Source organism: Herpailurus yagouaroundi, unplaced genomic scaffold (genome assembly GCF_014898765.1).
Source record: "Herpailurus yagouaroundi ecotype Mexico unplaced genomic scaffold, PumYag 199, whole genome shotgun sequence".
Classification (NCBI taxonomy): Eukaryota; Metazoa; Chordata; class Mammalia; order Carnivora; family Felidae; genus Herpailurus; species Herpailurus yagouaroundi.
In genome coordinates, this window is record NW_024412430.1 from 18,114,934 (window position 1) to 18,187,022 (window position 72,089).

General features: G+C 44.5%; 1 long non-coding RNA gene across 1 annotated transcript; it reads right to left on the reverse strand.

Annotated features, from left to right (window-relative positions):
• Nucleotides 1-8,645: 8,645 nt before the first annotated feature.
• LOC121013720 (uncharacterized) lies at nucleotides 8,646-43,414 on the reverse strand. The gene is made up of 4 exons (XR_005782880.1): nucleotides 42,860-43,414; nucleotides 42,377-42,480; nucleotides 9,626-9,772; nucleotides 8,646-9,399 (listed from the first exon to the last, which is right to left on the reverse strand). It is a non-coding gene; the product is annotated as an uncharacterized LOC121013720 (long non-coding RNA).
• Between the last annotated feature and the right edge of the window lie 28,675 nt (nucleotides 43,415-72,089).

The following is a 72,089-nucleotide window of genomic DNA, read 5'->3' on the forward strand; positions in this document are numbered from 1 at the left end:
TAACCGACTGAGCCACCCAGGCGCCCATGGGACATATATTTTTTTAATGATAGAATATTAAAGGAAAAGCATCTAAAAGTCGGGGGGGGGGGGGGGTTCAAAGCATAAAGACCGAAGCCAGATGGCCCACAGAGAGAGAAGGATTTCAAGACTCGTGACTTCAAAATCCGTTGCCAGATTAGCGGTTACTCCCTGCAACAGCCATCAGAAGGTATAAATCCAGGAGTGGCGAGCCCGGCATCACCGGGATCAATATTTCTCTCCTACAACTGTGATCAGACTCCCCGCAAATGTGCTGAGATTGGAAAACAGGCTCCAGGCATTCTTGTACCTTCTGGAGTGATCAGAATAGAAAGGGAACTTTAACCTTTAGCAGAGCCCCACCTGCCTGACCACAAAGCAAGCAGAATAGGTGATTTCATTATTCTTATTTTGCGGCCTGGGAAACAAAAACAAGACACAGAAAATGCGAATAGCTTTGGCAAAGTCGAAGAATTAACAGCCAGAAGTGCTGAGAATCAGACCCAACTATAGAGCTTCGGATCCCAACTTTACAGGCTTGTGCAGCCCACGTGGGCCCCTCCCTGAGAATCCAGAACACCTCCGGCCCACCCCAGCTGAAAGGCAGTGGCCAGTGGCGGGGAAACGCTGACCGCAAAGCCTGTTCAGCAGGTGTATTCGGAAACTTGCAAAAGCCACAGGCAGTGGAGTGACCTTCATTCATTCATCAGACACTTCTCCAGGGCCCCCTGGGGTCCTGGGACGAGAACATTGTATTTCTAGTTTTGTAAAGCAAATATAAATTAACTATTTACATTAAGGATGTAAGGTATTTTTTTAAACAACCCAGAGACCAAGCCGTGTGTGTGTGTGTGTGTGTGTGTCTAAGTAAATGGTCACAACATTCCTTTGAAGTCAATACTATGCCATTTAACAAATAGGCTGGACCTCAGAGAGTGTAAGAGGAGTGTCCAGGGTCACTCAGCAGGTCAGGAATGGAGGCCAGGAGCTCTGGAAACACCTTCTCACAGAGAATCGGTGTCTCTGTAACAGAAAAGTTGTCACCCTATGAACACTGTACTCGGGGATTCACAGGAAACCCACGTAGAATGCATTAGTAATCACCTCAATAATTGATGCCGATAAAGCCCAAAAGGGCAGTGATGGTAAATCACCTGAGCAGGGCTTAGGATGGGTTTTTACAAGTCAGAGGAGACCCAGCAAACGCAGGGAGCGAGGCCCCTGGGTGGTCTTCACCCTGAAGGTGCACAGCACTGGACTGTTAACAAAAATTCGACTGAGCAAACTTTAAAGCCTCTTTGACTTTTTTGATCGATCCCAGAAGTGGGCCGCATCTATCCCATCTAGCAAGTGGAGGGGAATTCCAAAGGGCTATAGGAGGGAAAAGGTTTTTAGAGAAAGGCTGAGGAAGTCATAAGCAGAAAAAGAAAAAGAAAAAAAAAAAAAGAAGGATTTTTGGGTGACGCCATCTTCCTTTAGGCGGATTACTTGATCTTCCTTTGGGGATTGGAGAGGGCCCAGAGCACAGATTACCTTATTACCTTATTAATGCTGACCAGAAAAGTCCTGGTTGAAAGGGAGGTGGAAAATTTAATTAGGTTAGATATTAAGCCCCAGTTTGATGGGTTGGCCTAGCCTAAGTGACTCCACCTGGGGCTTGTGGTTTTCTTTTTAACAGAATGCCGGACTGGACATCAGCACGGGGCCATCGTATGGCCTCCCAAGACAAGGGGGACATCAGGTGAGGAGGGTTCATACCACACACAGTCGTACCCAAAGCAGAGACCTGCTAGCCTGGGGCCCAAGTGGTTTCTCGGTTCGTCTCTTTAGTAGGCGAATTAGTGGCCCCTGGGAGCCTCAGCATCCTCGTCTGTCTGGTAAGGTTTTCATGGTCCCTCCACAGAGGACTGGTCCACGCATTCAAGGAGAAAGTGAATGGCGAGTGCTTAACATCATGCCAGTCGAGAGGGCACTGGATCAGGCAGGCGTGATGCTCCAGGCGTGGAGCTCTGGGCTCCAGGGAGATAGGGCACCTGCCGGAACACCACCAAACACCGGAAGCCAACTCGGTGCATCCCTGACCCATGTCCCTAGCTCTTTGCTATTCTAAGTAGGAAAGACAAGGGGAAAAATGTGGAGACGTAATCTGGCACGTTTCTAGAGCTGATGATTCAAACCCACAAAGTGCGCCCGCGGATACGTGGCTGCAGTCAGAGGTTATACGAAACACAAGAGAGAAATTAATATCCGCAGGAGTCACAAACAAATGACAAGGAAGGAATCCACTTCTGATGTCCAGGAGTACGTGGACACTCAGGTAGGAAACTGCAGACGGGGTGCCTGTTCTAAGTGAAACTGAGCCCATAGCATTTCCTGACCAACGTCCTCTGTCTTCCCTGCACACCCGGGTCCACTGCATCCTGGAGCAGAGGAAGGACCAACTTTCCCGACCGGAGTGAAGACCCATCTCAAGGCTCGCCCCAGATTAGAACGAGATTTCATTCATTCGCCTCTTCATTCAGCAATTTTTTCCCTCTACATTCTGATTTCTGCATGTTTTATTTAAATCTAGAAATACATTTAACTTTACTCTCATAATGGGAACAGATTTGTCATTAAATCCTCTGAAAGTTAGAATACTGTGAATAAAATATAATAGTATTTCTATTAGGAGTAATTTTTCCCATAAGCCCCTGAGCAACAAATCCTGAAGAACAATTATCGAGAGACAGACTCCAGCGAGAATAAATGTCACACGTGTGATATAGGACACACTGCACAGCGTCTTTTCAGGTTCTCTCTGATGAGCTGTGTTCCCTATAATTAGTCCTTGGAAAGCAGAGGTTTTAACAGCCAAAGGATTATGCATCTGATGACATAAATCTCGGCTACAAGAATAGTCAACCTCATATTTCTTACACATTCAGCCTGTTTCAACCCAGTAGGACTTTTTGTGACCAGCACCGGTATCTAAGACAACCCAAAATAAGGCACCGTTAAAGAACTTGACATACAAAAACAATACTACACGGCATTTCCCGAAGGGCATTAGGGAACATTCCCCATGATGGCTTCTAGGTAATCACACACCCTTTCCCTGACATTCTTGCTTGGATAGAATCAGAGAAGCTTAACGTTAAACTGGAAGGGGGCCTGGGTGGCTCAGCTGGTTGAGTGTCTGACTCCTAGTTTCGGCTCAGGTCATGATCTCACGCTTCTGGGCTGACAGTGCGGAGCCTGCTTGGGATTCTCTCTCTCCCTCTCTCTCTCTCTCTCTCTGCCCCTCCCCTGCTCGCACTGTCTCTCTCTCTCTCTCTCTCTCTCTCTCGCTCTCGCTCTCGCTCTCGCTCTCAAAATAAATAAATTAACTTTACAAGAAATAATTAAATTAAATTAGATTAAATTGGAACTCGGAGTCAGCTGGCCAGCAGTTCACCCAATTCAAACACTCCACACTCCAGTGCCAATCCTTGCACATACCCACTGATGGCAACAGTCAGGGCACACCCTTGAGGAGAGGCAGGAGACACTGGAATCTCCTTCAATCACGACACGCGGGCGGATACACTCATGGGATCGATTACACGAGTTTCCACAGACATTTCTCTTTTCCTTTAAAAATAGGGGCGCCTGGGTGGCGCAGTCGGTTGAGCGTCCGACTTCAGCCAGGTCACGATCTCGCGGTCCGTGAGTTCGAGCCCCGCGTCGGGCTCTGGGCTGATGGCTCGGAGCCTGGAGCCTGTTTCCGATTCTGTGTCTCCCTCTCTCTCTGCCCCTCCCCCGTTCATGCTCTGTGTCTCTCTGTCCCAAATAAATAAATAAACATTGGAAAAAAATAAAATGAGATACCTTTGTACCTTTTGAACCAGACGTCTAATTGTATGGGAGGCATGAAAGGTAATGGGTTTTTTCCTCACTTCTTTAGGGATAGGAGGAAAGAGGCGGGGTGGAGTGTATCTGAAAAAGTTGTTTTTTTGGTTTTTTCACTTAACGTTGAAATCAACACGTGATCCGGACATAAGAATCTTAAGAGCTCTACTTGAAGAGGCACGATTTCTAAATATAATTTTATACATCCAGAATCTAAATGATACCTCTTCCAACATAGGAAGCAAAAATAAATAAATAGGTAAATACATAGGTAAATACATAAACAAACAAATAAATGCATTTGGATTGAGAGATCTGGAGCTTTTTGCCCAAAAGCAAAATGCCGTTTGAGTAGAAACTGAAAGGGAGTTAAAAATTTGTACGAGTTTAGCTGTTGAAATTGGTAGGCTTCGTGGTGAAAAGCTAAAGAAATCCTTTTTTAGAAGTATATACTTCATCTCTAAATCGTGGCCACCTCAAACAAGATAGGAAGAATGTAAAAAAGAGGAGAGAGAGAAAGAGAGGAAAGCAAAGAAAATGGGGTCTGTGTGAAGTTTTATTACAGGGTAGGACAAGTAATAATATCACCTTGAGCATCCAATTCCAGGTACAAAACTTACTTTCTAAATTTGGTTGAGAATAAAATTGGCTTTAGTCTCCATGTGAAATCTACCAGAAGGCACTGAGCTGTTCGCAGAGACGATATGCACCATGTTTTATTTGCCGTAGTCAATAAACAGAAGGTTCATGCTTCAGAGAGAAAGAAGCATGAAAATTGGTGTATTCTTTTCTCCTTTTAGGTTAATACTTGGATAAGACATTGTATTAATTTCACCATCTTTTTTTTGGAGGGCGGTGGGGGGGACGGGGGGATAAAGGGCTTAAAGTCCCGAAATGATGTTCGTAAATGCCATTTATGTTGATTTGATCACTGGTGAAGAAAGGGGACCATTTGTGGTCAGTCTGTATCTGACCCTTACTTTGACAATAAAGCACGTCCCGAACTGTGCAGAATTGGAGAATATTGAAACTCACCACGCAGAGATCACACCCACAAGATGGCTATAATTAAAAAAAAAAAGAGAGAGAGAGAGAGAAATGATCATAAATGTTGGTAAAGATGTCGAGAAGCGGGAGCCCTTATACAGTGCTGGAAGGAATGTAAACTAGAGAAGCTTCTTTGGAACGAAATCCGGGGGGTTTTCAGGTGGTTAAACGTGGAATTACCATGATACAGAGCAGCGTGGCTCCCAGCGACATATGCAAGAGAAAACATGCCCACGCAAAAACTTGTACACGAATGTCTATACCAGCATTATGCACAGTAGCCAAAAGGTGGAAACCCGAAAGTCCATCAACACGTGAGCGGATAAATGAAATATGGCTGCGACATACAATTAAATACTATTCAGCCTTTAATAAAAGGGAGGATATTCTCATACACGCTCCGACCCGGGTGAACCTTGAAAGCATCACTCTCAGTGAAAGAAGCCGGTCCGAAAAGGCAAAACATGATATGATCCCGCTTCCATAGGGCACCTGGAAGAGACAAATGCAGGGACAGAACACAGAGTAGTGGTCACCACAGGCTGTGGGGAGGGAGGATGGGGAGATGATGTTTAATGGACACAGAGCTTCAGCTGGGGAAACTGACAAAGTTCTGGAAGGTATAGTGGTGAGGGTTGCATTGTGCATTGTGAATGTAAAGCCATTGAATTTTACGATTAAAATGGTGAATTTTGTGTTATGCATAGTGTATCCCAATTCTAAAAAAAAGGAAGAAAATATAGCTTCGTTAGATACAAAAGTTGTAACCTTAGTAAGATTTACAGATCTTAATTTGGATTGATTGTGGCTACAAAAATGCTGACTGGAGAGAAAATGCTAATACAGGATTGGTGCGTACTCCGACATAGAGGGGCTTTGAACACATAAGTGAAAGTCAGCCTCGAGGACTGTGTATTATACGGGTCCATAGATAGGAACTTCCCCAGAAAAGGCAAATCCATAGAGACAGAGAGCAGACAAGCTATTGCCGAGGGCTGGGAAGGGACAGAAGGATAACATCTAAGGGGAGTAGCTATTTTCAGAGCACTCTTTTTGGAGTAACGGAAGTGCCCGGAAGTGGATTGTGGGAGTTGAATGTCCAACTCTGTGAATATATTAAAAACCATTGAATTGAACACTTGAAAGAAGGGAACTGGGTGGTAGGTGATCTCAAAGCTATTTTTATTTTATTTTTTTTTTTTTAATTTTTTTTTTTTCAACGTTTATTTATTTTTGGGACAGAGAGAGACAGAGCATGAACAGGGGAGGGGCAGAGAGAGAGGGAGACACAGAATCGGAAACAGGCTCCAGGCTCTGAGCCATCAGCCCAGAGCCCGATGCGGGGCTCAAACCCACGGACCGCGAGATCGTGACCTGGCTGAAGTCGGACGCTTAACCGACTGCGCCACCCAGGCGCCCCTCAAAGCTATTTTTAAAAAAGAATACAGGAACTCTAGAAATACACTGAGGCCATTAACATCTACTTTACCACGGCTATCCCAAATAGAAATGTAACGAGAATTCAAAACCATAAGCCGCTCCGTCAGGTAATTCTTGCCGTCATAATGCTGTCAAACAACCCCCCCCCCCACCTTTAGTGGCAGGCAATTTGCAAGTGTCCCCAAGACAGGTGTGCTGAGCGGACCGTGGCCCTGAGAGTAGGGACACTTGGCCCATCTGGGCTGATCTAGAATGGCCCCCTCTGAAATGACTCAGTTCTGACTCACCATGTGGCCAACGAACCCAGGCACCCCTTACAACGGTGGCAGCGAAGCAAGAGAAGAAATGGGGAAAAAGGCAAGGCTGTTCCAAACCTCTTCATGTATCAGCGTTCCACTACCCAAAGCCAATCTCGGGGCCCAACTCAGAATCCAGGGTCAGGAGAGCAAACTCTGCCTCGTCTGTATTTCCTCCCCACTACAATTATATCAGAAACTTTGAGACATCTTGCCTTTTTTCCCCCAGTTTAATCTTGATTTGAATAATAGAAACATTTAACGTTTTTGTGATTCAGCTTGATCATGACCGCATCATTCAAGTAGATTTAAAAGCAACTAGAGGGGCGCCTGGGTGGCGCAGTCGGTTGAGCGTCCGACTTCAGCCAGGTCACGATCTCGCAGTCCGCGAGTTCGAGCCCCGCGTCGGGCTCTGGGCTGATGGCTCAGAGCCTGGAGCCTGTTTCCGATGCTGTGTCTCCCTCTCTCTCTGCCCCTCCCCCGTTCATGCTCTGTCTCTCTCTGTCCCAAAAATAAATAAAAACGTTGAAAAAAAAAAAAGCAACTAGAATCTGATATGTAACAGCACATTCTGATATCAATGCCCCTGGACGATACTGTGCATGATGGGAGCCTTGACTGTGTCTGGTATCTTCTCTCTAAAGCATCTTTGTAGCAAGATGTCTTTGCTGCAAGTATTTTTCACCACTGAGCATTTTTGCTGTGCCACTTAGCGGTGAGGCAATTTTGCCATAAAAAAATTTAAAGAGATAAAAAAAATAAATAACTGTTGACAGTTTGGTTTCATTTCTCCATTGACATGATACTCTCATTTTTACAGCCTATAAATCTGAGCCCTCATAACGGTCCATACAGGGGCACGGATTTGAACCCACATTTCCATTAGAACTTTGGAACGTCTATCAAAGGACATGTCGACAATATGCCAAGAAAACAACAGTGTTTCACAAGGGCGCTTTCACAACACGCTGCCAAAATCAGTTACAAATAGGTATCCCAGTATTTGGAAACTGACACCTCTCTTAAAGAAGGAAGGAATTTTAGCAAAAGAAAAAAAGAAAAAAAAGAAAAAGCGTGATGCCAAACGAGGAGACAACTTGAGATGACCAAATATGTACATATGGATACTCTGAATGAAGTCTTTAAAGACAAGTGTTTAAGTACAATCCACAAAATAAAATCCGTTATTTGCACAGTGTTACCATGACCCTACACACACTTTAAATGCATTCAAATATTTTGTCCTTCTCAACAAAGCCTTTTCAATTTTGTTATCGATTTTTCAATGCTTCATCGTGTCCTTTTTAAGGAATGTCTCTCCTTAAAAATCTTTTCGTGATTTTTAGCTTTTATGGCAAAATCGCTTTATGGCCAATTAGGAATGTGGCAAAAGCGTTTGCAGCAAAAAAAAAAAAAAAAAAAAGCTTGTGGCAAAGATGCTTACGGCCAGACTACGGAGAATCCAGCTTGATGATTTGCCTTTTAATTATAGGAAATTTTAGCTTTTACAAAGATAACTACTTTTTTTTTTAATTTTTTTTTCAACGTTTTTTATTTATTTTTGGGACAGAGAGAGACAGAGCATGAACGGGGGAGGGGCAGAGACAGAGGGAGACACAGAATCGGAAGCAGGCTCCAGGCTCTGAGCCATCAGCCCAGAGCCCGACACGGGGCTCGAACTCACGGACTGCAAGATCGTGACCTGGCTGAAGTCGGACGCTTAACCGACTGCGCCACCCAGGCGCCCCAAAGATAACTACTTTTTAAAGTGCCTTTCTAAATATTCTTGTCTTATCACTGAAATGCATGCCTGTACGCACAAGTCTAACTGGCCTAGGAAAACGCCCGCTCCCGCCCACACCCCCACAGCTCTAGACTGTGGATAAAAAGTGCTATGTCATTGATAGAACACATGATAACTCTTTATGTTCGTTGACCAGATTGGTTCATTTTATTTGCGTTGTAATTAGACTGTGATGTCTTTCTGCATCTCGTTCTGACTTAAAGTTTTGGATTTGCGTTTTTTATTTCCAGAGAGTGGCTTCGTATGTGGGAAATTAAAACCTATTTTTGCCTGGCAGTCTAAAATGACTTTGAATCCTAAACGGGTCTCACGTGGTCAGCCTTTAAGACCTCCTTTTTTTGTTGTTACATTTTCTGCGTGATGGACTGGATCAGTTACATGAATTATGCAACAAACGCCCACCTTATCTTGTTGGGTACACTTCTCATCCCCAGGCAAGGATCAGAAGAAAGAAATGATTATATCATTAGATTTTTTTTTTTTTTTTTTTTTAAGTGGTGGCTGTGGTTGATTTTGTAGGGAGTGATTTGAAAGTGGTGGCTCCGGGTAGGAATCTAAAGCCGATCCTTTACTGGGAGGCTTAAGTAATTGTACCTGCCAGGAAAGAGACCAGAGCTCTGCTCTCACTCACCTCCCCCTTTCGTGTGTTCCAATTACCGGGAAGGTTAATGGTGCTGAACAACAGAGGTATGAAGGCGCCTTTCATTGCCTGCAGCATCAGGAAACCACCCCCTCCCCAACTCATTTACCTTCCCTTGGGGTTTATGGAGAAAGACAGAGCATTCTCTCACACGCCAGAGAACATGAGAACCGACTTCTCACAGCCGAGCACAACTTGGCCAACATTTTCTGGACAACAGTTCTATCCCGTTCAGAGCCAGCCTGGAATGTCATGTGAACTCGAATACCGAGCCCAATGTCCTGTAAGAGGAGTTAACGAAGTTCCTTAATCTTGGGAAATCAGCAAACTGCCTTGGGCGACCACACTCTTCTAAATGTTATCCCCAGTGAAACTACTGACTAATCGGGCAAATGCAGAGGAGGCGAGGAGAGTTTTTCCTTGCATTTTTTTTATGCTGAATTAACAACAAGAATTGGGGTATAAAGGCTAACAGGCAGTACCGGGCCCGTGTGTAAAGGCACCCACCTGTGCTACGTAGATTCTTTCATCCTTCTTTCATGATGTAGCACATCGTGATGTCGCCACCCCTAACGTTGAAAGCATCCTGTAGATGTCCTTTGTGACCTCTCTTCTTGAAACATCGTCCTCCCTGCAGACTCCGTCAGGATGAACCTTACATGGAAGTGATAGGTGCCTGTGAGCAGGGCAGATTTTCAGCGAGTGGAAATGAACTTCTGACCCCAGCAAATCTCTCTCGTTTGCTACAGACTTGCTAATATTTAGCCTAAGACAAAACCCTTGTCTCCTTTCCTCGTTATCGTTTCAAACATGTAGCCAAGGCGACTGTAAGGCAGGCAATGTTGCTGTAAAGGCTCCCTCATCCAATCCCTCCGCTTTGATCCGGGGCAGGACATCAAGCCCCAAGAAAGGGTAACGTATGTAAAGAAAAAGATCACTGGAATAGGGTTTGCCGAGATAAAATATAGCAGGCCCGGATGAATTCGAATGTCAGAGAACATGTAGTTTGGGGGACATCTCTATCCTGAACAAATATAAATCTGGCAACTCTCCATTAGGGTGCAATACAGAGATGGGGGTGATAAAAAGTGGGCGGGGGGCACGGAAGGAATCAAAAATAAACATGATGCGTCACTGTTTTGTCTAGGGCAAGGGTCAGCAAACTCTGGCCTCAGGGCCAAATCTGGTTTCAATGAAGTTTTACTGAGACACAGCCACATCCACTCTCTGGATACAGTCTAAGGCCGCTCCCACTCACCAGAGTCCAGAAGCTGCAAGAAATGCAGTATGGCCCATAGAGCCTAAGATATTTACCATCTGACCGTTTACAGAAAAGGCTGACCACGCTTTTGTCCCAGGTAAAGTCCTGAAATGACAGTTGTCATCGTAAATACTTGTGATTCTCATCTCTGCTGAAAGGCTTCTTTCCATAAGCGTGCCCTCAGTGACAAAGCAGAAAATATGTAGGATATTAAACAAGTGATACTATTTTACTCGTCGGGATTAAACATAAGACCGTCATGTTACTTTAAGAAAGATAAACAGAGCTTTGAGAAAGTGTCCTCTACGTCACCGTTTGTGTTTCAGAGCTCCAGACAGCCTCGAGGCGACCTTTAATCTCTCGGCACAATGAAGCAGAGGATATTATAGAAGATTCGGGGGAAATCCAATCCACCCGCCCACCAGCTCTCCCAATCTTCAGCAGGACATTTCCTACCCAATGTGGTTCAAAGTGGCTTAAGGAAGCAACTGTTCCATTCTCGTGCAAATCACTGTGGTTCTGGAAGAAGGAGGGAACGGTAGAATTAATCTCCAGGTAGTAAGAAGAAAAGGCGGGCTTACAGAGTCTGTTGATGCGCCAGTGAGTAGCTGGAGGAAAAAGCCTTCACGTGGAAAGTGGGGTTTTATTCCTCAGGGAACCGACACGAGCCTGGTGCCCTGGGCTGAAGCCGGCTTGGTGGGTGGGTAACGCGAGAGCGGCCTGGGGACCAAAGTCGCCCCCGTCCGCTGACGCGGATGGCAGGCAGAAACAGGATGAAGTTCGCCCGGCAGCTCAAGGTTTGAAAATCTAGTTTGCAAACCAAAATCAAAGACGAAAATTCTATTTGCAGTCTACCTGTACAATGTGTGCGTTTGATTTTCAGATTACGAAGGGTCAAAGGAGGAGCGATCCCTCAAAGCGTATCAGCTGCCGGGATTCCCCGACTCGGCAGCCGAGCGGGGATGGTGGAGGAATGAATCTAGACCCCACTGCCAGCCGCCCGGCCAGAGACTGAAGAAGGCAGGTGAAGGGATTTCCTGCCGTGCGCGGTAAACAACGCTGCGCACAAATAGGCCGTGACCTACATGGTGTACGAGACCAAAGAAGAAATAAGGAAACCAGCTGGTTGGCGTTGAGGACAGAGGACCAGAGCAGAGTCAGTGGGGACTTGAGGCTCCCGAGTGTCTGGGCACGGAGACGGTACAGAGGCCAAAAGTCAGGACACGACAGCTTGGCACGGGGCCCCTCACCGGAGGCCCGTACACCTGTCTCCGCACTTCTGATGGGAAAGTGAAATCGCCTGTATTTTATAAAAGCGCTTCGCAGAAAATGGCCAGGCCCAGTGACAGAATGATAATTCAATAAATGCACATTATTAGTAATAGAAATAACTGTAAGAATCTCATAAAAACATGCCTAATAACCTAATGCCTTTTGGGTTACCCATTTCTACTAATTTTTTTTGACGTTTATTTATCTTTGAGAGGGAGAGAGAGAGAGAGCATGAGCAGAGGAGGGGCAGAGAGAGAGAGGGAGACAGGACAGAAGCAGGCTCCAGGCTCTGAGCCGTCAGCACAGAGCCCGACGCGGGGCTCGAACCCAGGAACCGCGAGATCCAAGGATTTAATCTCTCCTACCGTGGCCTCTAAACCGTAGTCTATCCTACATTTGCCAAGACGTGCCAGGATGAAATGTTACTGTTTTTGGCCCCATATTCCTGTAGTTCCCCGTTGCAGTGTTACAGAAGGATGCTCCCCAGGAGTACTTTTTATTTAAATTTTTTTTTTCAACGTTTATTTATTTTTGGGACAGAGAGAGACAGAGCATGAACGGGGGAGGGGCAGAGAGAGAGGGAGACACAGAATCGGAAGCAGGCTCCAGGCTCCGAGCCACCAGCCCAGAGCCTGACGCGGGGCTCGAACTCACGGACCGCGAGATCGTGACCTGGCTGAAGTCGGTCGCTTAACCGACTGCGCCACCCAGGCGCCCCAGGAGTACTTTTTATATGAATAAACAATTAAAAGTAAGAAACCTTCCTGTAGAATGCATATTAAATATTAAAGTGGGAGCAATTCTAATTTGAAAATAAAAGAATTACAATTATAAGTGAAAATCTGACTACGGTGCCTTTCAGAGGCTGCCCTCTTCACCGCAGAAAATTTTAAGCTGTGATAGAAACATTCCTTGTGGAAATCGCACCTGACAAAAAGAACTCCAACTCAACCTCACATCCCCCAGCTAAACACATTCCTAAATAAGTACTGGGATGTGGGATGGGGGAAATTATCAGATGGGATCGGACTTTGTCAGCTGGTAATCTCTCGGCGAAGCAGACCTAAATTAATTAAACCTCCAGCAGTGAAGACCCTCTTGACAGAATCGTAGCAGGAGTCAGAGGCCGCAAGTCGCGGGAGCACACTTATAGGCCTCGGAATGGGAACTCAAAGGGTTTGAGGTGGATGTTCCAACACGAGAATCTGGCTGGGTTTGGGAAACTCTTCTGACATGAGAGTTATGATTTTGAGGCTCGTTATGAGGGACAAGGGCAATCCAGTGGACAAAGGATAGCATTCTCAACACATACCATGGGAGCGATTGGTGTCATTGTTTTTAATGAGCTTTCATTTGTACTTCATAGATTGGACAAAAGTTAGATCGAAATGGACCACGGACCTAAATAGAAAACCTAAAACGATACGACTTCTAGAAGAAATGTAGGAGACAATTTCCGTGACCTTGGATTAGGCCAATATTTCTTAGGACGCCAAAATCACAATGTATAAAAGAAACATCAATGAACTGGGTTTTATCAAGGTGAAAACACCTACTCTTCGAAAGAAGCATTCACAGTTCGTATTTCTATGAATTATTTGTATCTCATAGAAATAGAAGCCATGAACTGGTTTAAAAAACTACTTGCAAGTAACAGATTTTATTTAAAAAAAATTGTATGTATAAATAGCTCTTAAAACTCAATAATTAAAATCTGAACAGGGGCGCCTGGGTGGCTCAGTCGGTTGAGCGTCCGACTTCGGCTCAGGTCATGACCTCACGCTCCATGAGTTCGAGCCCCGCGTCGGGCTCTGTGCCGACAGCTCGGAGCCTGGAGCCTGCTTCGGATTCTGTGTCTCCCCCTCTCTCTGCCCCTCCCCTGCTCATGCTCTGTCTCTCTCTGTCTCAAAAATAAATAATAAACACATTAAAAAAAATAAAAATAAATAAATAAAATAAAATCTGAACAGACCAATTTCTGGTAAGGAGACTAAATTGGTAATCAAAAACCTCCCAACAACAACAACCACCACCACAAGAAGTCCAGGACCAAATAGCTTCACTGGATGCCAAAATAAGGATGCCAATAAGGCTGTCAAAAAAAAATTCGAGGTCAATATCCCTGATGAATACAGACAAAAATATTCCTGACCTAATAGTAACGAACCAAACCGAACTATACATTAAAAGGATCCTATGCCCTGACAAGTGGAATTTATTCCAGGGATACAAGAATGGTTTGGCATCTGCAAATCAATCCATGTGACACACACAGTGACAAAATGATGGGTAAAAACCATATAATCATCCAACAGATGCAGAAAACACATTTGAAGAAGTCAACATCCATTCATAATAAAGACTCTCAGCAAAGTGGGTACTGAAGGAACATACCTCGACATAGTGAAGTGGTGTTTCTAATCTGTGGTGTTTCTATACACTACGAAAAAAAAAAAAAACTAGTAGAAAGAGAAATTAGGAAAACATTTCCAGTTAAATTTGCATCCAAAATAATAAAGTTCCTAAGAATGAATTTAACCAAGGAGGTGAAAGACCTATACGCTAAAAACTGCAAAACATTAACAAAGAAATTGAAGAGGAAACAAATAATAAAAGTTTTTCTACGCTCATTGATTGGAAGAATTAATGTTGTTAAAATGCCCGTACTACTGAAAATGATCTATAGATCCAAGGCAACCTCTGTCAAAATCCCAGTAGCATCTTTCACAGAAATAGAACAAAGAAGTCCTAAGATGGGTATGGAACGACAAAAGACCCTGAAGAGACAAAGCAATCTTGAGAAAGAACAAAGCTGGAGGCATCATGCTCCTTGCTTTCAAAGTATATTGCAAAGCTATAGTGATCAAAATGGTAGGGTACTGGCATAAAAACAGACACATAGATCAATGGAACAGAACAGAGACCCCAGAAATAAATCCATACACATATAGCCGATGAATTCATGATGAAAGAATCAAGAATGTATTATAGGAAAAGGACAGTCTCTTCAGGAAATGGTGTTGAAAAGGGTCACACACCAAAGAGTGACACTGGACCACCATCCTATACCATACACAAAAACTAACTCAGAATGGATTGGAGACAGGAAAGAAAGACTTAAACCATAAAAATCCTAGAAGGAAACATGGATGGTGAACTTCTTTAAATATATATTTTTTAATGTTTATTTATTTTTGAGAGAGACAGAGACAGAATGCGAGTGGGTTAGGGGCAGAGAGAGAGGGAGGCACAGAATCCAAAGCAGGCTCCAAGCTCTGAGCTATCAGCACAGATCCCGACACGGGGCTCGAACTCACGGACCGTGAGATCATGACCTGAGCCAAAGTCGGACACTCAACCGACTGAGCCACCCAGGCACCCTGATGGTGAACTTCTTGACATCAGTCATGGCAGTGATTTTTGAGGTCTGATACCAAAAACAACGGCAATAGAAGCAAAAATAAATAGGTGGGCTACATCAAACTAAAAAGCGTCTTGCGCAGCAAATGGAACCACCAAAAAATAAAAAGGCAACCTACGGAATGGAAGCAAATATTTGTAAATCTTATATCTGATACGGGGTTAAGAGCCAAAATATATAAAGAACTCTATAATTCGATGGCAAAAAAACAAACAATTCAATTTAAAGAGAGTTAGAACTTGGGTGCCTGGGTGGCGCACTCAGTTAAGCATCCGACTCTTGACTTCGGCTCAGGTCATGAGCCCAGGGTCGTGGAATCAAGCCCCGCATCGGGCTCTGTGTTGAGCCTGGAGCCTGCTTAAGATTCTCTCTCTCTCTCTCTCTCTCTCTCTCTCTCCCCTTCTGCTGCCCTCCCCCACCTGTGCTCTCTCTCTCTCAAATGAAAAAAAAAGAATGGGTAGATATAAACAGACATTATCCCAAAGGAGACATCCAGATGGCCAACAGACACACGAAGGATGCTCAGCATCACTCATCATCAGGGAAACACAAATCAAAACCACAAGAAGATATCACCTCACCCTTGTTAAAATGGCTATTGTCAAAAAGACAAGAAGTAACGAGTGTCGAGTGTCGATGAGCAAGTGGAGCAAAGGTAACCCTCATGCATTATTCATGGGAATGTAAATTAATGCAAAATACTGTGGAAAACAACGTGGAGGTTCCTCAAAAAATTAAAAATCAAACTACCGTATGTTCCTACAATTCTACTTCTGGATATGTATCCAAATGAAAACCACTAACTCAGAAAGGTATATGCACCCCCATGTTGGCTACAGCCTTATTTATTCTGGCCAAGAAGTAGGAACGACCCAAATGTCAATCCACAAATCAATGGTTAAAGAGTGTGTCTGTGTGAGTAAGGTGGGGGGGAGGGGTACGCTCATACACACTGGAATATTCCTCAGCTGTAAAAAGTGTGAGATCTTGCCACGTGTGACAACAGGGATGAACCTTGAGGACACCCTCTACCATGAAATACATCAGGCAGGGAAAGGCAAACACCAGATGATCTCGTTTGTGTGTGGAGTCGAAAAAGAAAACAAAAAACTGAGCTCCTAGCTCCGAGGAACAGATCGGTGGTGGCCAGAGTGGGGGATGGGAGGGCGGGCAGGAGGGGGGCGGAAAAGGTGAAAGGGGGTCAAATGAAGCAAACTTCCAGCTATAAAATAAGTGTGTCCTGGGCATTAACGTACCACATGGTGACTACAGTTGATAATGCTGGACTGTAGCTTTGAAAGTTACTAAGAGAGTCAATGTTAAAAGTTCCCATTCCAAGGAAATAAATGTGTTATCTATGTATGGTGTAGGTGCTAAATAGACCGAGGGGAATGATCACCCTGCAGTATATACAAATACTGAATCATTAGGTTATACATCTGAAGCTAATATGATGTTATAGGATATCAACAGCACCTGAATAAAAAAAATAATAATCAAACAACCCAACTTTTTAAAAAGTGGCCAAAAAATTTGAATAGACACGTCGCCAGGGACGGATAGGATGCAAATTAGCACAGGAAAAGATGCTCTGATTCACAGCCATTACAGAAATGTGAATAAAATTCACAATGGAATCACGCTACATGCTTATTAGTATGGCTAAAGCTAAAAAGACAGAGACGATACGCAAATGTGTGATCTGTAATAGCCTGGAACCAGAAACTACACAAATATCTGTCAGTAGGTGAAGTATCTATCAATAAGTAAATGGAGGCATAGCCATACAGAATATATGACAATAACAATAAATGCATTACAGGTAAGTACAGGAAGGTAAATGAATCAGAGAATAATTACAAAAAGTCAAAGAAACCGGGCAAAAAGTAGCATATATTTTGGGAACTCTGTATGAAATTCTATACGAACACAAACTTGTGGCAGAAAATAGATCACTTACGGTCAGTTGATGAGGTTGACAAGAAAAGTTTATAAAGGAGTAAGAAAAGTCTTTGGGTGGAGATGGTTATATGTTCCTTATCTAGATTGTGAAGGTGGGGTCATGGGTGTATACATATATATCTCAGTACTTATCAAATTATACACTTCAAAATAGCTTATTTCATATAGATTACACGTTCATAAAGTTGTTTATAAAGAAGAATATTCTTTTTTTTTAATGTTTATTTATTTTTGAGAGAGAGACAGAGCATGAGTGGGGGAGGAGCAGAGAGAGAAGGAGACACAGAATCCAAAGCAGGCTCCAGGCTCTGAGCTGTCAGCACAGAGCCAGACATGGGGCTTGAACCCACGAACTGTGAGATCATGACCTGAGCCGAGGTCTGACATTTAACCGACTGAGTCATCCAGGCGCCCCTAAAGAAAAATATTCTTACAAAAAAGAGAACGTAAAAATATTAGCGAATGAGCATTATTACCTTTACGGACTTAGAATTCTCAAAGCCACTTTGTTAAATGGTACTTTTTCAGCGAAATGTTGTAAAGTGTCCTCTTTGGTGTGGAAAAAAAAAAATCAACTCCTAAGACACATTTCAAGGGATCAGATAACACACTCCACTTATTCCTTCTGTCACATCCTGCTTCACCATTAAACACACATCTACCCAATAAAAGTATAGAAAAGACCGACTACAGTCCAAAAATGCCCTGAAGAATGCCCAGCCTCTTCCCCATCAGCCCACCCCAGTGCACCGATGGAAAAGCTGTTCTGGAAAGTGTATCCCCCACTCAGAAAAACAAACCAGCGTACTGAGGACAAAGCTTGTAGAATTCTAGCAATCAAATGAAAACAAGAAGCTCGTTGGAATTAAGCCTATTGAGAAAGACCGATACAGCATCCAGGAACCTCTCCTCTTTGCAGGCAAGTGGTGGGATTAAAGCACGTAATTTAACTTCACTAATAAACCCTCAAAAAGGATTTCTGAAAACAGAACAGAATTGATCCTTCCTGTCAGGGCAGAAAGGCCTCTTCCACGTGCTTGAAGGCGCTGAAACATTAGTGAAGGCGATCGGGGTATGCCACCCCCAAAATATGCCACTTTAGCATCAAGGTTTGTCTTTTGTTTTGTTTTGTTTTGTTTTGTTTTTTTGAGCTAAAGGCAACTGGAAATCAACAGGTGCAGCAAGAACTCTCCCCTCCCCCCCTTTTTCGGCTAAAATCAGAGCTTCAATATCCCTTATGAAGGTGCACCTGCTCCCAGACAAGCCATCACCAGAGACAGTCAGCACTGAGATGAGTTCACATAAGCCAACCTTACCAAAATAGCTCTTGTCTCCCACCATTTCTCTCGTAGATTTCCTAGTCACCTTCCTACGACTTGTCTCTTCAAGCCCGAACCCCCTTTCCTTTGTTAAAAATGGAATGTAAGTTCCCCAGCCGCCACTGTCTCACTGATTCTTTGATTTTTCACTTCCTTTCTGTGGACTCTCATCCATAATAAAATATCAATAAAAATTTTATGTCTTTTCTCCCGTTAACCTGTATTCTCTTAGTGTAATTTGCACACCCCCGGGGACCAAGTCAAAGAGGGTAGAGGAAACGATTTTCTTCTCTACTAGAGAGAAAGGAGGAAACGTGCTTTAGTGGTGAGATAAGACTAAACTTGGGAGGTGATCCAATCATTACCTGAGTCACATCAGTCTTATGTCCTTAGCACCCCTCCCTTGGTGTCCTTGTCAAGACACCCGGGAGAGGTGCAGCATCCAGGAACATAATGTGCTGTCTGCAATGCGAGTCCCATATACAGACGTTCTTTTAGAAATGACTTCCATACTTCCCCTAAAACACGTTCGAGGTAAAGCCACTAAATTCACGTTCTAAGCATGACAGCGGCTCAGCCCACATGGCAGAACCTTGAGAAAGTGCAACACGCCCAGGGACTCCAGGTGTGATACCAATATCCGCCCCAGGATTGTGTCAAAAAGCAGAAAACGCTGCTCTCCCTCGTACTGGCCAAGCAGGAGCAAAATACGTCTTTTGGTGCTTCATTCTTCCCAGTGGTGTGCTTCCCTGGGAGCCTGCAAGATTTCACCAATACCGTGCTTTCTAAGAGCAATTTCTGCTTTCACTCAAATGTATACCCAACAAAATCTATCTATCTTAAAAAAAAATTTTTTTCATATTTATTTATTTTTGAGAGACACAGAGAGACAGAGCGTGAGCAGGGGAGGGGCAGAGAGAGAGGGCAACACAGAATCCGAAGCAGGCTCCAGGCTCTGAGCTGTCAGCACAGAGCCCGACACGGGGCTCAAACTCACGGACCACAAGATCGTGACCTGAGACGAAGTAGGACACTGAACTGACTGAGCCATCCAGGCGCCCCAAAACGATTCTTGCCGGACAGCAATACAGACAAACTTCGTCCAGCACAACTGATTCCTGTCTGAAAGGGAAGAGAATCCCCCAAGTAGAGAATTTGAGCTGGTGTTTCCTATGGAACGTTGGCTGGTTTTTTACCGAAAGTTAGTAATCTTGTGTAAGAATTCTCTTTTCCAGCCACTGTAGAGGCTCCTGCTCCCTCCAGTTCTCACCAGTGTTACCGTCATGCTGGGTCTTTGATTAATGAGCTAATAAAGCCTATGACATGTACTCATGTTACACTGGCTTGAGAGTCCTGGGTTTAACTTTCAAAAATTGCACTTTAACAAAGAGCAACTGTGAGTCGCGATGCCTGCACCAGTCGGTAAGCTAAGGGCGCGTGGGGAACGGTCACCTGTTCAGATACATACACACAGGAAGACTGGCCCCTTTCAAAAAGTATCTCAGCAATCTTTCCCTGCTTTTATTCTGGTTCATAAGAGCTAAGATTTCACAATATCTGGTAAATATGTTAATTTCTGGGGCTCCTGGGTGGCTCAGTCAGTTGGGGATCCCACTCTTGATTTCGGCTCAGGTTATGATCCCAGGGTCGTAGGATGAAGCCCCGTGTCGGGCTCTGTGCTAAGCATGGGCCTGCTTAGGATTCTCTCCCTCTCTTCCTTTGCCCCTCTCCCTCACTCACACTCTCTCTCTCTCTCTCATAAAAAATTAAAAATAAATAAATATGTTGTTTCCCTGTTAAAAACCCACCAGCTCCTATTTGTTCTATGCCATCGTAGTTTTGGACCACATCCTTTCTCCTACTTAATGCCCAGCACTCTGTGTGTGGGTCTGATAAGAGGCTCTCAAGCTGAGATGGGTTCTAGAAAGTTAGAACCTACAGTTCCATACTTCCTGAACACTGGGACAGCCTCATGACACCCCATCCCTGCCCTGGCTGTTCCCACTGTCTGCCGGAGAGAGAACCACTCTCCCTTCCCTCTGGTCCTCCCACTTTCCCGGGGAGGCTGGAAGGGAAAGGTTTCTCTTCTTCCCTCCCCGTAGCTGCCCCCCCCCCCACCAAGTCTAACCATCCCTGTTTAAAGGGGCTATTTGGGGGCGCCTGGGTGGCTCAGCCAGTTGAGTGTCTGACTGTTGATTTCAGCTCAGGTCATAATCCCAGGGTTGTGGTTTTGAGCTCCGTGTCAGGCTCTGTGCTGAGAGTATGGAGCCTGCTTGGGATTCCCTCTCTCCCTCTCTCTCTCTGCCCTTCCAGTGCTCTCTCTCTCCCTCTCTCTCTCTAAAATAAAAAAATAAAAAAAAATTTTAATGAAAAAAAATAAAGAGGCTATTTCCCATATATTCAGTTTCATTGCAATTACTCCGGTGGATACTGACACCATCCCACTTTCAAAAAGAACTAATCAAATATCTTACCTGCTGGATGGGGATCCATCCTGCTACTAGGAAAGCTGAGACAAGAGCGATTTTGTAAACGTCCCAGTGAAGTTTATACCTGTAAACAATTTTCTGTCCCTGCACTGCTCGGTCCTTGTCGATCTGTGAAACTGAGTTTTAAATCAACAAAGATTCCTGGTTATTCGAGTCAAAGGATGTATCCTACTTAGTGCTGTGTACCAGAACATGTGCTGAACTTGGTCTGGAGATGAACAAGGCATCCCAGCAGCACTCAAGAAGGCACCCGTCCAACGGGGCTCACAGACATACACGCAGAACACAGAGGGTCTGGCTCATAAGTATTAGAGAGGTACAGACCAGGTGAAAATAGGGCATGATCAGGGAGAAGCACTTCCAAAGCTTTCAAGGGGCGTGAAATTTTAACTGGGCTTCCCACAATTGATTAAAATAGGGCAAGTCAGGGGCGCTTGGGTGGCTTAGTCGGTTAAGCGGCTGGCTTCATCTCAGGTCATAAACTCAGGTCATGGGTTTGAGCCCTGGTGCTGACAGCTCAGAGCCTGGAACCTGCTTCGGATTCTGTGTCTCCCTCTCTCTGCCCCTCCCCTGCTCATGCTCTGTTCTCTCTCTCTCTCAAAAATAAACATTAACAATTTTTTTTTCTTAATTAGGGCAAGTCAAAATCAGCATGGGAAGAAAGGATACCCAGGTGAGGAAGCAACCTGTTCAAGAAGGAACAGCCTGTTTCTTTTCCATGCCCCTAAAAATGTCACCGTCACTGGCAGTCATTACTTAGATATGATATTACTCGAAAGACTTATTTTTACCAAAAAAAAAAAATTTTTTTAAGGTAGACTGAGGCTCTAATTAAATTAGATTCCCTAGGGGCGCCTGGGTGGCGCAGTCGGTTAAGCGTCCGACTTCAGCCAGGTCATGATCTCGCGGTCCGTGAGTTTGAGCCCCGCGTCAGGCTCTGGGCTGATGGCTCAGAGCCTGGAGCCTGTTTCCGATTCTGTGTCTCCCTCTCTCTCTCTGCCCCTCCCCCGTTCATGCTCTGTCTCTCTCTGTCCCAAAAATAAATAAACGTTGAAAAAATAAATAAATAAATAAATAAAATAAAATAAAATAAATTAGATTCCCTCAAGCACGGTATCACCTTTTGATTTTGATTACAAGGAGCATTTTCAAATGGGGGCCTGTTTATAAAGACACACAATAAAAACAATGATTTCTCTGATTTCCAAGCAACCTTCTCTCTCCTCCCCCCAAGCCCATCACCATCTGAGAAATGTCACCCACGGGCCATGACAGCCAGAACAGGAGGCCTAGCCGTGCGCCCCCAAGAAGGCACCCAGGGGAAGCAGCAGATCTCCTACCTCTCAAAGACACGCGTGGAACATTCGGCATTCTCTTGCACCTTCTCAAATTGCGTCCCAAATCCCGAATCACCCATAATAATGAAAATTCCAGAGGTCACCCAGAACCAGATCGAAAGCCAAAAGCCGAAAGAAATAGCTTGCGGTCCCAGTCTGACCACGGACTGTAACCTTGGCCTTTGGCGGGTGGGATGAGAATGTTTGGGCAGGTGCAGATCGGGAGCTCTGGTGGAGAGGCCGTGGACATAACACGGGGCGCCATCAGAGAAAACCGGGTTCCAGTCCTACCTGGGAAGCTATAGGAGAGGTGGGTGACCAGAGGAGGTCACCGAGAAAGAGGCGCGTCAAGAGAAAACAGGAGAGCGCTTGGGAGGCAGGGCGCATGCGCAAGGTATTTCGCTGTTTCCAGAAGGGCAGGGGACAGAAAGGCTGTTGAGAAGGGCAGCTGGGGAAGGCGGCGGGAGAATACGGGGCCGGCAAGACCCTGGGAGACTGACTCTCCACGGGCACCATGGCCAGAGCATATGTGAACGTTGAACTCTCGCCCCAAACCTGCAGTCACCGCCAGGAGGCCAGCCCTTGGTCTCTAATAACTGGCCCAGCAAGGGAGCCGGACTTGTAACTCTGTATACACCGCGGGAAGCCAAACAATACCTTCTGAAACGATGAGGCCAAAATGGCCAGGAGTTAACTGTTAACTGGCAGCTTTCCTAGCTCGGGTCCTACTTTCCAGCCTAGGACCAGCCACAGACAGCCAAATGCGCTCCCCGAACCCCCATCCCCAGGATGCGCCCCGCCAGTTAGCCGCCTCCAGGTTCCCCCAGCCCACTGCTTCTGCCCAGGGCACACCCGAACCTTCCTTTTCGTCCCACTAGAAAGTTTTCCCCCTCCGCCCTTCTGCCTCTGAGTCTGTGCCAGAGGCAAGCGATGGTGGCTGACTCCCTTGATTTCGCGAGCTCAGGATCGACAGCCTCTCCTCGTTTTGGTGGTGTTCGTTTGCATCCACAGCACGATGGGCAGATGTTTCTAGAAGGCAAGAGTGTTTAACCGGGTGCATCACTAGGGGCGGGCTGAGGGAGAAATGTGCTTGGCAGAGGAGGGCCATCAGTGACCGTGTCACTTCCCAGGAGTGCTGGGACACAAGCCAGATTTGAATAAGGTAAAGAATTAAGAGGGGGTGAAAAAGGGGTGCCCGGGAGGCTCGGTCGGTTGAGCGGCTGACTCTTGGTTTCTGCTCAGGTCACGCTCTCAACGGCGTGTGGGTTCGAGCCCTGCATCGGGCTCTGCGCTGACAGTGCGGAGCCTGCTCGGGATTCTCTCTCTCCCTCTCGCTCCATCCCTCCCCCACTCGCGCTGTCTCTGTCTCTCTCAAAATAAATAAATAGAAAAAAAAGCAATCCGAGGGCGTGAGGAAGTTGCCCCAGCAAACACGGGCGATTATTTCGTAAAAATTCTACTGAGACAGAGGAAGAGAATTTGGACAGGAAAGGAGTGGAAATATACGGTTTTATGACGGACTTTTTAAAACGGTCCTGGAACATGTCTGTTGTGCTGGGAAGAACCCAGTTTACAGAGGAGCCTCAGTGACGCCAGAAAGAGTGCAACTGATCAGAGACAGGAAGTCAAGAGGGCAGGAGACTGAGAGCAGGGGTGCCAGGCAAGGCCTGTCTTCGACAGGAGGAGGGGACTTTATCCCCTGAAGGGACGGAAGAGGCATGCAGTTGGCAGGAAGTAGGTGGCTCGTGGAGGGAAGAGAGAATCCTTCCAAAGGCGTCCACTTTCTTCATTAGGTAGGAAGGAAAGCCACCACCAGCGGAGGGGAGGGGGGGGGCGGGGCGGGGGGGGGGGCCCAAACTGTCCCATCACTGAGCAAGCAGCCTACGGGGAAGTGTCACATGTCTGTGTCTCGTGAGGGACCAAAATCTCAAAGTGAGTCTGGCAAGTCCGGTGACTAGATGTGCTCCTGCTGTTGTGTTCACAGGAAGGTTTCCGCTGGTGTTGGGTGGGGTTCGGTCTAGAAGGATCTGCACCGTGGAGGGTCTGTGCGTGGCGCCTGTCACAGGGTGGAGTCTGACCCGAACGAGGAGGAAACTCAAGGCAAGAATTGGCAGAAACCAGCTGCGAAGGGCTGCCTCTGGCTTCCCAGTGACCTAGGAAAACGTGGGGTGGGCTGCTGAATTGAGCTGGAGGGACAGAAAGTCTAGACTGTTGTTGAATAAGGAGGCGTCGGTGCTCCCAGCCCCAAGGGGGGGGGGGGGGCACACACGGGAAGCTGGCGGAGGTGAGCAAATCTGAGGATGGGGAAGTGCACAGCCACAACCACCTGCGAGTGTAGAACACCACCAGCTGTGTAGCACGTGTCGGCTGGCCTCAGCTTCCCAAACTCGGGGGTGCAGGAAATGTTACGGCATCTTGCGTGTTTTTATTTCCGGTAAATCCGCTCAGGTGACATTCCAGACTCGGGCGGCAGGCAGATGAAACCCTCATCGTTCTCGTCCCTCCTGGATCCAGGGTCACACCAAGTCTCCAGCGGCCCCTGTGCGGGGTCCCGGCAAGTCCCGTCCACACGCAGCCCCCGCAGGTGCCTCAAAAGGCCACCCTCCTTTTGAGACCTTGTCACCTTCCTGGGCACTGCCGTCTCCTGCCCCTCTTTCTCTCTTGCCCTCAAACAAACCAGAATCGCTCTTGGAGACTGGCGTCAGGCTTCTCGTCTTGGAGGAAGCCCGATGGAGAGCCACAGGCAAGGAATTACGGAGCTGGGTGGCGAGAATAAAATGAGAGAGGAGGGGGGACGATGTGGGCGGAAGAAGCAAGATTTAATGTTTCCATAAATTATTCTGGGAGAATTCCAAAATTATTCTCGGTGTTTGTGATGGTATCTGCCATATTCTGAGTATAGTAAGCATATTCCAAAATGTAAATTGACATCTGTTGAAATAAGCGAGTAAGTGCGTCTCAAGTCTCATTATGACTTTTCAGATGCCTGTACAAAAATCTGAGCACACAATGGCGACATAATCAAATATTACTATTTATTTTATTTATTCATTATTTTGGGTTCAAAAGTCGTTAGAGGGTAATTGTCTTTCCTACCGACAAATTAACAGAAGAAAACAAAAAGGAAAACGTGATTCACTTTAAGCTTGCATTTCGCTTTAGGATTTAGAGGTAATTACAACGTATCCATTCAATCAAAGGGAGCCCCCCACCAAGGGCGGGGCAGGGGGGGCAGTGGGTAAGGAACAGGCAGCAGCATGGTAATTACAAAAACAAAAGCTATTCTCGTGGTGGTGTTTTTATTGGACCGAATAAAAATCCACAAAACCTAGAAACTGAAAGGCAATTTCATTCACAGGAGGTGTCCGACTCCCCCTGTCCCCATCTTCATAGATTCCTGGGGTTAAAAATCCTCCTTTCCCGTCCTTTATACAGAATTAGGCTAAGACTGTGAATAAAAAGCCTGCTGTCAGTACTCGATTGTGGATTGCACCTCTAAAAGGGGTTCCTTTGCGACTCCGTCTGAGCGCTGCCCTGTCCCCCAGCAGTGGTTTGGGGGGATTCTGGTAACTGCCAGGAGCTCCGGGAGATCCTGCCTACCGCATGTCCTGGGACCAGATTCGTGACAGGTGAACAGATCATAACTACAGGGGTTTAAGCTGTGCCCCCGCCATCCTGGAAAATAAAACCAAACATTGTAAAAATGCATATGGCGCCAACATTGGAGAGAGGCTTTGCAGAGGAGGTCAAGGGCGCTACCAGGGCCCCTGAGCAGGGAGGAGTCTGGGAGAGCCAGTCTGAGCCCTACAGACTCCCGGTCCCATTCTGCCTGTGCTGCTCACAATCGCCAGGTGAAACTCTTGGAAACTTAGCTTCCTTTTTATTGGAAGAATTTTAAGCACGGAGAACAATCTAGATTTTCCCTTGATTGAACACATACTTTCTGTTCACCTCTAATCCCACTGATCATTGGTTCATGTGTTGGCCTGATTTTATTAACTTGATTTTATTTATTTGAATAGATTTGTTAACAAATTATATTTCAATGAGTGTTAAAATATTCACACAGGGGCACCTGGGCGGCTCAGTTGGTTGAGCGTTCGACTCTCGGTTTTGGCTCAGGTCGTGATCTAGTGGTTCACGGGATCGAGCTCCTCGTCGGGCTCTGTGCTGACGGCTCAGAGCTTGGTTGGGGTTCTCTCTCTCTCCTCTTTCTCTGCCCCTCCCTCTACATGCTCACTCTCTGTCTCTTTCTCTCTCTCTCTCTCAAAATAAATATTTAAAAATTTTAATATTCATATAAAAATAATAAAGGTAACAAATACTTGTGATGCTACCCAGAACCCCAAAAGCAAAATAGCTGTCAGTGTATTTTTCCCTCATAATGCCCCCCTTTTATCAATAGAGACACCGTCTAAATAACTTATTGTTGGTTCGTAACTCTCCTGGGAGCTGGTGAATCTGAGCCTGACTCCTGTACAGAGAGGGCAGGGAGAAACCAAAGAAAGAGGCAAGTTACTCTAGTTGGAAGGTGGCAGCTTTAAAAAGCAAAGGGAACTTACATACAAGGCGGGTCTTGGGCAGAAGTGGGATGAATGGGGGCACCTGGGTGGCTCACCTGGTTAAGCGTCCGACTTCAGCTCAGGTCATGATCTCATGGTTCGTGGGTTCAAGCCCTGTGGCTGACAGCTTAGAGCCTGGAGCCTCCTTTGGATTCTGTGTCTCCCTCTCCCTCTGCCTCTCTCTCTCTCTCTCTCTCTCTCTCTCTCTCTCTCTCAAAAATAAATAAACATTAAAAAAAAGAAGTGGCTGAATGGATCCCCAAATCTTAAACATTTACAAAGGGACCCTCACTGGGATCAGTCACATATACAATGCAGGTGTTCTCAACACCACATCACTGTCTCAAGGCCATGTCCTTGGAGCCTCTGGGAGTGGGAAAGGCAAGCAGAACCCACATTCCAAGGGCGGAGAGGGGTGAGGAGCCTCCGACTGCCAGGGTCCAGCTCACAGGTCAGGCAGCAGGCGCGGCTTTTCGATGACGATGTTTCCCAACGCTTATTCTTTGACTGTGTTTGCTCTTGAACTCTCTAAAAAGGATATTACAATGAATGTTGTCTGACTTTTTTTCACTCAGCAATATTTTATTATGTTCTCTCCGCATCGTCCTGCAGAACCGTAGCACATTTATTTTCACAGGTGTGTCAATATCCATCGTGAGGATATCTACAATCTGATGATCCATGTGCATTCAGGCATTCGGGTGATGTCACTCTTTTTCTTATCGCAAACCTTCCTTTATATCTCTTCGTTTTTCTTGCATACCTAGGAATCGTTAGCGTCAAAGGTGTAATAAAGAGTCTGGCCCCGTTTTTTGACGTTTGAGGCTTTCACGTCTCACTCGTGCATCTTCCCCTCTGTGCCCCTATCTGGACAAGTCGATAAGACATGCCAGTTCCCCTCCTTTGGTGCGGGTGAGAGATCTGGGCCACGAGCTAGGATCTCCATCTGAACCCCAGCCCCGAGCCCTACCCATCATAAAACCTCCAAGCCGGTTTTGGACCAGCTTGGGAAGTCTTCCTTGCTTTCCCCCGAAAGTCTCACATAGAAATATAAACCTTTTCATACCCTCTTGGGGGTGGTGGTGGTGTGTGTGTGTGTGTGTGTGTGTGTGTGTCATCATTTTTGACAACAGAACCAAACTTTGGGTGGAAATCAATCCCGTTTCTGCAGATGACTGAACACAGTCCACGCTGCAACAGAATACTTAGACAGCGCTCACCGCCGCTTGGGGGCTTTACCCTCTTGTCCGGCTATGCTGAGCGGCTCGGTTGCCTCCCGGCGAGCGTGCTTTTTGCCCAGAGCCGCTGCTCGCTGGCAACGTTTCCCTTAGGGCAGTACTGGTTTGTCCTGCCTTTGCTGAGTCCTCCCGAGCCTCTGTTACAGATTTAACTGAAAGAAGTCAGAGCTTTCAACAGACACTTGGGGACAGGAGTCACGGTCCTGAGCCCGGACTGGAGGTGGCAATTGCAACACTCCCAGAAGCCAGTGGCTTCACTAGGTCCTTCCCTTTCCTGCTATTGGCTGTGTCTAATCCTGATCCTCAGGGTTAGAGGAAAAACACTCATGGCACCCCATGTGGTACAGCATAGGAGTTCATGACACCATTGTCATGGTGTGACACTGATTTGAGGGTCTCTGGAGGAAGAAACTTATAAGAAGCACGGTTTATGCCCTGAAGCATGGAAAGAAAGAAAGAAAGAAAGGAAGAAAGAAAGAAAGAAAGAAAGAAAGAAGAAGGAAAGAAAGAAAGAAAGAAAGAAGAAGGAAAGAAAGAAAGAAAGAAAGAAAGAAAGAAAGAAAGAAGAAGGAAAGAAAGAAAGAAAGAAAGAAAGAAAAAAGAAGGAAAGAAAGAAAGAAAGAAAGAAAAGGAAGGAAGGAAGGAAGGAAGGAAGGAAAGAAAGGGAGGAAGAAAGGGGAGGGGAGGGGGGAGGAAGGTAGAGAGAAAGGAGGGAGTGGGAAGAGAAAAAAAGAAGGAAGGGGGAGAGGGGGAGAAAAGAGAGAAGGAGAAAAAGAAAGAAACCTGGACGCAGAGGGAAGAAACAAAAGAACTAATACAGAAGTCCACAATTTGGCCCAACTGGAAACCCAAAACATACTGGAAGGATTCACACAGTAAATAGGTCAATAAATGCTGATCGGGGCCCTTGGTCGACTCAGTGGGTTAAGCGTCCAACTTCAGCTCAGGGCAAGATCTCACGGTTCGTGAGTTTGAGCCCTGCGTGGGGCTCTCTGCTGTCAGCACAGGGGAGCCTGCTTCGGATCCTCTGACACGCCCCCCCCCCCCCCCCGCCCCTCTTCTGCTCTCACTCTCTCAAAAATAAAAATAAAAAACAGTGAAAGCGACAACAAAAAGTTGTACCCTTTGACCGACATCCCCCCCCATTCCCCCCCCCCCACATCTGCAAACCACCATTCTGCTGTTTCTGTGGCTCTGATTTTTTTTAGATTCCACATGAACAGTAAATCATACAGTGTTTGCCTTTCTGCGCTGACTTATTGCACTTAGCATAATGCCCCCAAGGTCTATGCGCATCGTTACAAGAGGCAGGATTTCCTCAGGGTCGTTGTGGTTGGTTGGTTTTTTGTTTTCAATATTGTCTGATCTTTGCTTTTGTTGCTTGCATGTTCATCAGGGTTTTTTTTCCTGCAGAACTTCCTTCCCTACTTTGTCTTTTTATTTCCATATCCGTTTTGCAATCTTATTACCAAGTTATTTGAAAAATTCTACAAAATTTTCTTGAAGTTGCCCCAAACCCACAGATCACATTAGGAGAACTGACATCATAAAAACATAAGACTTCGTATCTGTGAGCATGGGCTTACCTTCACCGTTAAGTTTTACACATATTTCACTCAATTTTTTACTGTTTTCCACATTCAAGGTGGGTGGCACAGTATTGCTGGACTTCTTCCCAGGTGCTTTCTTTTATTTTAAGTTTATTTTTTATTTATTTTGAGAGAGAGAGAGAGAGAGAGAGAGAGAGAGAGAAAGCACAAGTGGGGGAGGGGCAGAGAGAGAGAGGGAGAGAGATAAGAGATAATGACAACCACCGCGGTGCCCAACACAGGGCTCGAACTCACAAACCACAAGATCGTGACCTAAACTGAAAACGAGAGTCAGACGCTTAACCAGCTGAGCCCCCCAGGCGCCCCCCAGCAGGAGCTAATTTTAGTTGTAAATGGTGGATCACTCAAAACACCATGTGTTCTCATCCTTACTGCTGTATAGAAATGCTATTGATATACATGTATTAATCACATACTCTATTTCTACAAACTCTGTTTTTTCAATCTTAGTATTTTCAACTCTGAAGTACCTATTTTACATGGCTCTTCCAAAACTAAAGTGAAGATGGGGCGCCCAGGGGGCTCAGTGGGTTAAGCTCCAACTTCGGCTCACGTCATGATCTCTCAATTCCTGAGTTCAAGCCCCATGCCAGGCCCTGTGCTAACAGCTCAGAGCCCGGAGCCTGCTTCAGATTCCGTGTTTCCCTCTCTCTCTGCTCCTCCCCAGCTCGTGCTCTGTCTCTCTCTCTCTCAAATATAAACAAACATTGAAAAAAAGTTAAAACTAAAGTGAAGAAAACCGGTATAAATTCTGTAGCTTTGTAGGGGTCCTGGATTAAATCTTAGTTTGCACGGCCTTTCCTTCTCTCAGAGACCCGCCCCTCGGTTAATGCCGAATGGGTTTAGGAATCCAGGGCTCTGGAGAGACTCTCAATGAAGTATTCTCTCTTCCAAGGTGAGAAAAATACAGCAGAAAGTGTGTGCCCTATTGCCTATGACCCTCATATTCTGTAGGGTCAGGTGAACTTCAGAAGTCTTTGTGCCTGAGCGATGTACTTTGGACGGCCCCAAACCAGGTGAGCCTCTGCGAGCAGCCAGTCCCAAACCCCACAGTGACTTCAGGGGAACAGCTTTCTCCTGCAGCTCAGCAGCTCGGCCTCACGCACTGTCCCACCCACACTTGCCGACAATGACTGTTTGCACCGTGTCCTTATTCCATTATTTCACACTCACGAAACACATAAAGCAACCAAAAAATCAAGAGAGTGCATAAATGAAAAAGCTGTTACTTTGCCATAATAGATTTCTCGGAACCAAAGCAAGATAACAGTAAAAGGAACAGTTTTACTTCAGTGTTAGGTTTCTTACAAAGAAATTCTGGGGGCGCCTGGGTGGCTCAGTCGGTTAAGCGTCTGACTTCAGCGCAGGTCATGATCTCGCGGTTTGTGGGTTCCAGCCCCGCGTCGGGCTCTGTGCCGACAGCTCGGAGCCTGGAGCCTGCTTCGGATTCTGTGCCTCCCTCTCTCTCTGCCCCTCCCCTGCTCATGCTCTGTCTCTCTGTCTCAAAAATAAATAAAACATTAAAAAATTTTTTTAAAAAAGAAATTCTGCATTACTGGATGTGAGGATAAATTGCATAAAAGTGAGGCATAAGTCAGAGTACAAGGGTGAGATTTTAGGAGTTACACCCTCAAATTTGTCTAATTCATCATATGGATATTGAAGACCAGAATATAGATTTTTTTTCATTATTTTGAAGCTATTCTTTCTTCCAAAGCTAAACTTATTGATCATAATGTCAGTATCTTCAGTGTAACAGTCAGTTAACTATAGATTATTAATAAATATGAATTATTTTGTTGATTAAGATCCATGGTTAACAGGGTGTCTTCCCGAAGAAAGTCCTTCCTCACATGTGAAAATATGAATGGTCACTCCTCTGTAAATATGATATTAGGAATCAGTATTATTTAAATTAATAAAAGTTAATATGGAATTGGTTGGCTTTCAAAGGCTAGTGATACTAAAAAATATTTTCAAACTACGGAGATAGTTTTAATTAAACGAACAGAAAAACACTGCTTTACCTCATGTAGAAACAATTCAAAGAAAAGCTGTTTTTCCGAAGGTTATTTATTCATAAGAGTGAGAGAGTGAGAGAGAGAGAGAGAGAGAGAGAGAGAGAGAGAGAGAGACTGCGCGAGCACATGCGTGCATGAATGGGGGAGAGGCAGAGAGACAGGGAGAGAGAGAAGCCCAAGCAGACTCCACTCCCAACGGGGGGCTCGATCTCACAACACTGAGATCATGACTTGAGCCGAAATCCATAGTCAGACGCTTAACTGACTGAGCCACCCAGGCTCCCCCAAAGAACAGCTTGTTATATTACATTCAAAACTTTAATTATAAATACCAGTTTGGTATCTATTTCTACAATTATCATATAATATATATGCATGTATTTTTTTTATTTTTCAGAAATAGAGTGACACTCTAGAATTTCAAGAATCCAATGAAGTTCCATCAATCTAAGATTGTACCATTTTGGGCAATGAACACATTTGCCAATGTGCAAGGCAGTAAGACACTTTTCGTAGCTCTTATCACCAGTTTCCTTCTCCAAAAAAAAACAAGTCTTTAGCTTATTGTCTATTTTTCTACGTAGAAAATATATATACAAGAAATAGCATGTATATACATATATACATATATATATGCACATACATATATATATACATATATATATATACACATACATATATATATACTTATATATAGAGAGAGAGAGAGAGAACACATTTATTGCACCTGATGAACCAGTATTAACACATTATTGTTGCCATGGTTGACAGTAGGGTTCATTCTTTGTGTTGTGTATTCTACAGGCTTGACACACGTCCACCATGACAGACACAGGATACTTCCATTGCCTTCCAGCCCCTATGCCTCACCCCTGCAACCACTGATTCTTCCACCAGCTTTTCCCAGAATGCCCTAGAGTTGAAATCATTCGGTACGGGGCCTCTTCAGATTGTTTCTCATACTTTGTGATATGCTTTTAAGTTTCCTCCTCCGTGTGTTTTTGTGACCTACCAGCTCACGTCTTTAGTCTGCTGACTCACATTCCATCGCCTGGATATGTATGTGTCCACTGACCCACGGAGGACGTCGCGACTGCTTCTGAGTTTGACAAGTATAAAACAAAGCTGTTATAAGCATTCACGTGCAGGTTTTGTGCAACAGAAGCCTTCCACACCTTTGGGTACAATTGGTGGATGATATGGTAAGCGTATGTGGATTTTGTAAGAAATTGCCAAACTGTCTTCCCTAGAGGTGGCGCCATTTTGCATTCCCACCAGCCGTAAGTGAGCGTTCTTGCTCCGCAAGAACGTGTGGTATTATCAGGGTTCTGGATTTTACATAATTCTGTTAGGCGTGTGGTGACATCTCACCGCTGATTTAATTTACAATCCCCTAGTGACATACGATGTTAAGCATCTTGTCATAAGCTTATTTGTCATCTGTGTATCTTCTCTAGTGAGGTGTCTCTTCAGATTTTTTTTTCGCCCAGTTTTAATTGGTTGTTGAGGGTTAAAGATTGTTTGTATATTTGGGGGGCACCGGCGTGCCTCAGACGGTTAGGCATCCAAGTCTTGGTTTCCGGCTCAGGTCGTGACCTCATGGTTTATGAGTTGGAGCCCGCCGTCTGTGCTGACAGTGGGGAGCCTGCTTGGGATTCTCTCTCTCCCTCTCTCTCTCTGTGCCTGTCCTGCTCATGCTCACTCTCTCTCTCTCTCTCTCTCTCTCTGCCCCTCCTCTGCTTATGCTCACTCTCTCTCCCTTTGAAAACAAATAAATAAATTTTTTTAAATGTTGTAAAAAAAAGATTCTTCCTATATTTTGGATATCAACCCTTTATCGGGCACATGTTTTCGCAAATATTTTTTCCCAGACTATGGCTTGACTTTTCATTCTATTAACAGTGTCTTTCTCAGAGCAGGAGTACTTAATTTTCGTAAAGTTCCATTGCATTTTATATTGAATTCTTGGATCTGTTTTTTAAAATATTTATTTATTTATTTATTTTTGAGAGCGAGAGAGAGAGAGAGAGAGAGAGAGAGAGCAAGGAGGGGCAGAGAGAAAGAAGAGAGAAGGAATCCTAAGCAGGCTCCACACTGTCAGCGCAGAGCCCCATGCGGGGCTTGATCCCACACACCATGAGATCATGACCTGAGCTGAATCAAGAGTCGGGTGTTTAACTGAGCCCCCCAGGCACCCCCATGAGTCAATATATGTGAAAGGTGTGAAGTTTTTGTCTACATCTCTTTCTTGCATGGCGATATCCATTTGCTCCAGCACCAAAGGTCACACGGGGAAATGGACAGTCTGTCTAGCCCTCTATCTATTAAAGAATTTGAATCAATACTTAGTATCTGACAAACAGAAAACACGAGGGCCAGATGGGTTCGTTGGTGAATTTTACCAAACATTTTAGGGGAAAAAATTACGCTTATTTTCTAAAATCTTTTCCAAAAACATAGAACAAAAATGCATACGTCTTAATACATTTTATGAGGTCAGTATCACCCTAGTATCAAAAACACAGAGGGGTGCCTGCGTGGCTCAGTCGGTTAAGCGCTCAACACTTGACTTTGGCTCAGGTCGTGATCCCAGGGTCATGAGATTGAGTCCTGCATCGGGCCCTGCGCTGAGTGTGGAGCCTGCTGAAGATTCTCTCTGTTCCTCTCCCTCTGCCCCTCCCCCACTTGTACCCACATGTGCACTCTCTCTTTTTTTTTTTTTAATGTTTATTTATTTTTGAGACAGAGAGAGACAGAGCATGAACCAGGGAGGGTCAGAGAGAGAGGGAGACACAGAATCGGAAGTAGGCTCCAGGCTCTGAGCTGTCAGCACAGAGCCCGACGTGGGGTTCAAACTCATGGACCGCGAGATCATGACCTGAGCCGAAGTCGGACGCTTAACCGACTGAGCCACCCAGGTGCCCCTCGCTCTCTCTTTCTTTTAAAAAAATAGATATATAAAGTCTTACAACACAAGAAAAATTCGGACAGATATCTTTAATGGATATGGACACCAAAGTCCTCAATAAACTAGTAGCAAATCATATCCAACAAGATATGAAAAGAATTCTATACCAGGCCCAAGAGGGATTTATTCCAGGTATGCAAGACTGGTTCAATGTTAGAAAGCCAATTAGTGAAATTTGTCATCTCAACAGGCTAAAGTAGAAAAACGATATGATCACATCAGAAGATGCAGAAAGAGAATCTGACAAAACGCATCATTTATTCACGGCGAAAACTTGCAGCAACGTAGAAATAGAGAGAACTATTGAATTCGGTAACGAGCATTTACCAAAAGTCCGCATCAAACATAATCCTTACTGGTAACAAACTAGAGGCCTCCCGCTAAGGTCAGGGACAAGGCAACCACCTCCCCTGTCGCCCCTCCTTTTCAACCTTGTCTGGAAGTCACAGCCAATACAACTAGAAAGAAAAGGGCATAAAACGTAAATAGATTGGAAGGGGAGAAATAAACTGTCTTCGTTCCCAGATGACAAGATCATCTATGCAGAAAATCTTATAGAATCAACAAAAAATTCTGGTAACCCAAAAACACTTACGGCAAGATTGCAGGATATATTTTCACATACAAAAGTTGATTGCTTTCCTATATACCAGCATTGTATACTTGGGCTTTAAATTAAAAACAAGGTATCATTTACATTAGCACCAAAAGAATGAAATAGCTGGGCATAAATCTAACAAACTAGGTACAAGATATACATGATTAAAAGCCACACACCTCTGACAAAGGCACAAAAGGGTGTTTAAATACATGGAGAGAGAGTTCATTCTCCTTTTATAGGAAGATCAAAAATTGTTAAGGTGTCATATCTTCCCAACTTGATCTACCGACTCAATGAATCCAAATCAAGACCCCGGCAAGTTATTTTCTGGATATTGACAAACGTATTCCAAAGTTCATAAAAAAACAGAGTAGCCAACATAATAGTGAGGGAGAAGAACAAGGCTGGAGGCTTGCCACCACCCATCATCAACACTTACTATAAAATTACAGTCATTAAGGCCATGTGATATTGGCAAAAGAAGAGACAAATAGATCAATGGAACTGAATAGAGAGCCCAGAAATAGAACCATACAAATACAGTCAACTGATCTTTGACAAAGGAGCAAAGGCAATTCTGCCTTTCACAAAAATTAACTCAAAAAGGATCACACACACAAAGCTCTTTAACAGAGGAGAAAAATCTAGGTCACCCAGGGCCGGGCAATGACTTCTTTAGACACAATACTAAAAGCACAATTCTCGAATGAAAAAAATTGATAACTTGGATTTCACTAAATTAAAAACTTCCGGGAAACCACAGACTAGTGGGAATGCAAAATGGTACAGCCACTTTGACGTGTGTTTTTTTTTTTTTAATTTTTTTATTTTTGAGACAGAGAGAGACAGAGCATGAATGGGGGAGGGTCAGAGAGAGAGGGAGACCACAGAATCCAGAACAGGTTCCAGGCTCTGAGCTGTCAGCGCAGAGCCCGACGCGGGACTCGAACTCACGGACCGTGAGATCATGACCTGAGCCGAAGCCAGACGCTTAATCGACTGAGCCACCCAGGCGCCCCGAAATGGTACAGCCACTTTGGAAGACAGTGTGTCAGTTTCTTACAAAATTAAACATATTCCAATTATACGATCCACCAATCACACTCCTCTGTATGTACCTTCCGTAGATGAATGGATAAACCAATGTGTTATATTCAGACAACAGAATCCTATTCCACAATAATAAAAAAAAAAAAAAAGAGCTATCAAGTGAGAAAAAAAAAGACAGAGGAACCCTAAAAGCATATTGCTAAGTGTAAGAAGCCTGTCTGAAAAGGCTACATATTATATTCTTCCAGCCATATGGCATTGCAGAAAAAAGCAAAACTATGAAGACAGTAAAAAGATCAGTGGTTTCCAGGGGCTAAGAGCAAGGGAAGGAGGGATGAACAGATAGATTGCAAGAATTTTTAGGACAGTCAAACTACTCTGGGGGCGCCTGGCTGACTCGGTGGGTTAAGCATCCGAGTCTTGGTGGTCAGCTCTGGTCATGATCTCACGGTCCATGGGTTCGAGCCTGAAGTCGGGCTTTTCACTGGCAGCCTAGAGCCTGGTTGGGATTCTCTCTCTCTCCCTCTGCCTTTTCCCTGCTCTCTCTCTCTCTCTCTCTCTCTCTCTCTCAATCTCTCTCCCTTTCAAAATAAATAAATAAACTTTTTTTTTTAAAAAGAAACTACGCTGTATGAGACTGCAATGGTGAATACATGACGTTATACATTTGTCAAAACCCATAGAATGTACAACACAAAGAGTGAACCCTGATGTAAATTTCAATTAACATTGTGTTTCAGTATTGACTCATCAATTGTAACAGACGTACCACTAATACAACACGTCAGTAACAGAGAAAAGGGGACGAGGGTGTTGCAAGGCTGAAGTGAGTGTATGGGAAGTCTGTCCATTCTGCTCAATATTTCTATAAACCCAAAACTGCTCAAAAAATAAAATTCTTAAATTCAAATAATAGTGGCAGAGAGCTGGAGATTTATATCAAAGTGCTGATTCATGAAGGTTTCAGAGGCTTGAACAAAGTGAATTAGTGGGGGCTTAGGCTCGGGTCTTGAGATGGTAGGGTGACCACCCAAGGGTACCGGATTCCTTTCTGGGGTGATGAAAATGTCCTGAAATTAACGGGGGGGGGGTTGGTTGCAAACTCTGTGAATGTGCCAGAAACTACCGAATTGTGCACTGTAAGTGGTACACTGGGCGATATGTGAATTATACCTCAATACAGCTGGTAAAATAAATTGAAAGTCCTAGATCTATGTTACAAAGTTCAACGAACAGCATTTAATAGTTTGCCTCTTGCCACAGTGCACGTTCTAAGGTCTTAACATCTGCCTTCTTACCAGAAAGTCAATAATGTTTAAAAGTATAAAACTCCAGAGTGAACATCAATGTTTTACAGATTTCGGTGAAGGTTTCGAGAATCACAGGTGTAAGAGGCAAGAGCCCTTAAAACATTTTCCTTCCTCTCCTTCCCTTTCCTTCCCCGGACTGTTAGAACCAGATTTTCAAATGTCATTATTGATGATGTGGAAATTGTTTACAATGTTAATTTGGGGTGAAGTTTTGAGCATTTGTTTTTGAAGAGAAACAATTACTGTATCCCCACCCCCCCCCCACACTCGGGCAGAGAGCACATCCTCCTTCAACAGGCTACCAGCTCAGCCCAGGGCCCCCCTTCAAAGAAGGGAGTACAAAAGATAGAGCCAGCACAAACATCCATTATTGCCATCAGCTCAGTAACAGCGGTGGCTTTGTCATCAGAAGCAATGGGAAGAATGAAAAAGGAGATGATCGTTCAGATTACAGGGATTCACAAAATAAGCTTTGTCTTACTGTGGAGGACTTGCCGAGAAGAGAGATTAGATATTAGAAAGAAGAAACGTGAGAGCAACAGAGAGAGGAAGAAGGTTTGGAAAATGAATTCTCCCAATTACTTTATGTGGTTGTTTAATTTTGGGGTGTGTATCTGACAATTTGCACAGAACTGCATTCTCTTACGTGACTGAAATTGAATGAGCGTGATTACTTTAGGCTGAGGCTATCTTATAAAAGATTCTCAGAGCTAAAACTGATAATATGATTACTTGCTGGTTATTTTTAAATATCATGTGGGAATCTAACTTTTTTTCGTATCTATTCCTAGTTTATTATTTTTTAATTTATTTGAATCCAAGTTAGTTAACATATAGTGAAATAATGGTCTCAGGAATGGAACTTAGTGATTCGTCACTTACATACAGCACCTGCTGCTCATCCAGACAATGCCCATCCCCCATGTAGCCCCTCCCCCCTCCCCCCTTCCCTCCAGCAACCCCCAGTTTGTTCTCTGCATTGAAGAGTGTCTTATGGTTTGTCTCCCTCTCTGTTTTTATCTTATTTTTCCTTCCCGTCCCCTGTGTTCATCTGTTGTGTTTGTTAAGTTCCACGTAGGACTGAAATCGTATGATATTTGCCTTTCTCTGACTTATTTCGCTTAGCATAATACATTCTAGTTCCATCCATATCACTGCAAATGCAAGATTTCATTCTTTTTGGTGACTGAGTAATATTCCATTTCACACACACACACACACACACACACACACACACACACACATATACATATATCTTCTTTATCCATTCATCAGTCTATGGACATTTGGGCTCTTTCCATAGTTTGGCTATTGTTGATAGCGCTGCTATAAACATTAGGGTACATTGTGTCCCTTCGAACTAGCATTTTTGTATCCTTTTGATAAATACCTAGTAGTGCAATTGCTGGGTCATAGGGTAACTCTATTTTTAATTTTTCTTAATTTTTTAAAACATTTATTCATTTTTGAGAGACAGAGAAACAAAGCGTGAGTGCGGGGGGGGGGGGGGGGGCAGAGAGAGAAGGAGACACAGAATCCGAAGCAGGCTCCAGGCTCCGAGCTGTCAGCACAGAGCCCGACGCGGGGCTCGAACCCACAGACCGCGAGATCATGACCTGAGCTGAAGTCGGACGCTCAACCGACTGAGCCACCCAGGCGCCCCATCTATTTTTAATTTTTTGAGGAACCTCCATACTGTTCTCCAGGGTGGCTGCACCAGTTTGCCTTCCCACCAGCAGTGCAAAAGGGTTCCCCTTTCTCCGCATCCTCACCAACGCCTGTTGTTTCCTGAGTTCTTAATTTTAACCTGGGAATCTAACGTAATAGGGATGTTTAGACAGCTGGTATTTCGAGGTGATTCATATGCTTTCTACCATAGTTTCCAGCCCAAGCTCACTCTCATCTCACCAAATGAAGATCGCATGTCAGTGTACTTTTCAGCCTTGTAGGACACCCCCACCCTCGTGTTGGGGATTAAATCTTAGATCCTGGGGGACTGGATCTAAACTTGAGGAGTCCCATATAGATGGTTTGAGGGTATCGGTCAATTACCTGTTTGAATTTAAGAGACTAAAAGAGACAGTGGTAGTAATGTCACAAGGAGAGGACACCCATTTGTGACACCTCTCCCATGTACATTCTGCAGGTGTGACTTCACTGTAACTTTATGACGAGGGCATTTAACCACCTGACAATAAAAACCTGTGCCGTTATAAATTCTAGACATAGTCTCCAAATGTATTACTCCAGAAACATTTGGATAAGCAATTGAATTTCAAAGGCACCTTTCTTAAAGCTTTCTTATTACATATGCATATAGATCAATTATTTACGTTCTGGAAGGGTTGGAGAAATTTCTGCATATAGGCGCCTACTTTATTATTATTATTTTTGTGTGTGTGGACATGTTAGAAGAAACACTGCAGGCTAAAACTGACAGTGCTTGTGCATGGAAAGTCTAAATGGGGCAAAATACAGTGTTTTATATCTTATAATCTATGAAAACTGCAAGGACGTAACTGGAAGGTTACCTCAATGCTAACTCAATGATGTTTGTAGCACATTGACCATTACCTATTAGCATATATTTTAAGAACGTTGACTCACATAGGAAGTATCTCCAGGCAAAAGATGTGTACGTAATGTTTCAGAGAATAGAATGAAAGTATTTTCATAATATATGTATGGCACTTGTTAGCCAAAATCCATTTCTGAACCTTTATTTTAGTCATCAGACTCAGTAAAAAGATATGTCCATGTAAAGTCAATAAGGCTCAACTCTTAACATGTATGCGTATCTGTGTAGAAGAAATACAGGTGAAATAAACCATATTCAATTATTTAAATTTGTGTTTCATCCCATAAATTGGACTGCACTGCATTATGTAATATTCCGTAAGTACTAAGTTAATACCAAAGATTGGGCAATTTTTTTTTTTATCTAGATGATACGACTGGCCAGAAGGAATGACCTGAATTATTACAAACATTGCAAAAAAAGAAAGATTATTTATAAAGCCTTTTTCACCTGAAGCGTAGATCTTATGATCTGGATAGACCTTTATTTTTTTATTTTATTTTTTTTTTAATTTTTTTTTCCATCGTTTATTTATTTTTGGGACAGAGAGAGACAGAGCATGAACGGGCGAGGGGCAGAGAGAGAGGGAGACACAGAATCGGAAACAGGCTCCAGGCTCTGAGCCATCAGCCCAGAGCCCGACGCGGGGCTCGAACTCACGGACCGCGAGATCGTGACCTGGCTGAAGTCGGACGCTTAACCGACTGCGCCACCCAGGCGCCCCGATAGACCTTTATTTAACATGTATATGGTTTCCTGATTTCCTCTGAAAAAACAGATATGAAATTCCTCAAAGGAAAAGAAAAGGGGAAAAAAAAAGGAAAGAGCAAAAACAAGAAGCAAATTTATTCAGTTTACGTTAGTCCTCGTTTTCCGAGATCTTACTTAATTTGAAATCAATTTGAAATCTGTCGTAATATGTACCTCTTAATTAGGCAGAAGCAATTAGACAAATAATGTTTCAAGCATAGGTATGCCCAGCCACTCTGGTAATTCTATTTAAAGATGCATTAAGACAATAGGCTGTGATTCCTGAATAGAATTTAATGCAAGGAGTTCTGGTTAACAAAAAGGTCACTTCTCAAAGCCTGTGACTGATATTATACACGTGAATTTAAAACGTGGCATATCATCTTTGGATCTAATTTTGCATCAATGTTTGCAAGCCTAATATTGCAACTGTTAGACCCAGAAACATATAATGGGAGGAAATAAGTCTATCTTCAAGTGGAATTTTTAAAAATTTTAGTTACAAAAAAAAAAAAAGTACAGGCATGTAGTTTAGAAAGTCAAATGGCGCTAAGAGGTTCACTCTGACAATTATCTTTGACACCAGGTGTGCGACTTTGGAGTCATTTAACCTCGCGGCGTGTCGGTTCCTCATCTGCAAAATGGGGATAATAATGTGTCAATATTATGTCCCTATGAGTATAAAGATGCTGTGAGTATCCAAGGAGCTGGTAGGTAAGAGACTAAGGACTAAAATAAAATAAAATAAAGTGACCTTCTTGATTTCTCTAAATAGGCTCCATCCTTCTTGGAACAGACTTTGAGTTCCTACTCTCAATTAAATGTAGTCTGTTTGGAGGGAAGCATATGATCCATGTTCACATTTAGTTGCAGTTAAAATTTCAAAATTTGGAACGCGTCCGCGTGCTGTCTTTTTCTCATCCTCCTTCAAAGAATATGGAATTCATGTTTCCCCGAGGGTTTGACAGAAAACCCTCAGAACATCTTCCGTATCTGAATCGTAAGCATCTTTCAGAACTGAGTCTGAATTTACAACTGGGTTAGGCTTGTATCTTTCCATCCCGGGACGTAGTTCTGAGAACTGCTTCCGTTTCGTGGCTTCTCATAAACCTGTGTTCCTCTAGAATTTATAAAGATATGGAAATATACCTTGTGGCGGAACTATTTCACACCCTAGGCCTAGGAGGTGGTCCCTCTTGCTGGGAGGAGTGTATGGATTCATCTTTGCCCCAGAGTCTCACTGGCTCAGCTCATGGGGGCTCCGGGATCCTACTCACATATCCTGACTTTCTCTGCAGCAGGTAGCACGGTGCCTCTCCTTAGGAGAACACATCTGGGGACATTCGTCAGAGCCAGGCCGGTGGGTGGGTACCGAACAGTCCAAAAAGAACAGGCACAGCCTCCCAAAATTCATACGCATTCTTATAGACAGAATTAGAGACACTTCAAACGTTGGGGGTTAACAGTGTAGTTATCTTCTGAACGGTAAAGAGTGCCGCACTGACTTACCAAAAGCAGGAAGTCTCCAGTCTCTGCTTCCTGTCCCAGGGCTAGGGTCGCTGGGCCCCACCCAGTTCTCTCCTCCAAGATGGTCACAGGCACAGCTCCCTCTTCTGAAACCCACAGAGTAACAGTGAATGTACCCATCCATAAGGAAGTCTACATGAACATTTCGCAAAGCAAGGGAGGGGGAAGGGAAGTTAGCTCCGGAGCGTGGAAGGAAATTCAGTGTCAGCATGTACTTCGGCAAAGTCCTGGCATCGTGACGCCCTTCGGCCACTCTCTGCTCTCTGCACGCTTTGCTTTGCTCTCAGGCAGCACTCAGCTCGTTGGCTTCTTTCCCCGCTATCGTGACCCAGACTTTCATTTCAGAGGAATCTGAGACCTTAATATTAACCAGATGTAGAATGTAGGGAGGCAAGACACAGGATGCCTTGATAATCGGGATGAATTCCTCCTGCCCATCCCATAACCCTTTCCCCCCCAACTTACCCAGTGATTTGCAGTGACTGGTATCCCAGGAGGCAGTCGGGGCTTCAATGCAGGGGGAGCACTGTTGCGTTTGCGGGTGGAAGCAAGCAGCCCTCACCCCGGGGGTCCGACAGTTTCTAAATCCAGGGTCCCCAACTCGGGGGCAGGAAGAAAAGGGTTTGTGAGCAGATCATTAAATGGTTCATAAGTGAAAGCGATCGCTAGTTCGAGTCCTAACCTGCTCCTGTAAAACAATACGCCAGGGAATCGGTCAGGATGCAACCCAGGGCACCGACAGACAGCCGGACGGGCCACTGCCCCCCGCACTCGGGAGAACAGCGGCCTTCACCACGATGAAGTCCAGCCGCTCCTTTGTCTTTGCCCCACTTGGTCCCGATCGTGTCTCGAGTTGGAGGATGGCATCGGCCGAGTCCGAGGCTTATGCCTTCTAGCTGGTGGCCGTCAGCAGCTCCCAGAAGGGGACTCTGCCTCCTTCATCCACGATCGGCATGAAGTCAAGCCTCCAGAATGCAACAGCCGATCCCGCAGTTGACACGTCCGTTCCTTGCTCCCCAGCGGCTCGCAGCAGCAAGTCGGGACCCCCTGAGAGCTTCCGGTCATGCGCCGTCAATGTTCTTTTCAGTGGCCGGAAGTGGGCCCCGCGGGGCTCACGTGGTTCATTCCCCGCAGAACCGTCCTGATGATCGCGCCTCGAGGACGCGTGAATGCCACCCCTTCTGGTTATCCGGGGCCTGTTGCAAAAGCGGAATCGTTACAGGGGCCTCGTCTCTGACACGCGGCATAGAAAACGCAGGTGGAGGCAGCGCTGTGCGTTTTCCCCGCCAGCGGTCCAGGGATGGGGCGTGTGCTCACCGGGAAGCGCTTTACTGGCCGGCCACGGGTAGGGATTTTAGGGACAGCATCCAAAATAGGAATAGTAATCCTCCCCCAGAGGAGGTCTGGCGGGGTTTGCTTGTTTTCTTCTTCAGCTGCTTTTGAAGTCATTTCTCCTCCCCCTCGGGAACCGGTGGGATAGAATCATCACGCATGTAAGCTGAACGGGCTGCTGGCCAAGCCGGTAATGACACAGATGACAGATGAGGGAGTAGCCTCGGGGACCAGCTGTCCCGGCCGGGGGCTCGTCCCAGACCTGGTCCCCAGGCCCGGCCGCAGGCCCACGCTCATCGAGTGCCCGCCACTTGGCCAACGTCGCATTGGGTTTTACAGGGAAATAGTGGCCACATTTCCCACCCTCTTGCAGGAGGTATTGCCTTAATTTTGATAGTGAGAATGCATTAAAACAACCTTTTTTAAAAATTGATTTATTTTGAGAGAGACAGAGACAGCACCCTGGGGGTAGGGAGGGGAGAGAGAGAGTGAGAGAGAGAGAGAGAAAGGGGGGGAGAGAATCCCAAGCAGGCTCTGCACTGTCAGACTGGAGCCCAATGTGGGGCTCGAACTCATGAATCCATGAGATCACGACCTGAGCCGAATCCAAGAGTTGGAGACACTTAACCGTCTGAGCCACCCAGGTGTCCCTACAAGAACCCTTTTCAAGTAAATCTTTCCCCATGTAAATATGAACATGTGAATGGTTTTGGTCTGGTACACTCGATAACATGCAACTAAGAGGATGAAGGAGTACAATCAAATTAGAAGAGAAAAAAACAACCACTCTCTCCTTCCTTGGTAAAATTGTGTCTCAGAATAACCGGGCTTACGAAAGCTCGAAATACAAAGGCTCCTGATGAAAAAAATATGTGATTGGGAGAGCTCCAATTAGACACTTTCTAAAATATTTCTCTTTCTTCTGACTAGAGTATTTTAAGCTGCAGAGAAGCTCGTTAGCTGGAATGGGACTCATTGAGGACTGATCCTTCAGAGACAGTGCGGAGCCAGCCTGCCAACAGGCACGTGTGCGGGGGACGCATGCAAGGTAGGCTCTCTGTGTCCCAACGTCTGGCAGAAACCTCACACCCAGGCGTGAAGGCAGTGGGTGAGGACAGAGGGCGCCAAGGGGGGAAGGACAGAGGATGGCTCTCAGGGAAGATCGCGGGTCCGGGGCCAAATAGTCTTGGACTTGGCCAGTCCCCAGTTCCGGGCGAACTTGGAAATGTCACCAGATCTCTTCAGAGTGTCCCAGAAAATGTCTCTGCGCGAAGGCTAAATTCTCCGCCAGCTCCACAACTCTGTTCGTCATTGAATTCGTTTGCTGCAGTTTACTGTGTAAACCTTTTATAGTCCTCTTTAAATTTCAGGAGCATTGGACTTGTCACTGATCTGGACATCAGAGCTCTAGAAAATGGCTTAAATTAATGAAAAATTCCATATAGCCCAATGTCGCGTGTCTTAAGAGACTGCCTTCCTGTCCTGACGTTACTCGTTGATTACTAGATTTATCTGCACATGGCTAACCTATCTCAAAAGTGAGCAAATATTATTCAGCAGAGTAATATTTCTAATACAGTGTGTCAAAAGTTACATTAAATTCTCCCTGAAATATAGTCCCCTTACAAAAACTGTGCTTCTTTTATTATATTACCAATGATAAACTGACTGCCTCAAAGTTGAAATTCTCTTGAACAGGTGAGCGCTCTCAAAAAACACTTTTACATAGAATTTTTCTCATTGTAGCACATCGATTTTTTTTTTTTTGAGAGAGAGAGAGAGCACACACACGAGTGGGAGAGGGGCAGAGGGAGAGAGAGAGAGAATCTCAAGCAGGCCCAACACAGGACTCGATCCCACGATCCTGGGATCGTGACCTGAGCCGAAAGCAAGAATTGGTCTCTCAACCAACAGAGCCACCCAGGTGCCCCATGCATTGCTTTCTTAATTGTTTTGTTTGGAAATAATTAGAGATTGGCAGGAAGTTGCAAAAATGAAGCAAAAAAAGCTCCATATAATCTTCATCCAGTTTCCCCGAGTGGTTGCATCTCACGTAACATCGGAACACTATCAAAACTAGGAAACTGACCTTGGTACGATGTACCTGTGTCATTTTATTGCAGGTGTAGCCACCACCACAATCTGGACACATAACTGCTCCGTCACCACAAAGATCTCCCTTTTGCAGCCACGCACACCCTCCTCCCCACCCCAGCCCCATCCACCATCCATCCCTACAACCCAGCAGTCATCTACCTGTCTCCTTTTTTGTCATTCTGTCATTTCAAGAACGCTGTATAAATGGACTCCTACAAGATGTGCCTTTCAAAAGCCAACTCAAAAATTAGCTTTCATCATTCGGCCTAAGGTCTTTGAGATCCAGCCAAGTACCTGCACATACCAACAGTCGATCATTTGATTGTGGAATAGTGATCTGGCGTATTCGTATGCTATGGTTTAACCGTTCACTTATTCTGGACTATTTGGTTGATTCCAGTTTATGGTTATTACAAATAGAGACGCTATAAACAATCATGAGCACATATCTGCATGGACTTAAGTTTTAATAGCACTTGGATAAATGCCTAGGAGTGCAATCACCAGAATAAACCCCATTTGGACACGGTGTATGATTCCTTTTATATATTGTCAAATTCTACTTGCTAATGTTTTGTTAAGGACTTTTACACCTATGTTTATGAGGGCCGTTGATCTGCAGTTTGCCTCTTTTGTACAATCTGGTTTTTTTAAGTTTTTTATTCAAATTCCAATTAGTTAACATAAAGTGTACTATTAGTTTCAAGGGCACGCTGTAGCGATTCAACACTTCCGTACATGACCCTGTGCTCATCACAGGTGGACTCCTTACTCTCCATCGTGTATTTCACCCATCCCCCCACCCACCTCCCCTCTGGTGACCATCAGTTCGTTCTCTACAGTTAAGAGTCTTGCGTACAGTCTGGTTTTTATATCAAGGTACTACTAGCCTTATGATACGAACCGGGAACCATTCTCTTTGTCGACTTTCTGGAAGGGATTGTGGAGATTGATGCTAATTCTTCTATGAACATCTGGTAGAATTCTCCAGTAAAAACATCTGGGCCTGGAAATTTTGCTGTTGGAAGTTTTTTTGGTTATGAATTAAATATCCTTAATATCGGTTTAGGGCTATTCAAGTGAGGCAGTCCATGTTGGGTGAGTTGTGGTAATGTCTGGTTTATGGGGACGGGGGAGTATTGTAGCACTGATCTATTTTCTCTAAATTATCAGATGTATGTGGGTGGAACTGTTCAAAGTATTCTCCTAGTATCATTTTCACATCTTCGGGGTCTGTAGTGATAGCCCGTATCCCAGGTATTGGTAACTTGCTTTTTTGTCTATGTCAGTTAGTAGAGGATGGTCAATTATAGTGATCTTTTCAGAGAATCAGCTTGTTTTCATTGCTATTCTCTATTTTCCTTTTCTATTTTATTCATTTCTGTTCTTATGATTCCCTTCCTTCTCCTTGCCTTGACTTTATTTTGCAACTATTCTTTTAGTTTCTTGATACGATAGCTTAGATTTTTTTGAAGCTTTTTTTCTTTTCTAATTATACGCATTTAATAAAATAAATTTCCTTCTCAACAAAGGCTTTGCCTGTTCCACAAAGTTTGATATGTTATATTTTTATTTTTATACAGTTTAATGTATTTTATTATTTCCCTTGAAATTTCTTGAAATTAGGGGTGTATTGTTTATTTTCTAAGTGGAAATGTTCCTATTATCTTTATTTTACAGTTTTATTTTATTACAGTTTATTTTACAGTTTAATGCATTTTATTATTCCCCTTGAAATTCCCTTGAAATTAGAGGTGTATTGTTTATTTCCTAAGTGGAAATTTGCCTATTATCTTTATTTTATATTTCCGGTTTGATTCCATTTTGGATGAAGGACACATTGTACATGATTTAAATTCCTTTAAATTTGTTGAGATTAATTTCATTGCTTAGGATATGGTCTTTTTTGGTTTACATTCTGACAAGAATGTGTTTTCTGCTATTGGCAGGTGGAGTGTTTTATAAATATCAATAAAATCCCATTGGTTCATGGTGTTGTTGAGTTAGTCCATATTCTTGCTAATTTTCTGTCTAGTTTTTCTATCAATTAATTGTTGAAAGAGGGATGTTGAAGTCTCCCAACTATAACTGTTGATTTGTATATTTCTCCTTTCAGTTCCATCAGTTTTTGCCTTACATATTTCATGGCTCTGTTGTTTGGTGCATATATATTTAGGATTGTTACATCTTTTTGGTAGAGTTGACCCTTTTATCTTTACATAATGTCCATCTCTGTTGAAGGCTTGAATAGAACAAGAGATAGAGGAGGGAGAAATTTATCCTTTTTTTTTCCTGTCTCATTGCTTAAGCTGGGACATCTCATTTCATTTTCTCCTGCTCTTGGACTAGGATTTATACCATCATCTCCCCTGGTTCTGAGGCCTTTGGACTTGGACTGAATTACATCAGCAGCTTTCCTGGGTCTCCAGCTTGCAGAAAACAGACTGTGGAACTTCATAGCCTCCAGAGTCATGTGAGCCAATTCCACATAATAAATTTCCATATGTATGTAGAGATATATAGATATAGATATAGATATAGATATAGATATAGATATAGATATAGATATTGCTCTATCGGTATTGACTGTGGTTCCAGAGAAACAGAATCAAAAAGATAGGTTTTCTGAATTGTTTCTAGATTTCCTGGAATTGGTTCTCTAATCTGATGATATTTTAAGATGTGAATGAATCTGTTTTAGTAGTAAAGAGAGCACTGATAGTCCATTGTGTGAAATATTTATAGAAACATGAAAAATATCTGCATTGGATGCTTCTAACATTATAAAGAGGCTAAATGACTCTCTATATAACATTTTTGAACATCTGTGGAAAACTAACGTATATGATTTTGGTTGATTGCTCCTAAGGTCATTGGACAAGATGCTGAAAGAAAGGCATGAGCTTAGGGATTCGAATTCCCAGTTCAAATGCCACATAAATGACCTAAGAGTGTCTATGTGTGTCCTAAAGGAGACCGTCACCTCCTGTTGCTACAGGGCTGGCACACACGCACAGAACCTTATCATGCACCTGGTTGAATTACAATGCAAGTTGAACTCCCAGCCTTGAAGGGGGTCTCCTGTTAAAATGAGGCCATTGATTGGGAAAGGGTAAGATCCTGTAAGTTGGTACAGGCTCTGTGGGAAGATCCTGATGAAGCTGGGGACATTAGACCTTCTTGTGGTGAGACTCCTTTAGCAGCATTAGTGTTCTCCTCACTTCTGGCAGAGATGGCCTCTACAATATGACTTATAAGGAGGTGTGCTACACTCTAGAATAACTACTTTGGCTTTATAATTTATACCCACAAAATTTATACAGTTTTATAATTTATACAGGAGGAACGTGTGTGGGAATGGATAGTAAGGATGTGAGATAATGGAAGAAAGAACTCATTATAAGTCTGGATCTGAACTTAAACAGATCTGCATTTAAAACATTTTTTTAAAGTTTTTTAACGTTTATTCATTTTTGAGAGAGAGAGAGACACAGCATGAGCGGGGCAGGGGCAGAGACAGAGGGAGACCCAGACTCTGAAGCAGGCTCCAGGCTCCGAGCTGTCGGCACAGAGCCCGACGCGGGGCTCGAACTCACAAACCGCGAGATCATGACCTGAGCCAAAGTGGGGCGCTTAACTTCCTGAGCCCCACAAGCATCCAGAGCTTCTGCATTTAATGTCACAGCTCAGGGAATTAGAAGGGGCTCTAAATGGTTAGTTGGTTGACCAAAACGTGGACCAAAATGGGGCCCACGCTGATTGGCTCTACAGCCCACTAAATTGTTTTTAAGTTTATTTATTTTGAGGGGGGCGGGGCAGAGAAGAGGGGGAGAGAGAGAACCTCAAGCAGGCTTCGCGCTCTCAGCGCAGAGCCTGACGCAGGGCTCAACCTCACGAACCTTGAGATGGTGACCTGAGCCAAATTCAAGAGCCGACACCTAACCAACTGAGCCACGCGGGCGCCCCACGCCTACCAAATTCTTACGTGATCTGTATAAGCAGAAATTTTTGGGTCAAGTGAACAAAAGCTTACATTAAACCATAAAATAGAAAGTCACGGCTCCTCAATTGAGACATGACATGAGCCAGAAGCTCTTGAATGAAGGGAAGGCGGGGTGTCCGGCATATTACTGAAAGTCCGCACTGTTATTCCTCGTCCCAGCTTTCCCCTAAGAGACCCATCGCCTTGTACCAGAGTAACCATGACTTGGGGAAAAGGAAGGATCTGATCAGAGCTTTAAAGGACTTCTGGACACCGGCTCTGAAGTGATGCTAATTCCAAGAGACCCAAAACATCACGGTGGCCCAAAAGTCAGAATGAAGTCTTATGGGGGTCAGGTGATCAATGGAGTTTTAGCTCAATTCCGTCTCACAGTGGGCCTGCTGGGTCCCCAAACAAATCCTGTGGTTATTCTCCCGCTTCTGGGATGTATGTTTGGAACGTACCTAACTTAGCTGCTAGCAGAACCCCTACATATTTGCTCCCTGACCTGTAGCGTCAGGGCTACTGATGTGGGAAAAGCCAAGTGGGAGCCACAAGAGCCCCTGCCTCTCTGTAGGAAAATAGAAAAACAAGAGAAGGACCACATTCCCGGAGGGACTGCAGAGGTCAGTGCACCCATCAAGAACCTGAGAGAAGCAGGGCGCAGTGATTTCTGCCACATGCTGTCTGGCTCCCAGAATGGCAGTGGATGATTACACGCTTAACCAGACAGTGACTCCAGGACATGGCTTCATCGCTTGAGCAATTTGACACATCCGCTGAAACCTCACGTTCGGCTACTGATCTGGCAAGTGGCTTTTTCCCCTACTTGTCTACCAGGCCGACAGCAGATGCACTTTGTTTTTAGCTGGCAAGGCCCTCGATATGTCTTCACGGCCCTACCTCGGGGGCGTATCAACTCTCCAGCCTGATTTAGTTCTCAGGGGCCTTGATTGATTGCCTTTCCCTTCCGCAAGATATCACACTAGTCCATTATGTTGATGACATTATGTTGCCTGAACCTAGTGAGAAAGAAGTGGTCACTGCTCTAGACTCATTGGTGGGACATTTGTGTGTCAGAGGGTGGGAAACAAATCAGACAATAGGCAGAGGCCTTCTGCCTCAGTGAGATTCCTAGGGGTGTGGGGCATGATGAGAGGTCCCTTTGAAGATGAAGGATAAGTTGGGGGTGCCTGGGTGGCTCGGTCAGTTGAGCGTCTGACTTCGGCTCTGGTCATGATCTCATGGTTCGTGGGTTCAAGCCCGCGTCAGGCTCTGTGCTGACAGCTCAGAGCCTGGAGCCTGCTTTGGATTCGGTGTCTCCCTCTCTCTCTGCTCCTCCCCCACTTGTGCTCTGTCTCTCAAAAATAATAAACTTTAAAAAAATGTTTAAAAAAAGATGAAGGATGAGTTGTTGCACCTGACTCCTCCTAAAACCACGAACGGGGCGTGATGGGTAGTGGCCATCTTTGGATTTTGGAGGCTACGTGTTCCTCATTTGAGTATGTTACTCCAGCCTTTTTGCCAAGTGACCCAAAAGGCTGCTCGTGTTGAGTGAGACCCAGAACAAGAGACGGTCCAGGCTGCTGTACAAGCTGCTCTGGGCCATATGAGGCACCATTTGGGCCACTCGGTGCTTAAAGTGCCAATGGCAGATAGGATTGCTGTTTGGAGCCTTTTACAGGCCCTTATAGGGAGATCAAAGAACAGGCCCTAAGGATTTTGGAGCAAGGCCCTTCTATCTTCCATAGGTAACTACTCTCCTTTTGATAAACAGCTCTTAGCCTGCTATTGGGCCAAGAGACTGAACACTTAACCATGACCGCTAAGTGACCATGTGACCCAAGCTGTCCATCATACGCGGAGTGCTCTCTTACCCACAAAGCCATGAAATTGGGCTTCCACAGCAGCACGCCATCATCAAATGGGAGTGGTGTATACATGATCAGTACAGGGCAGGTCCCGAAGCACAAAGAAGTTATGTGAAGACGTGACCCAAATACCCATGGTCCCCACTCTTGCTACACCGCCTTTCCTCTCTCAGCATTGCACATGTGGCCTCTTGAGGAGTTTTCTACAATTAGCTGGCAAAGAAAGAGAAGACCCAATTCTGGTTTACAGATGGTTCTGCATAATATACAGGCCCCACCAAAAAGTGGACTACCGCAGCACTACAGACCTTCTCTGGGACATCCCTGCAGGACGGCGGTGAAGAGAAATCCCCGCAGTGGGCAGAGCTTCAGACAGTTCACCTGGTTGAAAGACAAACTCTCGCAGGGAGAAATAGCCAGACAAGTGATTTTATACAGAGACATGGGCTGTGACCAATGGTTTGGCAGGATGGTCAGGACTTGACTGGAAAATGGACCATAAGGTAATTCGAGGAACAGGTATATGAATAGACTTCTCTGTGTGGATGGAAAATGTGAGAATATTCGTATTCCATGTGAATCCTCACCCAAGGATAACCTCAGCACAGGAGGATTTTAATAATCAAGTACATAGGATGACTCGTTCTGTGGCTACCGGTCAGCCTCTTTCCCCAGCCGCACTTGTCACTGCCCAATGAGCTTATCAACTCATGGTGGCATCATGGAGGTGACGCATGGGTTCGGCAACGTGAACTTCCATTCACCAAGGCCAACCTGGCCATACTCACCACCGAGTGCCCGATCTGCCAACAGCAGAGTCCAACACTGTCTCCAATATGGCCCATTCCCCAGGGTGATAAGCCAGCTACTTGGTGGCAGATTGATGACATTGGATAGCTTCCATTATGTAGGGGTCTACATCTTGTGCTCACTGAAATAGACACTTGCTGCATGCAACACTTCTGCCAAAACTATTACCTCCGGACTTACAGAATGCCCTGTCCATTGGCATGGTATTTCATACCGCATTCGTCCTGATTAAGAAACACACATCATAGCAGAGGAAGTGTGGCGATGGGCCCGTGGTTGTGGAATTCATGGCCATACCACGTTCCCCGCCATCCTAAAGCGACTGGCTTGATAGAACAATTAAATGTCCTTTTGAAGACTCAGTTAAGTGCTGGCTGGGTGACAATAACCTTCAGATAAAGCTTGTCCTGGGTAAGGTTCTCCAGAGGGCTGTATGTGATCTGAACAGTATCTTGTAGTGCTGTTTCTTCCATAGCCAGTGTTCATCGGCCCAGGAACCAAAGGGTTGAAATGGAAGGAGTACCGCTATTACCCCTGGTGACCCATTAGAAAATTTTTGCTTCTTGTTCCTGTGATCTTATGCTCTGTGCCGGTCTGAGATCCAAAAGGGTGAATGCTTCTACCAGGAGACACAAAAGTGATTCCACTGAACTGTGGAATTAAGACTGCCACCCGGCCATCTTGGGGTCCTCCTGCCTCTGTATCCACAGGCAAGGAAGGGAGGTAAGGTTCATTGATCCTGACTACCAAGGGGACTGCTTGCAGACTATCATTCCACAGTGAGGGTGGGAGAGTGTATCTGGAATATACAGGAGATTCCTCAAGGCATCTCTTAGTGAGGCCTAGTGCTCTGCAATTAGGTTCGATGGAAAACGTACAACAACCCGATTTAGGCATGACTACCGATGACCCAGACCATTCAGGAATGAAGGCTTGGGTCACCCCACCAGCTAAAGAACCACGACCAGCTCGGGTGCCAGCAAAAGCTAAGGGAACACAGAATGACCAGCAGAAGAGGTAGTCGTCACAAATACCAGTTACAATCACATGACTAGCTACAAAAACGAGGACTATCATTGCAAGGAGTATTTACTCCTTTTTTTTGTTATGAGTGTGTGTGTGGGGGGGGGGTTTCCCGCTCTTATTCCCTTATCATGTAACATCAAGATGTATTGATTTTATACCACAGTACATAAGCATTACTGATTTTACATTATATTACTCAAGGACTTTACCTCCTCTTGTGAGGATGGGGCCAGTGCCTTTTCTGTTGAATGTAAGATTGTTGTGTCATGTTAGAATCCGGTTGGATTATGGCCGTGCTATTGTCTTTCTTAGAGGTTAAGTATTATTTAAGGAGATTCATAGGAGTGTCACGTTGACACAGAGTTTGTTATTTGTGATGGCTAGCTTGATGTGTCAACTTGACTGGCCACGCAGTGCCCAGATTAAGCATCATTTCCAGGTGTCTCTCTGAGGGTGTTCCAGATGAAGTGAGTATTGAAGTTGGTGGACTCAGGAAAGTAGATTGCTCTCCCCAATGTGGGTGGGCATCACCTAACCTGTTGAAGGCCTGCTTAGAATAAGAATAGAATAAGCGCCAGAGGAAGGAAGAATTTTCCCCTTTTCCCCTGCCTCACTGTTGAGCTGGAACATCTCCTCTCATCTTCTCCTGCCGTCAAGACTGGAATCTACATCGCTGGTTTTCCTGGTTCCCAGGTCCTTGGAGTGGGACTGCGTTATACCTCCTGCTTTCTTGAGTCTCCGGCTTGCAGACAGCAGATTGTGGAACTTCTCAGCCTCCATTGTTGTGTGAGTCAACTCCCCATCACTCTCTCTCTCACACACACACACACACACACACACACACACACACACACACACGATGCAAGTTCTCTTTCTTTGGGGAACGCTGACAACATGTATTAGTTCGTAATATCATACAGGATAGTTTCTGCTCCAAAATCCTCATGCTCCAACTGTTCGTCCCTCTTTCCTCCCAAACCCCTAACAACCACTGATCTTTTTACTGTCTCTCCAATTCTGCCTTCCAAAATGTCATAGAGTTGGAATTATACAGTATGTAGCCCTTTTAGATCGACTTCTTTCACTTAGGAAGATGTATCCTGAGGTGCCTCCATGTCTTTTCATGGCTGGATAGTTCATTTCTTTTGATCACTAAAAAATAATATTCCATTACATGAGTATAGAATGGGTTATTTACCCATCCGCTGAAGAAGGACACCCTGGTTCCTTCCAATTTGGGGAATCTCTGAATAGAAGCTCTGCAAACATTCATGTATAGGTTTTTGTAAGTATGTAAGCTTGCGACTCATTTGAGTATATGCCAAGAAGTTCGATGGGCAGATTGCATGTTAAGTGTATATTTAGTTTTTTTAGAAACTGCCGGAGTGTCTTCCAAAGTGGCTGTACCATTTTGCATTCCCACCAGCCGTAATTAGAGTTCCTGTGGCTCCACATCCTCACCAACATTTGACGTTGTCAGTGTTCTGGATTTTGGCCGTCCTTAATAGGTACATTTTTGTGGGATTTTATCGTTGTTCAAGTTTGTAATTCCCTAATGATGTATGACATTGAACGTCTTTGCATATGCTTATCTGACATGTTCATAGCTGCTTTGTTGAGGCATTTATTAAGGGTTTTTTTTGTTTGTTAAGATTTTTAAATGAGACTCTTCCGGTTTTTTTAAGTTGAGCCTTAAGAGTTCTTTGTATATTTTTATATGAGTCTTTTATTAGATTTGTGCTTTACAAATATTTTCTCCCTTATCTGTGGCCTGTCTTCTCATCCCCTTGGTATTCATTTCTACGTTTCTAAAATTTTATTTGTGAGTTTATTTGGGATAATATCTATTGCTTTTTGTTCAAGTTCACTATTTATTTTCTGCAATACCTAATCTGCAGGTGATCCCGTCCAATGTACTTTTGACCCGAGCTATTTTAATCTCTAGAAATTTGATTTGCATCTTTTGTATACCTTCCTTTCTCTACTGAACATGTTCACTCCTTCCTATAACTTCTCAAAAATGTAGAATGTAATTATAATATCCATTTTAATTTCCATCTAATGCTTTAATCTCTCCATTTCCGGATCAGTTCTAATGCATCGTTATTTTGCCTTCTCATTGTGGTTCGATTGTCCCTCTTTTTAGCATACCTAGTAATATCTAATGGATGCCAGTCATTGAAATTTTTACTCTTTTGGTGCTGAATATTTTAGTATTTCTATAAATATTCTTGCCTTTGGTTCTGGGTTGCAATTAAATGACTTGAAAATCATTTTGTCCTTTTGGGTCTTGCTTTTAAGCTTTTTAGGTGGGGTCCAACCAATGCATGGTTGATGTTAATGAGTCCCCACTTTTCAGGATTGAGTACTATTCTGAGTACTGACATACTGAGTGGTTTTCCATTTTGGCTGGAGGGACCAGGCATTTTTCTTGGCCGTGTGTGGGTTCTAGGGATTTGTTCCTTCTGATATTTTGAGGTCATTCTTTGCCCTGCCTTGGGTAGTTGACCTACATGCTGATCTGTGCTCATAAGCCCCGCTAGCCTAGTTTCCACTCACCTCGCCCCTTCTCATTCCCTCCTTTACTCGGCCACATTCACAGTGGGTCTTGTCCAATTTTTAAAACAAGCCTGGCTCTTTGTACGCAGTTTTTATTCCTTCCACCTAGAATGTGCTTCCTCAGCCCTGCTTCACTGGGGCCAACTGGCGTTGGGTTCTGAGCTCCCATATCGCCTTTTCTTATGCAAATGTGCATCTCTAATTTCCTCTCCAACCCTGTTTCTCACCTTCAAATCATTTTGTGATTTAAAATAACTTGTTTGCATGTTTTGCTTTCCTAAGCTATCTCACTCCGTAGTTGATAATCACATGGGGACGGGAAGGCTCATTTTTTGCTTACCACTGGATTCCTTAGGTCTTGGTCGACAGAACACTTGGTTAATAACTGTTTAAATAGGGACCTTTGGCCTGATCGCTGACTAGAAACTGCCTCTATCAATTATTGCATCTCTGTTGTATGATTTATAATATCAACATAGTTATGGCTTATGGTCATATTTGTCACATGTTTACTAGTCATTTTCTGCAAACTCATCCCCGAGGATCTGGGTTCAATCATAATATTTAAGTGAAAGTCCAACTTTATATGTTAGATTCTGTTGGTTTTCCACTCATCCGTCACCGAGTTTTATTTCCTTTATATTTTTTATTTTTTAAAACATGTAAAAATTTTTAAATTTTATTTATTTATTTTTAAGTTTTACAATTTAGACTGGGGTCCAGCTCAACAGGGCCTTCTACCTTCGCCGATTCCACCGGGCCCATTGCTTTGGCTGTGGTTTCACTGGGTGGTAGGTAGGGACGGGGGCATGTCCCTCATCCATTCATGAGCGCCACTAATTAGATGATGAGGCTTTTGGCTACTGTAAGAGAGTCATAGCAAAAAAAGAGAGAGAGAGTCATAGTCATTCCTGCTGTTTACCTGAGCTTCATTGAATTTCTTCACTTCGGCATTCAGATCACTGTGTTCCTGAGTTGTAAAGGTCACATATTGAAATAAATTTGGTAGAGGCAGAAATACATTTTTCCCAAAGATATGCTGATAATAAACCCTAATAAATACCTTTTTCCATTTTTTTCTGATTCTGACAAAAAGTCCCAGTGCATGGGGCGCCTGGGTGGCTCAGTCGGTTAAGCGTCTTGTCTCCAGCTCAGGTCATGATCTCACGGTTCGTGAGTTCGAGCCCCGCGTCAGGCTCTGTGCCGACAGCTCAGAGCCTGGAGCCTGCTTCTGATTCTGTGTCTCCCTCACTCTCTGCCCTTCACTCCCTGCTCTCTGTCTCTCAAAAAATAAATAAAAGTTAAGATAAAAGAAAATAAAGTCCCAGTGCTAAAAGGCTTAATAGCAAATTTTTCAAGTCTTGAATCGCTATATTGTACACCTGAAACTAACATAACACTGTATATTAACTAGCTGGAATTAAAATAGAAACTTTTAAAAAATCTTCCAAATCAATGGGAAAAAAAAACCTTGTAATTGAAGTTTTGAAACTTAAGAAGATATTTTCTGAGTTAACTAGGTTATTGCTCTGAACAAATATCTTCTTGTCATTATCATATCTATTTAATTTTGGCTGTTAATGTATACTAGTAATTGGCTTTTTATAGACCTCTGAGAAATCACATTGGCTTAAAATATCTATCATTAAATTTTAAGTGCAAATAGGTTAGGAGAATATGGATGTAACAGTATACCTATAACACGATTTAATTAGTGGGAAAGTATTTTGCAAATATTTAATAAGCCACTTGTACCAACTCTCTTCTAGCTTTGGGATCGTTTATTTTTTCTAAGGAAAGAGGGAAAATCCGTAAGATGCGAGTTGATTAATCTTTTTCCACAACGGTGAAGTACACAATATCAGAATTATTTTGACTCTGAGGATTGTTCGCTTTTAGGCAACAATTATACATTTTATCGGTTTTGCTGTTGCAAAGTGACATGGGAATCACTTGCCAAAATGTCCTGCACTCAGACAAAGAACACAGCGGTGACATCGGTCTGCAGTGCAGAACGCTAGCCCGGCAGGAAGCACAGCTTTGCCGATACTGACCGAGTCATTTCGGTCCTATCAAGACATAGAAACGTCGATGCAATCTTGATTCCAAGAAGGAAGGGAAATTGCCGAGGGATTGGGCTGAATGACTCCTTTTTCCTCCCTAAAGGGGGATACATGCGTTGATTCCAAACATTTGTAAAAACAACTAACCAAACACTTCTCGTTGACAACATCAAACGAGATGGGCTTCAGGGGCTCGTGGGAAAGGTCTGATTTTGTGATAATTCAGGACCTTTCATCTAAAGACGCGTTTCTCTTTTCAAAGCGATCTCTTCAAGAAGCCACATGTTACGTCCAATATTCTGCCAGGTCTCGGAACCCATTATATATATATATATATATATATAGAGAGAGAGAGAGAGAGAGAGAGAGAGGGAGAGATAACAAACCGCAAAATCTTGAGCTGGTGTATATTACCAGGTAATAGGCGAAGTGAAATTTTTCCAAGTGTATTTGCGGTTTCAAGACTTGGCCCTGTCTCCTTGAAAAGTCTGGAAGGACTCTATGCAGCTCCTTCCCACACATTTTTGTGAGTGTATCTTGGCCCGGCCAATGCCAGGCGGCCATGGGCTCACTTCCTTCTCCTAACACGGGTCTAGAGTCACCAGTTGACGCTGCGCGTCCGGCCTTTGAAATCCTCTGACGTGCAGACGAGATGTGCTGCAATCCCTGTTTCTGACAGAGGCGGAGACGAAAGCCAGGGCGTGTAAGAGATTTGCCCAAGGTGCCAGGACCGTGACCCCCAGGGGTGTATTAGTTTCCTATGGCCGCTGTTAACCAATCTACACGCTCAGTGCTTTAAAGCAACCGCTGTTCACTATCCTACAGTTTTGGGGGTCAGACATCCGAGGTGGGTCTTCTACCTAACGTCAGGAGTCGGCAGTCCTGCTTTCCTCCAGGAGGCTCCAGGGGAGAATCTATTCTCTTCCTTTTCCAGCTTCTGGAAGATGCCCACATTCCTTGGCTCATGGCCACACGTGCCCATCATATGAGGACCCTGGTGAGCACACTAGGTAATCCAGGATCATCTCAAGATCCTTAATGTGCAAAGTCCCTTTTGCCCACGTGGGGAGACATAGACACGGTTCTGGGGATTAGGATGTGGGCATCTTTGGGGCCATTATTCTCACCAGCATGATGGGCATGTTTGCATTGTGGACTATTGCCTCCATTATGAAGTGTGTGTGTGTGTGTGTGTGTGTGTGTGTGTGTGTGTGTGTTTTAATGTTTATTTATTTATTTTGAGAGAGAGCACAGGCAGGGGAGAGGCAGACAGAGAGAGAGAATCCCAAGCAGGCTCTGACAGTGCATAGCCTAATGCGGGGCTCAAACTCACTAACCATGAGATCATGACCTGAGCTGAAATCAAGAGTTGGAGGCTTAACCGACTGAGCCACCCAGGTGCCCCTAAAGTATTAAAAGTTACATCATATGACTCTATTAGTACAAAGACAAATATAATTATGGCCCAATTTTTAAAATATATTCACTACTATAATATTCATTTTTTTCTTACAATTTTGAGAGAAATTAAAGTTAAGCTTTTTTTTTTTTTTTTTTTTTTTTTTTTTGGTCAACCTGCTGTACCTCACGGATAAGTAGGTCCTGGATGAAAAAGCTAAAAATGCAACTTGGGTGTTTGGACCTCCATTTCCATCCTCTTTGCACTAAATTTCTTGGGCGTAGCTTGGAACTTGAGACTGAACTGTGCTGTTTAGTGCAGGTGCTTTGGAATATGCTGCCACGTATGGCTTTCTTCGACTTGGCCAAGAGTTTACTTGGTCACATGACGTTTTGGCTGATCCCTGCTGTCACTGAAGCTGTCCTTAGGCTTAGCAAGCCTCCACCCAGGAAAGCCAGCCATCACACCCGCACAGGTCTTTCCTCACCGGGAAACACTTTTCCGGAGAGGCACATGTGAATCCATTTCCCACCTCCTGGTTTATGCGAAGATCCCCTCTGAAGTAGAAATCGACCTTCTCCAAATTGCTCTCTCTCTCTGGCACACGGCGTGAACGGGGAGTCTGACGGTTTATTATATGACTTTTGTGACCGTTGATGGGGCACACTCGGGACAGCGAGATGGCCCGAGACCTCCAGCTGCAGTGGGTTGCCTGAGTTCACCCGCCTCCCAGGGGATGAGTGGTGCTCCCCACAGGCTACTGACATGGCTCAAACTAGCCAATCCGAAGCCTGCCTCCTACCCTGTTCCTTCCCAGGGAAACCACACTAAGGGCCCTTGTCCACATTTTCCCCTCACTCCCTCTGCCTCTCTGCCTCAACCCTGTGATTCCCACATGGCCCTCCATGGTCGCCTCCCCCCCCCCCCACCCCCCGTGGGAGCCTGTGAGTATAATAAACTATCTTTTCAATGGCGGTCACCTTCTGATCTGTTGACCTTACACACACATGCCTCCACATCAAATACCCATCGAAATAATGAGATTTTCACAACCCAAAGAGCTCATTGAACCCAGGGTTATATATATATATATATATATATGAGTCCATGCATTTAACAATGGGACGCGTGAATTGACATCGTGAAACCTGAATGTGAGCAGCAAGCCATTTGGAAGTCAAAGGTGAAGGAAGGTATGTTTAAAGAAGGAATTAATAAACGAGATCTGGTTCACAATTCACCTTCTGGGAAGGAAGACAAATGCTCACTTTATTGAATATTAATTACACGTAAAGCACTTTGTAAGGACTGTCTAATTTAATCCTCACCACAAACACGTAAGTTGAGAGTTATTATATCCTTATTAGAGATTTAGAAATTGAGATTTGAGAAATGTAAGTGATTTCTTAAAGTCGTATAGTAAGTAAGTCGTTGGCCCAATTTTCAGTCAAGTCTGACTCACCATTGCCATTTCCAAAATGCAACATTATATACTTCTAGGTTTCTGCAAACATTTTTGAAAAACAGGAGATGGGAACTGAGGCCGAAATTCACAGTAACAAGTTGAACATGGAAAAAACTCCTCCAGAAGATGCCAAAATTTTTAATTCATTTAAAAGGAGAAGGAAATTGTAAGGTGTATGAGATCTGGAAGGAAGAAAAGCGATCTCCATATTTTCACAGAAAAGTCAGGGCTCTGGTCCCTTTGAAGTTTGTTTACTTTACCCCGGGAAGATGAAAGCATCTGCAACATAAGGCCGATGGTGGGACACCCGCTGTTACTAGATGCTTCCTTTTCAGACCTGTCCTGCCAGTTTCAACCAATTCAGGCTTTGACCTTGTTACTTCCACCTTGAGGATAGTGTAAATACCATGCACAACGGGAATGATCTCAAGTGATTATGTTCTCCTAAAACTATTGTCTATAGCCTATTAATTCTTTGATCAAAGTCTGTGCGGTACAGGTAAAACACTGAAATTTTTATATCATATTCATATTCCACTCGAAGTGTTTCACTAACTTCAATTCTTTTCTGTCTTAATTTTATAGAAATAGTAGATTTATCAATTCTTCCCTGTGCAGCGTCACATAATATTTTACTAAGTCTAGTTTTTGTCATTGTGCACTTTTGGCTGTATGAGAATGACTTGACCAATCAGCTAACAATGACCCAACGTCGGGGCGCCTGGGTGGCTCAGTCAGTTAAGCGTCTGACTCTTGAGTTCGGCTCAGGTCATGATGTCACGGTTCGTGGGTTCAAGTTACCTTCCTCAACTCCTCTCTACCTTGGTTTCCCCTTCTGGTAACCATTGATAGAAATAAGGCCAATCTCAGGGTTTCTGGGTGGCTCGGTCAGTTAAGCATCTGACTCTTGATTTCGGCTCAGGTCATGATCTTGCGGTTCATATCTCGAGCCCCCGCGTCGGGCTCTGCTCTGACAAGGAAGCGCCAGCTTGGGATTCTCTCTCTCCTTCTCTCTCTCTGCCCCTTCCCTGCTCGCTCGCTGTCTCAAAATAAATAAATAAACTTAAAAAAACCCACAGTTATCCAATGTCTTATTATAGGTTTAAGATTTGTCCATTTTTACTCAAACTTTTTTACCACTTGAAATTTTATCTCTTCTCAATATTATTTCAGGTCAGTTATTTCCCCCAATTATAAAAGTTTGCATGTTTATCATTGCCGTTTAAAATATTACCAAATTATGTGACTCGGTAGTGTTTTTGCCACAACCAATGAATACCAATTCTAGTTTGTCTTGATTTCTTCCGCCGGCACAAATTAACTACGAATTGGGTAGTTTTAGATGTGACTGCCATCGTGTTGTTATGACATATATTTCAAACTCTTTATAAAGAACTCTTTGGCCTGGTAAAAGGTTACCCTACATATATTCTCTTCAAATGAAAGAAAAAATCTTTATAGACTGAATTATAGCAAAATAGAACTCTAATTCCATGGAATAGTAATTGTGGGAAAAGATGATCATGCCGTCTGCCAACTCCTTTTTTCTTTTTTTTTTTTAATTTTTTTTTAACGTTTTATTAATTTTTGAGACAGAGAGAGACAGAGCATGAACGGGGGAGGGGCAGAGAGAGAGAGAGACACAGAATCAGAAGCAGGCTCCAGGCTCTGAGCCATCAGCCCAGAGCCCGACGCGGGGCTCGAACTCATGGACTGTGAGATCGTGACCTGAGCTGAAGTCGGACGCTTAACCGACTGAGCCACCCAGGTGCCCCGTGCCAACTCCTTTTTTCTTAAGTTTGTTTGTTAATTTTGAGAGAGAGACAGTGCGAGAGAGTGGGGGTGGGGCAGAGAGAGAGAGAATCCCAAGCAGGCTGTGCACTGTCATCCCAGAGCCCAACGCGGGACTTGAACTCATGAATCATGAGATCACGACCTGAGCCGAAATCAAGAGTTGGACGCTTAACTGACCGAGCCACCCAGGCGCCCCTACCAACTCTTGATCAGGAGAGTGGCCTCAGACTTGGAACATTTCCTCCCACCGAAACGGGAGCCCTCATGGCCTGTGCTGGGCTTATCACCTTGTTCGGGTCTATCTTCTCCCGTTCCGGATTTGCGATGTGATTCTTTGTTCTGCTTCAATGTGCGTGTCATATGGCACCTGGCCGGCCCCACTGCTCTATCTGCTCCCCCTGGAGGGAAAATGAGGTGCTTCCCTGTAGCCAAGGGGGGTGCGTGCCCACCATCACCATGCACGGGCTCAGGGGTTAGACCCACTGCCCCTGGAGACCAATGTTCACTCTTGCGGCCCATCTTGCCCTGCCTCTTCTCTGTGTGAGGAGAGCATCGTTTCATCCAGCGCCTGTGTGAGTCATGTGATTTTTGGCAACCCCAATCCCTGCAAACCCTGCAGGGCGCTGACCCCCTGGAACTGCTATGCTTTGTGGCAGGATCCTCCAACAAGGCCCCCCCCCACCCAGGGGTCGGGGTGGGGGGGGGCAGAGGAACAGGTGTTCCTTACTTAACAGTAATGACAAGACTCCAGCTTTGTTGGGCCTCCCACGCAAGACCGATTGTTCAGTTAAGTAAGTATAATATTGATTTTGTCTCGGATTTAGGAGAGGTACTTGTGCTGTATTTTTGAGAATCCAAGAAATGTCTGCAAATTGGAGGTTCTTAAATCAAAAACAAAAAAAAAATCTAAACCCTGGAGAACAAACCAATACTCCTTCCTTCCTTCCTTCTTCTTCCTCTTTCCTTCTCTTTTTTCCTTTCTTTTTCTTTCCTTGTTCCTCTTTCTTTCCTTCCTTCTTTCTTTCTTTCTTTCATTCATTCTTTCCTTCTTTCCTTCCTTCCTTCCTTCCTCTTCCTCTTTCCTTCCCGTTTTTCCTCTTCTTTTCTTTCTTTCTTCCTCTTTCCTTCTTTCTTTCTCTTTCTTTCTTTCTTTCTTTCTTTGTCTATAAATTTTTACTCTGAAACCAGTGAAAAAATATTGGTCTGTTTGTGTAGACCGTCAGAGATGCACTATGACAAATAAAAGATACACGCTTTGTAATTCAAAAAGTTGTGGTTGAATGCTGGTTTCACCATTGAGTACGTACTTGACTTTCACACATTTACCTCCTCACACGTGGCTTTAGTTTCCTCACTGTAAAATGAAGTTAACAGTACCCATTTCTCAGAATTGCACGGAGACTAAAGGAGCTAGTGAGTATACACTTAAACTCACAGAACATATTAAATAGTCAGTACATGGTAACCATTAATGGCCTAGCTTTCTTTTTTTTCCATAACGAGGAAAATCTAAATTTGAATGTGAGAGTGTAACTCTGCATTTAATTTTTTCTGGTTAATTTTCTTTTGTCACGTTCCCTAAATCCAAGGAGGTCTCCTGACAACATGACAAGATTTAGAACTAAAACACATGCCGAGGGAGATTTTTACCTCTCCGCTGCGCAGATCCCTTAGTCAATTAGCAATATAAATATGGCTATTTACTTAATGCTACCTTTCCGCAATGGGTGACTGGATTCGCTTTCTATGTGTATCTCTCTGAGGGATTGAGGCAAGATGGGGATTACTAGGCTGCCGTTTGCATCAGGTTCTGTGCTAAAAGATTTCTCACTTTTTCTGTCTCAATTCTCAGAGCACCTTTCCATAGTAAATATGACTCATTTAGGGGCGCCTGGGTGGCTCAGTCGGTTAAGCCTCCGACTTCAGCTCAGGTCACGATCTCGCGGTCCGTGAGTCCGAGCCCCGCGTCAGGCTCTGTGCTGACAGCTCAGAGCCTGGAGCCCATTTCAGATTCTGTGTGTCCCCCTCTCTCTGCCCCTCCCCTGCTCATGCTCTGTCTCTCTCTGTCTCAAAAATAAATAAATGTTAAAAAAAATTTTTAAAAAAATATGACTCATAATTTTACTTATCAAGAAATTAATAGTCGGAAGACTTGTCCGTCGTTCCAAAGACACCAGACAACCACAAAGAAATGGACTGGGTTTGGCATTCCCATTCGACTCTGGGTCCTCCCTACCGTACCGGCTTACTACAGACATGAAAATAACATCTTCATAGTCAAATGAAATTATTATTATTACAATTACTTTTCAAAGAGCACCCATAATAAGCTACACTATCTGCATCCGTTATAGATATTTTTACCGATTCCGTGGACTGCTTTTAATTTGAGTGTTTCTCTTACATAATCTACAAACTGCAGGCTTAGCTGGGCAGAATCCAAATCAACTTGTACATATTCCCATACATTCAGCCCTCCCATTGGCCAGCATCAGAGAAAATTAGCTTTTTTTCCCCCATCGTGATACATGAAGATGAACTTTCTACAGAAAGAAATGACAAAGTTATCAGAAAAAGTAGGCAAAACCAAAGAAAGTTGCAAAGTTTCCTATCTTCTGCAATAGAAGAGAAATAGTTTGGGGCGCATTCACTCCTTTGGGCCAGTTTTTAGTGGGAGGGCCAGAATTTGATCACCAAAACTTGAGTTTTCATATTGTTTTAGTGAGATTGGTAGATTCTCTTGAGTTTTAAAAAATGTGTGGCAGACTGTATCCTTTGGATAAATACCTAGTAGTGCGATTGCTGGGTCGTAGGGTAGTTCTATTTTCATTTTTTGAGGAACCTCCAAGAATGGAATCTTGCCATTTGCAACAACGTGGATGGAACTGGAGGGTCTTATGCTAAGTGACATAAGTCAGCCAGAGAAAAACAGATATTATATGATGTCACTCATATGTGAAATTGAAGAAACACGACAGATGAACACAGGGGAAGGGAAGTAAAAATAAGATAAAAAACAGAGAGGGAGACAAACCATAAGAGACTCTTAAATACAGAGAACAAACTGAGGGTTGCTGGTGGGGTGTTGGGTGGGGGTGGGGGCTAAATGAGTGATGGGTACTAAGGAGGGCACTTGTTGGGATGAACACTGGGTGTTATCACTAAGTTCTATTCCTGAAATCATGATTACACTATATGTTAACTAACTTGGATTTAAATTAAGAAATAAGTTTAAAAAGAAAAAAAAAGTATACTGGACTGACTCAGTGAGGATATATATGACTCATAAAAGTGATTTTAGTTGATTCATAACAGATCAGTTCCTGAAAAAATTTTAAGGCAGTGGAGATTAAAAAATTTTTTTATTAATGTTTATTTATTTTTGAGAGAGAGAGGCAGGGGACAGAGAGACAGGGAGGCAGAGAATCTGAAGCAGGCTCCAGGCTCTGAGCTGTCAGCACAGAGCCCGATGTGGGGCTCGAACTCACAAACGGTGAGATCATGACCTGAGCCGAAGTCAGACGCTCAACTGACTGAGCCACTCAGGCGCCCCTGCAGTAGAGAATTTTTTTTTTTTTTTAATGTTGATAACAAATTACAAAAAGACTGAAAGGGAGGTAAGACATCTTGGTGTTGTTTAGTCTGGATAACGTGCACAAGAGATTCCTCAATCAATTTCAGGTATCTGTATTTGCATAAATCCAGATGACAGGGAAACATGCCACGCCCTTTCCAGCCGCATCGCACACGTTTTCTTGAAGGTGTATTTACAAACATACCTGTTCTTTGTTCCACCCTTCGATTCCTCCGCTTCCGCCTTTGCATCATGTTTATTTCTCTGCTGAACGTTTCCACGGGGAGGTTTATATTTATGATTTTGCATCTGACAGCATCTTTGCTATAATGATTCTACCTTCTCGTTCAAAGGAACCAATTTTGTTGCAGGCCCTGCTTTCAGAACCATATTCATAGGAGTAAAATAAACCCACAAATTTAATTTAAAAATCTTGCTCATCAGGAGCAGCCTTTTAAAAGGACATATCTGTGACTTTCAAATTGAACACTGAGAGGTTTTTAGCGTGGCAGTCCCATTTGTAATTATATTTTGAATGGTGCAATGAAGTAATTAGAAACGAAAGGAAGGAGGGGCGCCTGGGGGGCGCAGTCGGTTAAGCGTCCGACTTCAGCCAGGTCACGATCTCACCGTCCCTGAGTTCGAGCCCCGCGTCAGGCTCTGGGCTGATGGCTCGGAGCCTGGAGCCTGTTTCCGATTCTGTGTCTCCCTCTCTCTCTGCCCCTCCCCCGTTCATGCTCTGTCTCTGTCTGTCCCATAAATAAATAAAAACGTTGAAAAAAAAATAAAAAAAAAAAAAAAGAAACGAAAGGAAGGATTCAAAGTTTTGACTCTTTCCTAGCGGCTTCAAAGATTTCTCTTCGCCATCGATTCTTTTTACGTTTATTTATTTATTTAGGTAATCTCTACACCCAACGTGTGGCTCGAACTCACAACCCTCAGATCAAGGGTTGCGATGTTCTTCTGCCTACGCCAGCCAGGAGCCCCACTTTATCATAGATTACTAACATGCATTATTATTAACATGGATTTGCTAAAAAAAGGCCAAGGTCTGGTGTTTGGCTTTTAGTTTTGTTTGGGCTCACCAAAAATCTCGGGGTTAGTATTTTTACATCAATTCTGGAAAATTGTTGGCCAGTATTTCTTTAAATGCTCTGAATTTTGCTTCTGTTTGATTCTCTTTCTTCTCTCCTATTGAGACCAAAATTACGCATCCTTTAGAAATTTTGAGTGTGTTCTGCAAGTTTCTTAGGATTCTGTTTCTTAGGATTCTTATTGTCTCTCCCATTCATGTTGGCTGTTTTCTACTGATTTGCCTTCTGGTTCAACAACCCTGTCCAGTCTCCTCATACTCATCCACTATTGTCATAATTGAAGACACTGTATTCTTTTCAGTTCTAGAATGCTCGCTTGCTTTTTATACAATCCAGTTCCCTGATAAAAACCCTCCACTTTTGGTCTTCTCCGTCTATATCTTGAACTCATCAGTCAGTCTACCGCCCTCACTAGCCGGGACACCTGTGATTCTGTTCCTATTATCGTTTGCCTCTCTTGGTTACTGGTTATATCACCTTGCCTCTTTGCTTGACTGCATTCTGAGAATGTGGCAGGCACGTCCTTAGAGGACCCGACGATGTCTTCCAACTGTGGAGGGGGGTTTTCCTCTGTTAGACCATTTATGGGGACTGATTCCCCACATCTACTGCCGGGAAAACACTTAAAAACAAAGCCTGCTGCCAACCCAGAAGACATTTCCACAAATGTGAAAAAGAGCGAGAAAACCGTGTTCATAGCAAATAAGCATTAAATTCGACGGCAATCCACTCAAGAGGTTGCAAAGACAGAATGGAATCCCACTCTTTCTTACAGCCAAACATACGCATCCCATTGCGTTCTTGGAAACTGCCTTTATCAGAAAGAAAATGAGAACTTCCGGTGTCTTTTTAATAAGCAAGAAGTTACCTCTCGGAGCTCAGGGTCTAAACATAAACCCCCAGAGACAGGAAGACACGGTGTCATGCTCCTTGCTGTCTGCATTTCAAAGAGATCTCTCCAAGATCTCCAAGAAAGATATTCCCAGCATGCGAAGAGTCTGATTTAGCTTTAACAGTTTTTTATTAGTTAATTTATTTTTTGAGAGTGAGAGAGAAAGAGAGAGCAAGGGATGGGCAAAGAGCGAGAAAGAGCATCCCAGGCAGGATCCTCACTGTCCACACGGAGCCCGATGCAGGGCTTGAACCCATGAACTGTGAGATCATGACCTGAGCCAAAATCCAGAGTCAAACGCTTAACAGACTGAGCCGCCCAGGTGCCCTAGCTTTTAAACAGATTTATGTACATCTCACAGAGGCGGCGAGAGCACCTCCAACTTCAAAATTCTGAAAGAAAATGATAAAGAGGAGGGAGTAGGACAGTTTCCTTCCCTTATGCACCAGGGAAAATTTTTAATTTCCTTTTTTTTCTCCCAGATTGGCATTTAGCCTTTACACCAGTCGGAGTTATTCTCCGTCAGAACCGGGTGGCAGTTTGGGTAAGTTTCAGTGAGATTCCGTCTCCCTCCAGTTCACCTCCCTTCCTTTCAGTTGAGAATCCATGGCGGATCCAGTGGGTTGTAGAGGATCCGCTTCCTGTTTTTGACCTTCCTCTTGAGCCAACCCGACCACAGCTTCAGAATCTCATGACTGTCTTGAGTTTCAGCGCCCTCCCCCAAGTCACTCTAGTCTCATGCAAATGTCCCCTGCAGAGGTCTTTCTCCAAATGCGGTAGAGACCTCCAGGCCAGAAGCAAGGGTGGACCCTCAGGGTCAACTCATGTCTCCCTCCAGGGGCCCCGTCTCAGGCACCTAGTGGCCCAGGTCTTTGTGTCCCGCAGGCCCTGACGCCACAGGAGATCTTACTCTGCCTTGCAGATGCTTTGCCATCACGCTTTCCCCTTCCATGCAAACTCCGGCAAACGTCTTCAGGGAAAACCAGCCTGTACTTCATGCCCCGGAGGACTCCCGCGGTCCAACTCTGTGCGACTGGGGGAGTTTGCCGGTTTCTCTTTTCCCCAGAGGTGCTCCTTGGCCTTGGTCAGCCCCCAGTCCTCAGCCAGTGCCCAGAGCTGGCAGACGGCCCCAGGGGGACGGGGCGGGGGGAAGACAGCGGACTCTGGACGTGCCCGGAATGGCCACCCCCTCTTTAGAATTGCACCCCACCTGGTCCTCATGGCTCCCACAGCCCTCGGATGCCATTCCCAATACAGTCTCTGCAGTGTAAGCCTCTGCTGTGCGCGGGGCCCATGCTGGGCATACAGGCATGTACTGGAGGCAGAAATGTCCCCCCGGATCACTGTCTAAGGCTTCGCTTCTGGGACCAAGCCCTGAGTCTGTTTTCTTAGTTAAATAAACAAACAAACAATCCACATTGCTCCATAGCTTGTAACCACCGATTCTTTAATTTATTTATTTCTTTTAAGTTTATTGATTTATTTTGAGAGAGAGAGAGAGAGAGAGAGAGCACAAGCAGGGAAGGGGCAGAGAGAAAGAGCTCAGAGCCTGATGCGGGACTCGAACCCAGGAACTGTGAAACCATGACCTCATGCTTAACCGACCGTGCCACCCAAGCACACCAACTCTTCAAAAAGCACAGTTTCCACAAACATCTTCTTTTTTTTTTTTCTTTTTTCCAAGCGTCCCTGTGCCTTCCTCTTCTGTGTGACCATCCTGACCTGTCCTATTTTTCTCGCATTACAGCACCTCCCTCTTTGGCACTGAGACATCGTCTCCACAGTCCATCCACATCGGCTTCCTCTCAGCTTTTCCGTCTGAGATGTTAACTGCTTTCAAAAAGAAGTCATTAATATGTTCCGCTGAGGTGTGAAGGCACCAGGATTGCTTTCATTTGCGTAGCACAAGAGAGGAGCGGTTTTATGTGAATACTAACTCCTTAATTCTTCTGGCTTGCTGTGTTCGTGTTCTTAACTTTACGGAGAGTGCCAGTTCAGTGCGTGGCATACATAGAATGGCTCGGAAAATCTGATGTTTGGTTAACGAGTCATAATCACAGAGATCAAACAAAGAGTCGATCGCAGGTCCTACCCACACAGCAACATAAAGACAATAACTTAGCACATCTTTGATAAGTCGGAAGCGACTTCAGAGTGAAACGGTACCCTTTTGATGTTGTTTATTTATTGGTTTGCTCATCGATACAATGAATGTTGATCACGCCTTGATCAAGCGCTTTGACGGTCATCGGCCAGTGGCTGTTCAGAACGCTAGTTGACGGAGACAGTGATGAGTGCCCTCTTGTAGAGGGATGTGCCGGACGATTCGAAATCAGATTATCTAAGGGGGAGAAAGTAGGATGTTAACAGCAAAGTATGAGACGTCCACATTCGAGTGCTGCCTCTGCCCCTATTCAAGCGCCAGCAAAAACGATCCGGGCCAAAAATAGTTTATGTGCTCTGTGTATCACAGACATTGATCAGTAAGCCACTGCTTGGGCAAAAAGCAAATATCATAAATAACAGAAATTGGGATCAATAACACCAATATTTTGCCGTCTACCCCATAATGACACATTCTTATGCGACGAGGTCTAAAAAAATTAGGAGTCCTCGTATTTACTGTCAGAAAGACCGTAAAATAGCCAACGGGAAGACAAAAGCATACGGGTGTGTGTTATTTAACACTGCAGCAGGTGGGAGCCCTGCGGGTGAGGTGCTCGCACGTTCCCCCGGTCGGAAGAAATCGAGGCAGCGGCAGGGCGCTAATGAAGGAGTCGTGTTTCAGCCGCAGCAAACGTGAAGCAGATTTCAAACTGCGAGGGGGGCCGTGTGTCCCCGCAGGGCAATCAATGCGGAGTAATTCCCTTCCACCCTTACAGTCTTCGTGTAACACCGCACCACCTGACTGTCTGTCACCTGTTCCTGGCCCAGAAATGCCTATGGTCGCAAGTACCTGTGTGTGGTGGGCGACGGGAAAGCCCCGCCACCTGCACTCGTGTTGGGTCTATTCCTGCCAGTAAATGAAACGCGTGTTGGTCAGGATATGAACACGGACTTGGGAGAGCCTTTCAAAGCCTCATCGGCCGATTGGGGCAGGGAGTCAGGAGTTCCGCTCTCAGGGCCACCCTCACCTCTGGAGGCCGGACAACTGGCACAACTGGAGGCACCTCTGGAGGCCGGACAACTTGGGGAGCCAGTCCCGGGTGGGCTGTGCCCAGGCAGCCCCACTGCCCCCCTCCCTCCTCCTCTGCCATTCAAGTTCTGTGTCTCCCTCTCTCTCCGCCCTTCCCTGCTCATGCTCTGTCTCTCTCTGTCTCAAAAGTAAATAAACATTTAAAAAAAAAAAAAAAAAACAACCCTCATTGAAGAGGCACAGAGAGCGTCCAGGTCGGTGACCAGGTGGCGGTGCTGGGAGGTGACGCACCCGGAGAGCGCGTGGAAGCTCCTTGTCCCTCCCCGCGCGGCCCGCCCCCTGCATCGCAACCAATTTATTGCATCAATAAATTGATGGTGGTAAGAAAAGCACTTCCCTCAGTGCTGTGATTCGTCCCGGCAAATTTTCAGCCCTGAGGAGCAGGCCGTAGAATCCCCAGTCTCTACCGGGTCCCACAGAAGCATGAGTGGCCTGGGACTTACGGCTGGTTTCCAAAGTGGGGGATGGTCTTACGGATCTGCGGGGTCTGCCCTAACTCTGGGTTAGGTGGCGTCAGAATCGGTCCCGACTGTTCAGCGCC